Genomic DNA, 68,990 nt, shown 5'->3' with positions numbered 1-68,990 from the left:
TCCAGGCCCCCTTTTTACACATTACGGCAGCCAGGCCCCCTTTTTATACATTGCGGCAGCCAGTCCCCCTTTTTACACATTGCGGCATCCAGGCCCCCTTTTTACACATTACGGCAGCCAGTCCCCCTTTTTACACATTGCGGCAGCCAGTCCCCCTTTTTACACACTGCGGCATCCAGGCCCCCTTTTTACACATTGCGGCATCCAGTCCCCCTTTTTACACATTACGGCAGCCAGTCCCCCTTTTTACACATTGCGGCAGCTAGTCCCCCTTTTTACACATTGCGGCAGCCAGTCCCCCTTTTTACACATTGCGGCATCCAGTCCCCCTTTTTACACATTGCTGCAGCCAGTCCCCATTTTTACACATTGCGGCATCCAGGACCCCTTTTTACACATTGCGGCAGCCGGGACCCCTTTTTACACATTGCGGCAGCCGGGACCCCATTTCTCTGACGTCCTAGTGGATGCTGGGACTTCCGTAAGGACCATGGGGAATAGCGGCTCCGCAGGAGACTGGGCACAAAGTAAAAGCTTTAGGACTAGCTGGTGTGCACTGGCTCCTCCCCCTATGACCCTCCTCCAAGCCTCAGTTAAGATTTTGTGCCCGGCCGAGAAGGGTGCAATCTAGGTGGCTCTCCTGAGCTGCTTAGAAGTAAAAGTATACTTAGGTTTTTTATTTTCAGTGAGTCCTGCTGGCAACAGGCTCACTGCAGCGCGGGACTAAGAGAAGAAGAAGCGAACTCACCTGCGTGCAGAGTAGATTGGGCTTCTTGGCTACTGGACATTAGCTCCAGAGGGACGATCACAGGTTCAGCCTGGATGGGTCCCGGAGCCGCGCCGCCGGCCCCCTTACAGAGCCAGAAGAGCGAAGAGGTCCGGAGAAAGCGGCGGCAGAAGACGTTCCTGTCTTCAGATAAGGTAGCGCACAACACTGCAGCTGTGCGCCATTGCTCTCAGCACACTTCACACTCCGGTCACTGAGGGTGCAGGGCGCTGGGGGGGAGCGCCCTGAGACGCAATAAAACATGATAAAAACCTTATGTGGCTAAAGAAATGCATCACATATAGCTCCTGGGCTATATGGATGCATTTAACCCCTGCCAGTTTTCCAGAAAAAAGCGGGAGAAAAGGCCGCCGAGAAGGGGGCGGAGCCTATCTCCTCAGCACACAAGCGCCATTTTCTTTCACAGCTCCGCTGGAAGGACGGCTCCCTGACTCTCCCCTGCAGAGAAACAGGGTAAAACAAGAGAGGGGGGGCACTATTGGCAGCTAATATATAATACAGCAGCTATAAAGGGAGTAACACTTATATAAGGTTATCCCTGAATATATATAGCGCTCTAGTGTGTGCTGGCAAACTCTCCCTCTGTCTCCCCAAAGGGCTAGTGGGGTCCTGTCCTCTATCAGAGCATTCCCTGTGTGTGTGCTGTGTGTCGGTACGTTTGTGTCGACATGTATGAGGAGAAAAATGATGTGGAGACGGAGCAGATTGTCTGTAATAGTGTTGTCACCCCCTAGGGGGTCGACACCTGAGTGGATGTACTGTTGAAAATTACGTGACAGTGTCAGCTCTGTATAAAAGACAGTGGTTGACATGAGACAGCCGGCTACTCAGCTTGTGCATGTCCAGACGTCTCATAGGCCGTCAGGGGCTCTAAAGCGCCCGTTACCTCAGATGGCAGATACAGACGCCGACACAGATACTGACTCCTGTGTCGACGGTGAAGAGACAAATGTGATTTCCAATAGGGCCACACGTTACATGATTGAGGCAATGGAAAATGTTACACATTTCTGATAATATGAGTACCACCAAAAAGGGGTATTATGTTTAGTGAGGAAAAACTACCTGTAGTTTTCCTGAATCTGAGAAATAAAATGAGGTGTGTGATGATGCGTGGGTTTCCCTGGATGTGCAGTGCTGGGTTGGCGTGGTCGGTTTCCCTGTCTGAAAATATTGATATCCTAGATAGGGACAGTATATTATTGCCTATAGAGCATTTAAAAGATGCATTTCTATATATGCGGGATGCACAGCGGAATATTTGCTGACTGGCATCAAGTATAAGTACATTGTCAAATTCTACCAGTAAAGTGGTCAGGTGATGCGGATTCCAAACGGCATTTGGAAGTATTGCCTTAAAAAGGGGACATTTGGGGTCGGTCTTTCAGACCTGGTGGCCACGGCAACAGCTGGGATATCCACGTTTGTACCCCAGGTCGCCTCTCAAAATAAGAAGACGCCGTATTATCAGGCGCAATCCTTTTTTGGCAAGCGGACAAAAGGTTCCTCTTTTCTGCTCGTGACAGAGGGAGAGGAAAAAGGCTGCAGAGATCAGCCAGTTCCCAGGAACAGAAACCCTTTCCCGCCTCTGCCAAGCCCTCAGTATGACGCTAGGGCTTTACAAGCTCAGGCACGGTGGGGGCCCGTTCTCAATGAATTTCAGTGCGCAGTGGGCTCACTCGCAAGTAGACCCCTGGATCCTTCAGGTAATATCTCAGGGATACAAATTGGAATTCGAGACGTCTCCCCCTCGCCATTTCCAAAAGTCGGTTTTACCGACGTCTCCCTCTGAAAGGGAGGCAGTTTTGGAAGCCATTCACAAGCTGTATTCACAGCAGGTGATAATCACGGTACCCCTCCTGCAACAGGGAACGGGGTATTATCCCACACTATTGTGGTACCGAAGCCAGACGGCTCGGTGAGACCGATTCTAAATCTAAAATCTATAATCTTTTAACACTTACATACAGAGGTTCAAATTCAAGATTGAGTCACTCAGAGCAGTGATTGCGAACCTGGAAGAAGGTACCTCAGGTTATGGTACAGAACTGTCACTATCAGTTCAGAAGCTGCCGTAGGGATGGTCCACGGCACCCCGGGTCTTTACCAAGGTAATGGCCGAAATGATGATATTCCTTCGAAGGAAGGGAATTTTAGTTATCCCTTACTTGGACGATTCCCTGATAAGGGTAAGATCAAGGGAACAGTTGGAGGTCGGTGTAGCACTATCTCAGGTAGTGTTGCGGCACGATTGGATTCTCAATATTCCAAAATCGCAGCGGGTTCCGACGACTTGTCTTCTGTTCCTAGGGATGATCCTGGACAAAGTCCAGAAAAAAGGTGTTTCTCCCGGAAGAGAAAGCCAGGGAGTTATCCGAGCTAGTCAGGAACCTCCTAAAACCGAAGTCTCAGTGCATCTATGCACAAGGGTTCTGGGTAAAAATGGTGGCTTCCTATGAAGCAGTCCCATTCGGTAGATTCCACGCAAGAACTTTCCAGTGGGACCTACTGGACAAATGGTCCGGGTCGCATCTTCGGATGCATCAGCGGATAACCCTGTCACCAAGGACAAGGGTATCCATCCTGTGGTGGTTGCAGAGTGCTCATCTTCTAGAGGGCCGCAGATTCGGTATTCAGGACTGGGTCCTGGTGACCACGGATGCCAGCCTGCGAGGCTGGGAAGCAGTCACACAGGGAAGGAATATCCAGGGCTTATGGTCAAGCCTGGTGACATCACCTCACATAAATATCCTGAAGCTAAGGGTCATTTACAATGCTCTAAGCTTAGCAAGACCTCTGCTTCAAGGTCAGCCGGTGTTGATCCAGTCGGACAACATCACGGCAGTCACCCACGTAAACAGACAGGGTGGCACAAGAAGCAGGAGGGCAATGGCAGAAGCTGCAAGGATTCTTCGCTGGGCGGAAAATCAGGTGATAGCACTGTCAGCAGTATTCATTCCGGGAGTGGACAACTGGGAAGCAGATTTCCTCAGCACGACCTCCACCCGGGAGAGTGGGGACTTCACACGGAAGTCTTCCACATGATTGTGAACCATTGGGAAAAACCAAAGGTGGACATGATGGCGTACCGCCTCAACAAAAAACTGGACAGGTATTGCGCCAGGTCAAGGGACCCTCAGGCAATAGCTGTGGACGCTCTGGTAACACCGTGGGTGTACCAGTCAGTGTATGTGTTCCCTCCTCTTCCTCTCATACCCAAGGTACTGAGAATCATAAGACGGAGAGGAGTAAGAACTATACTCGTGGCTCCGGATTGGCCAAGGAGGACTTGGTACCCGGAACTTCAAGAGATGCTCACAGAGGACCCATGGCCTCTGCCGCTAAGAAAGGACTTGCTTCAGCAAGGACCCTGTCTGTTCCGAGACTTACCGCGGCTGCGTTTGACGGCATGGCGGTTGAACGCCGGATCCTAAAGGAAAAGGCATTCCGGAAGAGGTCATACCTACCCTGGTCAAAGTCAGGAAGGAGGTGACCGCACAACATTGTCACCGCATTTGGCGAAAATATGTTGCGTGGTGTGAGGCCAGGAAGGCCCCCACGGAGGAATTTCAACTCGGTCGATTCCTGCACTTCCTGCAAACAGGAGTGTCTATGGGCCTAAAATTGGGGTCCATTAAGGTTCAAATTTCGGCCCTGTCGATTTCCTTCCAGAAAGAATTGGCTTCAGTTCCTGAAGTCCAGACATTCGTCAAGGGAGTACTGCATATACAACCCCCTTTTGTGCCTCCAGTGGCACCATGGGATCTCAACGTAGTTCTGGGATTCCTCAAATCACATTGGTTTGAACCGCTCAAATCTGTGGATTTAAAATATCTCACATGGAAAGTGACCATGCTGTTGGCCCTGGCCTCGGCCAGGCGAGTTTCAGAATTGGCGGCTTTGTCTCACAAAAGCCCATATCTGATTTTCCATTCGGACAGGGCAGAACGGCGGACTCGTCCCCAGTTTCTCCCTAAGGTGGTGTCAGCGTTTCACCTGAACCAACCTATTGTGGTGCCTGCGGCTACTAGGGACTTGGAGGACTCCAAGTTGCTAGACGTTGTCAGGGCCCTGAAAAAATATGTTTCCAGGACGGCTGGAGTCAGGAAAACTGACTCGCTGTTTATCCTGTATGCACCCAACAAGCTGGGTGCTCCTGCTTCTAAGCAGACTATTGCTCGTTGGATTTGTAGTACAATTCAGCTTGCACATTCTGTGGCAGGCCTGCCACAGCCAAAAATCTGTGGGTGCCCATTCCACAAGGAAGGTGGGCTCATCTTAGGCGGCTGCCCGAGGGGTCTCGGCTTTACAACTTTGCCGAGCTGCTACTTGGTCAGGGGCAAACTCGTTTGCTAAATTCTACAAATTTGATACCCTGGCTGAGGAGGACCTGGAGTTCTCTCATTCGGTGCTGCAGAGTCATCCGCACTCTCCCGCCCGTTTGGGAGCTTTGGTATAATCCCCATGGTCCTTACGGAAGTCCCAGCATCCACTAGGACGTCAGAGAAAATAAGAATTTACTTACCGATAATTCTATTTCTCGTAGTCCGTAGTGGATGCTGGGCGCCCATCCCAAGTGCGGATTGTCTGCATTACTTGTATATAGTTATTGTTACAAAAAATCGGGTTGTTTATTGTGGTGAGCCATCTTTTTAGAGGCTCCTAAGTTTTATCATACTGTTAACTGGGTTCAGATCACAGGTTGTACGGTGTGATTGGTGTGGCTGGTATGAGTCTTACCCGGGATTCAAAATCCTTCCTTATTATGTACGCTCGTCCGGGCACAGTATCCTAACTGAGGCTTGGAGGAGGGTCATAGGGGGAGGAGCCAGTGCACACCAGCTAGTCCTAAAGCTTTTACTTTGTGCCCAGTCTCCTGCGGAGCCGCTATTCCCCATGGTCCTTACGGAAGTCCCAGCATCCACTACGGACTACGAGAAATAGAATTATCAGTAAGTAATTTCTTATTTTTACACATTGCGGCAGCCGGGACCCCATTTTACACATTGCGGCAGACGAGACCCCATTTTACACATTGCGGCAGCCGGGACCCCATTTTACACATTGCGGCAGACGAGACCCCATTTTACACATTGCGGCAGACGAGACCCCATTTTACACATTGCGGCAGACGGTGTCCGAGAGAGAGAGAGAGAAAGAGAGAGAGAGAGAGAGAGAGAGAGAGGGGGGGGATATACTTACCTTCTCCCCGCTGACAGGCTCCTCGTGCAGCTCCCTCTCGTCTCGGTGCAGGCTGTGTGAGGTGAGAAGGAGGAGGGAGGGGGAGCAGGGAGCAGCAGCAGCGCTATTTGATTGGTAGTAAGCGCCGCTGCAGCATCCCCCTCTCCTCCTGTATTGGTTGCCTGGCGCTGCTGTGGATGCTGGGGAACCGCATCCCAGCAGCCTTAGCAGCGCCGGGCAGCCAATACAGGAGGAGAGGGGGATGCTGCAGCGGCGCTTACTACCAATCAAATAGCGCTGCTGCTGCTCCCCCTCCCTCCTCCTCCTTCTCTCCGCTGCGCTGGTCTCTTCCCCTACACAGCACGGCGGCGCACACAGAGGCGGCATGTAATGAGTCAATTTGACTCATTACATGCCGCTGGCCGTTGCGCCCTCAGGGCAACTGCGCTGTGTGCCAAGCCCCCTTGGCACACACGTAGTTACGGCCCTGCTGACAATAGATGGGTAACACATGCTAGTGATCCTGTCACACCTACTGTCAGCTGATGCACCAGGATGCCGCCATTGTCTTTGCACACACCATGGGAATGAGGGTAATAGAATCAGGTCACAGTCATTCTGCCCAGATGTGATGTGTGTAGAGGAAACAGTGTTTGTCACGTGAGATACAAGGATTTTAAAGGGTAAATAGTGAATTTCTGTGTAGGCGATGTCGGTAGTTTCAGTGTTAGAGTATAAGGTATTTCAGAAAGGCTGGAGAAATCTATTTACATTTTTTTTTCTTCTTCATAATTTGTATTATGAAATAAATATGCACATGTCTGGTAGTGTATGTGTGTTTGTATCAGCCTGAGTGTATCAGAACTAAATAAAGAAAAAGGAATACACTCATCTGCACAAGTACTATTACTATTATATTGGAATGATAAGTACTCACATTGAGGAGAAATGAAAGGATCCCCCTTGTATATAGTACAACTTTTCTGTATAATTAGCTTATTACAAAGTGTGGGGTTCTATCAATGCAGGGAGTTCACAAAAAGTGGAAAAAGGGTTGTCATAAAAAGTTGGCTGGAGGTGTGGTTTCGTGGCCGAACTCGGACATTTTCTTAAATAGGAAAACATGAACAAGACCAAACCATACCATTTAAAATTATTGCTGCTTTAAAAAAACATCAGAGTTCGGCTTGGAACCCGTGACTCCAGCCAACCTGGGAGTCATTAAATCTGACCCATAACCTTTATTAATTAGTTTTCTTTATTCTCTGATAATAAAATACTGAGACTTTCCAAATATATCCAGGGAATATCTGTTCAAATACACATAGGCTTACCATACTCTCCCTTTAAACTAGGACACTCATGAATTACACAGGTTCTGTGGCTGAATAAAACCAGGTTATAATGCAGGCTTGAAGGCAGCCAGCCACAGAACCTATGTAATTCATGAGGGTCCCGGTATAGTATGGTAAGCCTACATATTTGTTAATAATGGTCTTCTACATGGACAATTATAATAAAATGGTTGAGATTGATAAGGTGTTCTCCTGGGTTGATAAAGTTATCCTGGAGACTCATATGCATACAGGCGAAATTTATAATTCTTTAAGATTTCTTTTTATGGAGGTAAAATTCCAGATCACCTAACTGGGAGCTGCTATTACAATTTGATTGCTCAGGCGTTATAAAGATTCTCATTATTACATAAAAAATCATTTTCACTGTGCCTACTTCAATTATTTATTTTATTGAAAATGTGTATTTATTGCTACATTTAAAGACTTTACAAAAAAGATGGGAGGTGAATGATTACAATGTTTTGGAAGCTGTTACATTTAAGGTACCTTGAGCTTGAATCAGTTACATATACATAGAGATACTTCTTAACAACAGATGTTTATAAACTTCTCAACTGAAAGAAAAGATCAAACAAACAGAATGATGTATAATGTATATATTACATGAATGATCACATCTGGTGATGGTAAGTTTGAAATACTGGGGAATCTTTATGAGATATTCCCTATATATTTTCAGTGATTGTGGGGGTCATTCCGAGTTGTTCGCTACCAGATTTTGGTCGCTGAGCAGCTATCAGGCAAAAAAAGGCACTTTTGCGCATGCGTATACCGCGCAATGCGCACGCGCGCCTTACTATTACAACGAATGATGGAGTTTCACACAAAGTCTAGCGAAGCTTTTCAGTCGCACTGCTGGCCGCAGAGTGATTGACAGGAAGAGGGCATCTCTGGGTGTCAACTGACCATTTTCAGGTAGTGTTCGGAAAAACGCAGGCGTGCCAGGAAAAATGCAGGCATGGCTGGGCTAACACAGGGCATGTTTGTGACGTCAAAACAGGAACTGAATAGTCTGAAGTGATCACAAGCGCTGAGTAGGTCTGGAGCTACTCTGAAACTGCACAAACATTTTTTGTAGCCGCTCTGCGATCCTTTCGTTTGCACTTCTGCTAAGCTAAAATATACTCCCAGTGGGAGGCGGCATAGCGTTTGCACTGCCGCTAGAAACTGCTAGCGAGCGAACAACTCGGAATGACCCCCAGTGTTACAGTCAACTAATTAAGGTATTATATCAATATATATATTTTAATATAGGTCATCACGTTAATCCCATACGGAACCGCAATTTTGAATACACTACTTGATTATCTTTTCTAACATTGTCTATTCGCTCTATTTTTATATTTCACTGACTCATGGGCCATATTTGGATGTTTAAACCAATTAGTAAAGGTTATTTCTCTTACGTCCTAGTGGATACTGGGTTAACATTAGTACACAGGTTCTCAAACTCGGTCCTCAGGACCCCACACAGTGCATGTTTTGCAGGTCTCCTCACAGAATCACAAGTGAAATAATTAGCTCCACCTGTGGACCTTTTAAAATGTGTCAGTGAGTAATTAATACACCTGTGCACCTGCTGGGTTACCTGCAAAACATGCACTGTGTGGGGTCCTGAGGACCGAGTTTGAGAACTACTGCATTAGTACCATGGGGTATAGATGGAGTCCATTGGAGCATGGGACTTTAAGAAATCATTAGTGTGTGCTGGCTCCTCCGCTCTATGCCCCTCCAAGCAGACTTAGTTTAGAAAAATGTGCCCAAGGAGCCGGGTGCTTTCTCTGGAGCTCCAGAGAGTTTTCTTCAAATCTTATATTTAGTTTGTTATTACCAGCAGCACTGGTTGGCAACCAGTCTGCCTGCATTGTTGGACTTAGGGGGGGGGGGGACCAACTTCCTATAGAGTTAATGGTTCAAATCCCCACTGAGAGGACACTAGGCTCCTGAGGTGCTGTTTCTCATGCCCCCAGGGTGTGAGCCCACGCTGGCATCATGCCCCCACCACTAACAGATACCAAAGACGCAGTGCGAAGAATACAGACACCGGGGTCCCGGTTAGTGGTTCCCTGGTGAACATGGCGACATAAGGGTGTGGTGGTCATCTGGCACCTGGCTGCGAGATGTGGTGCCCACTGCGGACCCCAGACTGGCACTGAGGTAAAGGGGGTTATTAAACTCCTTATTTTACACAAATTTCATATATACAACCAGTAGAAACTGTAAGGGGCCGCACACCATTGAAGGGGCAACGCTTCCCGGAGAGCGGGACCAGAGACTGAAATGCGCCATTTCCAGCTGCTGCTGACCTCCATGCGGCATTCAAGGGTTGCTCCTACACAGACCCTGCTAAATCACCAATTGTACTGATACAGGGAGTTTTATAGTAAGGGGGGGAGCATATAGGTTAATATACCATAATCTGCCTTACTAAGGCTCTAATTTTTACCCAAAAGAGCACTGCTTTGACTTGGTCCCATTCCTCTGTGTCACTCCATTCAGACTGTCAGGGGTTTCATGTGTTATTTCACTGCACTGTGTGTATTTCTGCTGAAACAGAATGTCTGGCAATAAAGGCTGTGTGTCCCTCATACAACACAATGTTTTCCTTTTCATGGGGGGATCTCTCCTATATATTCAGTATTCTCTACCTTTTCAGGGTAGTAGTGTACAAGTGCCAGAGTGGTTAGAATCATTTCAAGAAATGATTACAAATATTAATACAGAGCTGGTTACTAACAGGCAAGTAAGGCAGCTTCTTAGAAAATCTGTGGATAATTTATTAATCAGGGCTGCTGACCACAGGTAGTCTCCTCAGACCCCCCCTGGTGGTCTCTCATAAACACACACTCCCACATGTTCTCCAATCTGACTCTGATAATGACATGCTTGCTTTGGATGAAGGTGCGGTGGACATGGAGGAGGACAATACTCTGACTCAAGCTGTGGAGGCTCTAATTTATTCTAAGAGGGAAGTCTTCAACATACCGAATAAGGAAACAGAACATGAGAAAGAATTGTTTTTAATGTAAAATCAAAATCTTCTACCACCTTCCCTGTCTCCAAGGAATTAAAGTCACTCTTTAAAGAGGCGTGGGTGAATAAAATAAAAAGAATTTCAAACCCCTAAACAGTTTCTAAATTCTTTCCATTTCCCACCTGAGGATGGGACGGTTTAGGAGAACCTCCCGTGGGTTGTTAACTCAGTGTCCAGGCTGTCACGTAAGATTTTGCTGCCTGTACCTGGTGCTATCTCTCCCAAAGACCCATATGACTGTAAACTTAAGACTACACTCAATTCATACCGCAGTAGCCGTAGCACAGAGGCCCACCATAGCTTTTGGTTGGATTACAAGGGCCATGGTTAAATGGTCTGATAATATAATAGAGGGGTTTGACACTCTACGTCAGGTTGAGATCCTGACTCTACTGCATCATGTCCAGGATGCTGCAAGTTTCATGAGTGAGGCGATCAAGGAAATAAGCCTCATTAATGCCCATGCCACTGCGATGGTGGTCTATGGCTGTGGCAATGGTCAGCGGATGCTGATTCCAAGTAGGCGTAAAGAATCTTCATTTCTCTATCGTCCTAGTGGATGCTGGGGTTCCTGAAAGGACCATGGGGAATAGCGGCTCCGCAGGAGACAGGGCACAAAAAGTAAAGCTTTTCCAGATCAGGTGGTGTGCACTGGCTCCTCCCCCTATGACCCTCCTCCAGACTCCAGTTAGATTTTTGTGCCCGGCCGAGAAGGGTGCAATCTAGGTGGCTCTCCTAAAGAGCTGCTTAGAAAAAGTTTAGCTTAGGTTTTTTATTTTACAGTGAGTCCTGCTGGCAACAGGATCACTGCAACGAGGGACTGAGGGGAGAAGAAGTGAACTCACCTGCGTGCAGGATGGATTGGCTTCTTGGCTACTGGACATCAGCTCCAGAGGGACGATCACAGGTACAGCCTGGATGGTCACCGGAGCCGCGCCGCCGGCCCCCTTGCAGATGCTGAAGTCAGAAGAGGTCCAGAATCGGCGGCTGAAGACTCCTGCAGTCTTCTAAAGGTAGCGCACAGCACTGCAGCTGTGCGCCATTTTCCTCTCAGCACACTTCACACGCAGTCACTGAGGGTGCAGGGCGCTGGGGGGGGGCGCCCTGGGAGGCAAATGTAACCTATATAAAGGCTAAAAATACCTCACATATAGCCCCCAGAGGCTATATGGAGATATTTAACCCCTGCCTGGATTCACTAAATAGCGGGAGACGAGCCCGCCGGAAAAGGGGCGGGGCCTATCTCCTCAGCACACGGCGCCATTTCCTCTCACTGCTCCGCTGGTCAGGACGGCTCCCAGGTCTCTCCCCTGCACTGCACTACAGAAACAGGGTAAAACAGAGGGGGGGGGGCAAATTTATGGCGATATTTTGATATATATAAAGCAGCTATAAGGGAGCACTTATTATAAGGCTATCCCTGTTATATATATAGCGCTTTTGGTGTGTGCTGGCAAACTCTCCCTCTGTCTCCCCAAAGGGCTAGTGGGTCCTGTCTTCGTTAGGAGCATTCCCTGTGTGTCTGCTGTGTGTCGGTACGTGTGTGTCGACATGTATGAGGACGATATTGGTGTGGAGGCGGAGCAATTGCCAAATATGAGGATGTCACCCCCTAGGGAGTCGACACCAGAATGGATGCCTTTATTTATGGAACTACGGGATAGTGTCAACACGCTAAAGCAGTCGTTTGACGACATGAGACGGCCGGACAATCAATTAGTGCCTGTCCAGGCGACTCAAACACCGTCAGGGGCTGTGAAACGCCCTTTGCCTCAGTCGGTCGACACAGACCCAGACACAGGCACTGACTCCAGTGGTGACGGTGACGAATCAACCGTATTTTCCAGTAGGGCCACACGTTATATGATTTTGGCAATGAAGGAGGCGTTACATTTAGCTGATACTACAGGTACCACTAAACAGGGTATTATGTGGGGTGTGAAAAAACTACCTATAGTTTTTCCTGAATCAGAAGAATTAAATGACGTGTGTAATGAAGCGTGGGTTGCCCCTGATAAAAAGCTGATAATTTCAAAGAAATTATTGGCATTATACCCTTTCCCGCCAGAGGTTAGGGAGCGCTGGGAAACACCTCCTAGGGTGGACAAGGCGCTAACACGCTTATCTAAACAAGTGGCGTTACCCTCTCCTGAGACGGCCGCACTTAAAGATCCATCAGATAGGAGGATGGAAAATATCCAAAAAAGTATATACACACATGCAGGTGTTATACTACGACCAGCTATAGCGACTGCCTGGATGTGCAGTGCTGGGGTAGTTTGGTCAGAGTCCCTGATTGAAAATATTGATACCCTGGACAGGGACAATATTTTACTGTCGTTAGAACAAATAAAGGATGCATTTCTTTATATGCGTGATGCACAGAGGGATATCTGCACACTGGCATCACGGGTAAGTGCTATGTCCATTTCGGCCAGAAGAGCTTTATGGACGCGACAGTGGACAGGCGATGCGGATTCAAAACGACATATGGAAGTTTTGCCGTATAAAGGGGAGGAGTTATTTGGAGTCGGTCTATCAGATTTGGTGGCCACGACTACAGCCGGGAAATCCACCTTTCTACCTCAAGTCACTCCCCAACAGAAAAAGGCACCGACTTTTCAACCGCAGCCCTTTCGTTCCTTTAAAAATAAGAGAGCAAAGGGCTATTCATATCTGCCACGAGGCAGAGGTCGAGGGAAGAGACAGCAACAGGCAGCTCCTTCCCAGGAACAGAAGCCTTCCCCGGCTTCTACAAAAGCCTCAGCATGACGCTGGGGCTTCTCAAGCGGACTCGGGGACGGTGGGTGGTCGTCTCAAAAATTACAGCGCGCAGTGGGCTCACTCGCAGGTAGATCCCTGGATCCTGCAGATAATATCTCAGGGGTACAGGTTGGAATTAGAGACAGATCCACCTCGCCGTTTCCTGAAGTCTGCTTTACCAACGTCCCCCTCCGAAAGGGAGACGGTTTTGGAAGCCATTCACAAGCTGTACTCTCAGCAGGTGATAGTCAAGGTACCTCTTCTACAACAAGGGAAGGGGTATTATTCCACTCTTTTTGTGGTACCGAAGCCGGATGGCTCGGTAAGGCCTATTCTAAATCTGAAGTCCTTGAACCTGTACATAAAGAAGTTCAAGTTCAAGATGGAGTCACTCAGAGCAGTGATAGCGAACCTGGAAGAGGGGGACTTTATGGTATCCTTGGACATCAAGGATGCGTATCTCCACGTTCCAATTTACCCCTCACACCAGGGGTACCTCAGGTTCGTTGTACAAAACTGTCACTATCAGTTTCAGACGCTGCCGTTCGGATTGTCCACGGCACCTCGGGTCTTTACAAAGGTAATGGCCGAGATGATGATTCTTCTTCGAAGAAAAGGCATATTAATTATCCCATACTTGGACGATCTCCTAATAAGGGCAAGGTCCAGGGAACAGCTAGAGATGGGATTAGCACTGTCTCAAGAAGTGCTAAAACAGCACGGGTGGATTATGAATATTCCAAAATCCCAGTTAATGCCGACAACTCGTCTGCTGTTCCTAGGGATGATTCTGGACACGGTTCAGAAAAAGGTTTTTCTCCCGGAGAAAAAAGCCAAGGAGTTATCCGAGCTTGTCAGGAACCTCCTAAAACCAGGAAAGGTGTCTGTACATCAATGCACAAGAGTCCTGGGAAAAATGGTGGCTTCTTACGAAGCAATTCCATTCGGCAGATTCCACGCAAGAATTTTCCAAAGGGATCTGTTGGACAAATGGTCAGGGTCGCATCTTCAGATGCACCTGCGGATAACCCTGTCTCCAAGGACAAGGGTGTCTCTTCTGTGGTGGTTGCAGAGTGCTCATCTATTGGAGGGCCGCAGATTCGGCATACAGGATTGGATCCTGGTGACCACGGACGCCAGCCTGAGAGGCTGGGGAGCAGTCACACAAGGAAGAAACTTCCAGGGAGTATGGACGAGCCTGGAAACGTCTCTTCACATAAACATTCTGGAACTAAGAGCAATATACAATGCTCTAAGCCAGGCAGAACCTCTGCTTCATGGAAAACCGGTGTTGATCCAGTCGGACAACATCACGGCAGTCGCCCATGTGAACAGACAGGGCGGCACAAGAAGCAGGAGTGCAATGGCAGAAGCTGCAAGGATTCTTCGCTGGGCAGAGAATCATGTGATAGCACTGTCAGCAGTGTTCATCCCGGGAGTGGACAACTGGGAAGCAGACTTCCTCAGCAGACACGATCTTCACCCGGGAGAGTGGGGACTTCATCCAGAAGTCTTCCACTTGCTGGTAACCCGTTGGGAAAGACCAATGGTGGACATGATGGCGTCTCGCCTCAACAAAAAACTGGACAGGTATTGCGCCAGGTCAAGAGATCCGCAGGCAATAGCTGTGGACGCGCTGGTAACGCCTTGGGTGTACCAGTCGGTGTATGTGTTTCCTCCTCTGCCTCTCATACCAAAAGTATTGAGAATTATACGGCAAAGAGGCGTAAGGACGATACTAGTGGTTCCGGATTGGCCAAGAAGGACTTGGTACCCGGAACTTCAAGAGATGATCACGGAAGATCCGTGGCCTCTACCTCTAAGGAGGGACTTGCTTCAGCAGGGTCCCTGTCTGTTTCAAGACTTACCGCGGCTGCGTTTGACGGCATGGCGGTTGAACGCCGGATCCTAAAGGAAAAAGGCATGCCGGAAGAAGTCATTCCTACTTTGATTAAAGCAAGGAAGGAAGTAACCGTGCAACATTATCACCGAATTTGGCGAAAATAGGTTGCGTGGTGCGAAGATCGGAGTGCTCCGACGGAGGAATTTCAACTGGGTCGATTCCTACATTTCCTGCAATCAGGATTGTCTATGGGTCTCAAATTGGGATCTATTAAGGTTCAAATTTCGGCCCTGTCGATTTTCTTTCAAAAAGAATTGGCTTCAGTCCCTGAAGTCCAGACCTTTGTTAAGGGAGTGCTACATATACAGCCTCCTGTGGTGCCTCCAGTGGCACCGTGGGATCTCAATGTGGTTTTGGACTTTCTAAAATCTCATTGGTTTGAACCACTAAAGAAGGTGGATTTGAAATATCTCACATGGAAAGTGACCATGCTTCTAGCCCTGGCTTCGGCCAGGAGAGTGTCAGAACTGGCAGCTTTATCTTACAAAAGCCCATATCTGATTTTCCATTCGGACAGGGCGGAACTGCGGACTCGTCCGCATTTTCTCCCTAAGGTGGTGTCAGCATTTCATCTGAACCAGCCTATTGTAGTGCCTGCGGCTACAAGTGACTTGGAGGACTCCAAGTTACTGGACGTTGTCAGAGCATTAAAAATATATATTGCAAGGACAGCTGGAGTCAGAAAATCTGACTCGTTGTTTATATTGTATGCACCCAACAAGATGGGTGCTCCTGCGTCTAAGCAGACGATTGCTCGTTGGATCTGTAGCACAATCCAACTTGCACATTCTGTGGCAGGCCTGCCACAGCCTAAATCTGTAAAGGCCCACTCCACAAGGAAGGTGGGCTCATCTTGGGCGGCTGCCCGAGGGGTCTCGGCATTACAACTTTGCCGAGCAGCTACGTGGTCAGGGGAGAACACGTTTGTAAAATTTTACAAATTTGATACTCTGGCTAAGGAGGACCTGGAGTTCTCTCATTCGGTGCTGCAGAGTCATCCGCACTCTCCCGCCCGTTTGGGAGCTTTGGTATAATCCCCATGGTCCTTTCAGGAACCCCAGCATCCACTAGGACGATAGAGAAAATAAGATTTTACTTACCGATAAATCTATTTCTCGGAGTCCGTAGTGGATGCTGGGCGCCCATCCCAAGTGCGGATTATCTGCAATGATTGTACATAGTTATTGTTAACTAATTCGGGTTATTGTTGAAGGAAGCCATCTTTCAGAGGCTCCGCTGTTATCATACTGTTAACTGGGTTTAGATCACAAGTTGTACGGTGTGATTGGTGTGGCTGGTATGAGTCTTACCCGGGATTCAAAATCCTCCCTTATTGTGTACGCTCGTCCGGGCACAGTACCTAACTGGAGTCTGGAGGAGGGTCATAGGGGGAGGAGCCAGTGCACACCACCTGATCTGGAAAAGCTTTACTTTTTGTGCCCTGTCTCCTGCGGAGCCGCTATTCCCCATGGTCCTTTCAGGAACCCCAGCATCCACTACGGACTCCGAGAAATAGATTTATCGGTAAGTAAAATCTTATTTTTACAGGAGAGGCCTTGTTTGGGGAAGAACTGAACAAGTGGGTTTCTCAAGAGTCGGCGGGTAAGTCTACCTAGCTTTCGTCTGCTGCACCTCCAGCGGCTGCTCGATCTCTGGACCAGGCCTCCGGATCTTCCTCCACTAAGCCCCCCGCATGACGGTTGGCCCCAGCGGCAAGGCAACTTTCAGGTAGGTGCTCACCTTCAACACTTCGCCCATGTGTGGGCACAGTCCTGCCGGGATCCTTGGGTGAGGAACCTCATATCCCAAGGGTACCAATTGGAATTTCAAAAACTACCTCCTCTCAGATTCTTAAAGTCAAGCTTACTAGCTTCACTCATAGCAAGGGTTACCTTGCAAGATGCCATTCAAAAACTGCTACAAACAATGGGGTGTTGTCCCAGTGCCTCATCCGTTGCACAGCAGGGATTTTTACTCCAGTCTATTTGTTGTACCGAAACCGGATGGTTTGGTATGGCCCATCTTGAACCTAAAAATCTCTGAACCCATTATTTACGCATGTTCAAATTCAAGATGGAGTGCCTAAGGTTGGTGGTCTCTGGTTTGGAGGAGGGGGAGTTCCTAGTATCTCTTGATGTCAAGGATGCTTACCTACATATTCCCATATGGCATCCTCATCAGGCTTGCCTCTGGTTCGCTATATTGGACAACCACTTCCAGTTACAGGCCTTACCCTTTGGTCTCCCCACATCTCCAAGTGTATTCACAAAAGTCATGGCAGAGATGATGCTGCAATTGTGCAGAATGGAAGTCAACACAGTCCCCTACTTGGACAATCTCCCGATAAAGGCGGTGTCCAGGGAACGTCTGCTACACAGCATCGACTTGACTACTCGTCTGCTTACAGACCATGGCTGCATCATAAATTTCCAGAAGTCTTACCTGGAACCGTCACAAAGAATTCAGTGCCTGGGAATGATACTGTACACAGTGTCTCAGAAGGTATTCCTTGCAATGGACATAGTCTTGACTATCCAGGCTATGGTCCGCTCGGTGCTCACACCCTGCAGGATCTCGATTTATCTTTGCATCTGTTATGATTCCAGCACTCCTGGTCAGAGGAGATCTTATAGCAAGGACCGGAGCACTGGAACGGAATGCTGGGGAAGGGAATAGGAAAGAACAATAGCCCCTGGCGCCCTAACTCTGTTGTCTCATCCGTGCTGTCAGAAATCCCTTGTGAGACTATGGTTTCTTGAGCCCTTGGCAGCCGCGTTTGAAGGGCGGATTATGTCTGCCCAACTCCGATGCCCCCCGGTCTTAGTGAGAGACAAAGGGAAGTCCGAGACAGGATGATAACAAGAGGCCCTCTAACTAAACAACCTGGCCAGGGGCTACAAGCAAACTAAAACCCTAAAGTATGTGCGGAGAAACCGCCAGGGAAAAGGACAACCAAAATATCCACTTGTCCAATACTCCTACCTGGCACCGCCGAATACCAGAGTGGACCTGTGGAAGCGGAACCCTCCGCAAATGCTCCAAACACAAAAATATAAGGGGTAAAGCTGCCGAGCCGCTACACACGGCAAAGCCGCGACTCACGAACACCACTGGATGACAAACGGTGATCAGTCAGGACTCCAGGGACGAGATGATAACTCCCGAGTACAGGACTTCAGAGAACCAGAATGACCGGATACAGCAGGACTGGAAACAGACTCTCAGCAAACAAGACAGCATGCAAGAAGCTATTACCGGCGTCTGTGAGAAGCCCTGAGAGTGTATTTAATCAGGAGTCCTCCAATCAGCTGCTGACAGAGCTGATTAGAATAAATGCCGTGCAGCTGCCTTACTGCACGGCCAGGGAATAGGTGCACTTATTAATTCAAAGGACCCAGCAACGGGGAACGCGGTCCGCCAGTGGCTTCCCTCGTTGCTAGGGTCCATGCGGCTCAGCGCGCCCGGCGTCTAGCGTTGCTAGGGAGCCGGCGGCTGTACGCGCACGGCATCCCTAGTTGCTAGGCGCCGGGCCGCACAGACAAGCGAACCCCGGCGCCTAACAGTTTCCCCACCCTTGAGGAGGGGTCAAGGAACCCCTAAAGCCAGGTTTCCGAGGAAATTCCCCAAAAAATGCCCTCTTGAGCCTCGGGGCATGAAGATCCTTATCCAGGACCCAAGACCTTTCCTCCGGACCATAGCTTCTCCAGTGAACCAGAAAATAAAGCCGGCCCCGGGACAATTTGGAATCGAGAACCTTCTCCACCAAGAACTCCTGTTGTCCCTGTACATCCACCGGAGATCTACCATGAGAGATCCTCCGAGGAAATCTACTGGAGGAAACGTATTATTTCAACAGGGAGCAATGAAACGTATTTCCAATCCTGAGAGATCTTGGTAAACGTAACCGGAAGGCAACTGGGTTGACTCTTTTAATAATAAGAAATGGCCCAATAAATTTGGGTCCCAATCTAGCCGAGGATTGTCGAAGCCTGATGTTACGAGTCGACAACCATACCCTATCTCCCACCTTAAAAGTGCAAGGACGTCGGAGCCTGTCAGAAATTTTTTTCTCTCGAAAGGCCGCTTTTCTGAGAGCAAGGTGCACTTTTTTCCAAATGGCTCTGAGATGGGAGGTTAAGGTTAGCGAGGAGACTGAGGAATGATGAAAAAAAGAATTGGCTCTGGGGTGAAAACCAAAAACTGAAAAGAATGGAGACACTTTAGTGGAGGAATGACAAGAATTATTGTAAGCAAACTCCGCCAACGGAAGAAACTCGGACCAATCATTCTGGAGTTTGGCTGAATACAAACGCAAATACTGTTTCAATGATTGGTTAACTCGCTCGGTTTGCCCGTTGGATTGTGGGTGGTAACCGGATGTTAACGACAATTTCATCTTTAATGAAGCACAAAAACATTTCCAGAATTGTGCGATGAATTGTGGACCCCGATCAGAAACAATATCAGTAGGCAACCCATGAAGTCTGAAAACATGGCGGAGAAACAAAACTGCCAACCCTTGGGCAGATGGCAGTCGGGGAAGGGCAATGAAATGAGCCATCTTGCTGAAACGGTCCACTACCACCCATATGACTCGGAATCCGGCTGAAAGGGGAAGGTCAACCACAAAATCCATGGAAATATGAGACCATGGCCTGAGAAGGACATTTAAGGGCATAAGTTGCCCGATAGGCAAGGAACGGGGAACCTTATGCTGTGCACAAACCTGACATGAATAAACAAACTCCTTAACGTCTTTAGAAAGACCAGGCCACCATACTGAGCGGGAGACTAACTCCAAAGTCTTAGAGATTCCCGAATGCCCGGAAACTTTGTTATCATGGAATTCAGTTAAAACAGTAGCTCTCAAAAACTCAGGGACGTAAAGACGACCAGCAGGAGTATTTCCAGGAGCTTGGTGTTGAAACTGTTTTAACTGGGTAAATAAATCTTGTGTGAGGCCTGCCCAGATGACCGAAGATGGAAGTATGGGCGTAACAGGACTGTTATTGTGAACCGGAAGAAAGCTGCGTGACAGGGCATCAGCCTTGGTATTCTTGGAACCAGGCCTGAAAGTGATTATAAATTTGAAACGAGTAAAAAATAAAGCCCAACATGCCTGCCGGGCATTAAGCCGCTTAGCCGATTCGATGTATTGCAGGTTTTTATGGTCAGTCAATACTGAAATAGTATGTTTTGCTCTCTCCAGTCAATGCCTCCACTCCTCGAAAGCCCACTTTATCGCCAGTAACTCCCGATTACCAACATCATAGTTGGATTCAGCGGAGGAGAAGTTCCTGGACATAAAGGCACAAGGATGTAACTCCAGAGGCTCCGGATCCTTTTGAGAAAGGATTGCCCCCACTCCAACCTCCGAGGCATCAAACTCCACAACAAAGGGCAATTCCGGATTGGGATGTCTGAGGACTGGAGCCGAGACAAAGGCTTGTTTCAGGGCCCGAAAGGACAACTCAGCTTCACGCGACCAATTGGTAGGATCCGCTCCTTTCTTTGTCAGAGCTACAATGGGAGCAACCAGGTCAGAAAAAGAATGAATGAACCTCCTATAATAATTCGCAAACCCTAAAAAGCGCTGAATTGCTTTTAAATTGGTGGGTTGCGCCCAACTAAGGATGGCCTGGAGCTTCTTTGGTTCATTGGAAAATCCCAGAGGGGAAATAATGTACCCTAAAAAAGATACCTCCGTGACATGAAACTCACACTTCTCCAGCTTGGCATATAAATGATTCTCATGTAACTTTTGAAGAACCAGACGCACCTGGGTAACATGTTGTTCCATTGATTCAGAATAAATCAGGATGTCGTCTAAGTAAACGACCACGAATTTCCCTAGTAAGTCACGGAGCACATCGTTAATGAGGTCTTGAAAAACTGCTGGAGCATTAGACAAGCCGAACGGCATCACCAGGTACTCGTAGTGACCCGACTGAGTACTGAAGGCCGTCTTCCACTCATCTCCAGATTTGATTCGGATGAGGTTGTACGCTCCTCTAAGGTCAATTTTAGAAAAAATCACAGCCGAACGTAACTGATCAAAGAGTACAGAAATCAGCGGCAAAGGATAAGTATTTTTAACTGAGATCTTATTCAGGGCTCTAAAGTCAATGCAAGGTCTAAGCGAGCCATCCTTTTTCTCCACAAAGAAGAAGCCTGCACTTAAAGGAAATTTTGATGGTCTAATAAATCCTTTCCCTAGGCTTTCCTTAACATAATCATTCATGGCCGCAGTTTCTGGTCCGGATAAAGCATTTAATCTTCCCTTTGGCAATGCGGCACCAGGAATTAGCTCAATAGCACAATCATAAGGCCGATGGGGAGGCAGAATGTCCGCATTGCCTTTGGAGAAAACATCAGCAAACTCCTAGTATTCCACAGGAATGAGTTCAGGAATGGTAGCTGCTACTCTGACTGGAAACGTAATACATTCCTTATCACAAAAGGTACCCCTTTGTGAAATCTCCCCCGACCGCCAATCAATGGTGGGATTATGAAAGGCCAGCCAAGGGTGACCCTGAACAACTGGAACTGCTGGGCAATGTGTAAGAAATAACTCGATCTTTTCGGAATGTAGAGCTCCTACAGTAAGTAGTACCGGGGGTGTACAGAGAGAGATAACCCCATTCGAAAGCGGACTCCCATCTAAGCCATGCATGGTGACACACCTACCCAAATGTAACTGAGGAATGCCTAAGGCTTTAGCCCAAGTTAAGTCCATAAAGTTTCCTGCAGCTCCACTGTCGACAAAAGCCGACACCGAAGAACTGAGGCTGCCAAAGGAAACTTTAACTGGGACTAAAAGGGAGTTATTCGAGGAGATAAGCTGCAGACCTAGGTGAACCACCTCACAATTCACCTGGTCAAAGCGTTTCCCGACTTGTTCGGACAATTACGAGCAAAATGTCCCTTACCCCCACAGTACAGACAAAGACCAGAATTTCTGGCTCTTTCTTCAGGAGACAGCCGGGAGAGACCTATCTGCATGGGCTCCTCCACGTCTTCAGGAATGGAATATACACACGGACTTGACCTTACAGGTGCTCCTTTTTCAGCCCTCCGCTCTCTGAGACGACGATCAATCTTAATGGAAAGCTCCATGAGCTTATCGAGAGTCTCAGGAGCGGGGTACTGAAGGAGACTGTCTTTTATAGACTCTGATAAGCCGAGGCGAAACTGACTGCGCAGGGCTGGGTCATTCCAGCCACAGTCGTTCGACCAACGGCGAAACTCCGTACAATAAACCTCCGCAGGATTCCTACCCTGTCTGAGAGCGCGCAACTGACTTTCATCGGACGCCTCTCTATCAGGGTCATCATACAAGAGCCCTAAAGATTCAAAAAAAGCGTCAACTGACAACAATGCCGGATCCTCTGCTTTTAAACCAAATGCCCAGGTCTGAGGATCCCCCTGGAGCAAAGAAATAATAATCCCGACCCGCTGAGATTCAGTACCCGAGGAAGTCGGTCTTAAACGAAAATAAAGTTTACAGGATTCTTTAAAATTAAAAAACTCCTTTCTATCACCAGAAAAACGGTCAGGCAAATGCATCTTTGGTTCAGGAACTACCTTCGGGGAAGCTCGCAAAAGATCTTCCTGCGACTTCACCCGAAGAGAAAGATCCTGAACCATCTGAGTAAGTTCTTGAATCTGGCTGACTAAGAGCTGACCAGGATTTGGCCCTAAACCTGTTGGATTCATGAGGCCGATAAACTCTCACAAAACTGAATGAGAAAAAATTAAACCCCGTTTTAATTTTAAGTTTTGGTATGGCCGGTAATAATGTTATGATTCCAGCACTCCTGGTCAGAGGAGATCGTATGGCAAGGACCGGAGCACTGGAACGGAATGCTGGGGAAGGGAATAGGAAAGAACAATAGCCCCTGGCGCCCTAACTCTGTTGTCTCATCCGTGCTGTCAGAAATCCCTTGCGAGACTATGGTTTCTTGAGCCCTTGGCAGCCGCGTTTGAAGGGCGGATTATGTCTGCCCAACTCCGATGCCCCCCGGTCTTAGTGAGAGACAAAGGGAAGTCCGAGACAGGATGATAACAAGAGGCCCTCTAACTAAACAACCTGGCCAGGGGCTACAAGCAAACTAAAACCCTAAAGTATGTGCGGAGAAACCGCCAGGGAAAAGGACAACCAAAATATCCACTTGTCCAATACTCCTACCCGGCACCGCCGAATACCAGAGTGGACCTGTGGAAGTGGAACCCTCCGCAAATGTTCCAAACACAAAAATATAAGGGGTAAAGCGGCCGAGCCGCTACACACGGCAAAGCCGCGACTCACGAACACCACTGGATGACAAACGGTGATCAGTCAGGACTCCAGGGACGAGATGATAACTCCCGAGTACAGGACTTCAGAGAACCAGAATGACCAGATACAGCAGGACTGGAAACAGACTCTCAGCAAACAAGACAGCATGCAAGAAGCTATTACCGGCGTCTGTGAGAAGCCCTGAGAGTGTATTTAATCAGGAGTCCTCCAATCAGCTGCTGACAGAGCTTATTAGAATAAATGCCGTGCAGCTGCCTTGCTGCACGGCCAGGGAACAGGTGCACTTAATAATTCAAAGGACCCAGCAACGGGGAACGCGTTCCGCCAGTGGCGTCCCCGTTGCTAGGGTCCGTGCGGCTCAGCGCGCCTGGCGTCTAGCGTTGCTAGGGAGCCGGCGGCTGTACGCGCACGGCATCTCTAGTTGCTAGGCGCCGGGCCGCGCAGACATGCGGACCCCGGCGCCTAACAGCATCTGCCTACTGGGCAAGATGGTGGCCTCCTACAAGGCAATCCAGTACAGCAGATTTCATGCCCGTCCATTCCAGCTGGACCTGCTGGACAAGTGGTCAAGGTCTCATCTGCACATCACCAGAGTATAGCTCTGTCACCAAGAGCTCGGATCTCTCAGAGATGTTGTGGTGGCTACAAGTCTCTCACCATGTGGAGGGTCGGTGTTTCAGTACCCAATCATGGATTCTACTGACAATGGATGCCAGCCTCCGAGGTTGGGGTGCTGTGACCCAGGTAGCCCAGTTCCATGTGAAGTGGTCAAGGCAGGAATCTGCACTCCCGATAAATGTTCTGGAACTCAGGGCAAATTACAATGCTCTTCTGCAAGCCTCCTATCTTCTTTGTAATCAAGCCATCCAGTTGCAGATGGACAATGCCACGGTGGTGGCATACATAAATCGTCAGGGAGGAACGAAAATCAGGGCCGCAATGTGACAGGTGTCAAGGATACTCCTCTGGGCCATCTCAGCCATATTCATTCCAGGCATGAACAATTGGGAAGCGGACTTCCTTAGCAGGCACAACCTCCATCTAGGGGAATGGGGCTTTTACCCTCAAGTGTTTCAACAACTGGTTCACTGGTGGGGCTGCCCGCAGATAGACCCTATGGCTTCTCGTCTCAACAAGAATCTCCATTGTTACTGTTCCAGAATGAGGGATCCGCAGGCTGCAGCTGCGGACTCTTTGATGGTGCCGTGGACTTACCAGTTTGTGTACCTGTTTCCTCCAATCTCTCTCATTCCCTGAGTTCTAAAAAGACTCAAAAGGGAAACCGTTCAGGCAGTTCTCATTGCCCCAGATTGGCCTCGAAGGGCCTGGTATGCAGACCTCTTGACCATATCTCAGGAGGAACCCTGGCCTCTGCCGCTTCTCAAGGACCTACTTCAACAAGGACCATTTGTCTATCCAGACTTACTGTGGCTAGGTTTGACGGCTTGGAAGTTGAGAGGGAGATTCTAGCCAGAAAAGGTCTCCCATCCAAGGTTATTTCCACTATGGTCCAGGCCCGTAGGGTGGCCACGTCAAAACTCAGCACAGCATCTGGAAGAAATATGTTTCTTGGTGTGAGGGTAGAAAATATTCTCCTGTGGAGTTTTGACTTGGCCGTTTTCTGCTCTTCCTGCAACCAGGCATGTATATGGACCTAAGGTTAGGCTCCATCAAGGTCCAGATTTCGTCTCTCTCCATCTTCTTCCAGAAACAACTTGCGGTACTGCCAAAAGTACAGACACTCCTGAAGGGTGTTCTTCACATTCAGCAACCTTTTGTCCCTCCCACGGCTTCTTGGGATATCAGTATGGCTTTGACCTTTCTCCAGCCGGACTGGTTCAAACCCTTGCAAGGGTGGAGTTTAAATATCTAACTTGGAAGACTGTCATGTTGCTGGCTCTAGCCTCTGAAAGACGTATATCAGAATTGGTGGCCTTATCCTGTAAGAGCCTGTATTTGATATATGTCACGAGTATAGAGCGGAGCTTAGGACTCACCTGCAGTTTTTGCTGAAAGTGGTGTCGGCCTTTCACGTAAATCAGCCAATAGAGGTTCCAGTGCTAGCTGACACGTCGATTGCTCTAAAGTACTTGGACGTTGTGAGGGCTTTGAAGGTTTATGTCAAGAGGACAGCTCTTTTCTTTTATGACACTACCAAACTTGGTCATCCTGCTTCTAAGCAGTCCATTGCTCATTGTCTCAGGTTGACCACCCAACAAAACGTCATATATTTGGAGGGGTACCGCACCGGTGTATAATGGGTATAGAGTATCAATTTATATTACCAAAATGAAGGATACAAAGAAAACATGGTTTTCTAATCATGATTTGGTTGTGCACCCTGAGTCAATGGGGCTGCTAACAACAACAGTGTGGAGAAAAAAAGAGACTCTTTTGTGGGCGCACTCTTTACTTTTAAATGATCTAATATATGAAATATTACAGATAAATATAGATATAAAATATAACTTTTATTAATATCATAGGATAAAAATAGTCAGTGGTCAATAAGGTAACAATCACATAATGTAAGAGAGTAACTAGCAAATAAATGCTGATACTTAATAACACAAGAAAAATTAATTAATAAATTGAATAATAGTTCAATTGATATAAAAATGCTGATAATATCATAATATGTTACCAACAAAATGGTCAGTGGTCAATTAGGTAACAATCACATAATGTAAGAAAGTAACTGGCAAACAAATGCTGCTACTTAATAACACAGGAATAAATAATTGATAATAGTTCAATTGGTATCAATTAAATGTTGATAATAGCATAATAAGTTACCAACTGCCAAAATACAATAGGAGTGCTTTAAGGAGTTAACATTAATTGTTCTGAGGACACGTAAGCTGCCAGTATATATTGCCCCCGTACTCTTCCAAAATGAAGCAGTTGTAAGGCTGGGATGTTGGAGACTGAAGATTGCAATTTTGCCAAGAGAAAAAAACAGTGAGAGATGAGATAACAAGGTGAATCTGCTGTCAATGTTAGACTCTGAGCATGAAGGACCAATATGAGCTCTACTACACTGGGTCTTCCTCAAGGGTCGCCCACTGGAGTACTGACCAAGCCCAACACTGATTAGCTTCCAAGATCAGACAGCTTTGGGCGTTTCCAGTGTGGTATGGTAGTAGAGAGAACGAACGACAGCAGAAACTCTGGAATCACTGATGAGAGTTCACGAAATGAGTCGTATAAGAGAGAAAGATGGATCTGCTGCCAATGTTAGACAGGGGTGAACCCTGAATCAATGGTGAGAGTCCACGAAAATTAGATAGATAAGAAAGAAATCCTAATAGATAGAAGGTGGACAGCAAATAATCACGCCAGAGGATGCCCTTACTGACAATTAGAAATTGATACACTATACTGAATAATTATTACCAGTTAATGGTATATAATGGATATTAACAGGCACCTCTGCTGACTGTGGATAAATCAGAAGGATTGTGATAAGTTTCTTAACAGCCGTGATAAAGATAGCAAATTATCAGGACTGAAATGTAACAAATATGTTTCTAGTACCAGATACAGTCAAATCTCAGTAACTGAGCTAAAAAAAAAAAAAGGGGGGGGGGGGGGAGGGGAGGTGACAATGTAACTGATGCCCAGACTGTAAATACATATAGACAGTATGCAAAAATACGATGCAAGTTTTAGACACAATCAAGTTATGGATAAACATTGTAATGGGAAAATTGGATAAACGTATAGGCTGATGCTACCCACAACTTAATCTAGGAAAATGAGGATTGCTTATGTAGGAGTTTCCCGGCGGAAAAAAAATGTACAGTGGGGGATGGAAATTGCAAAGCTGGGGGTAATTAGGTCAATGTGCTGATATTACCCGCAGTGAAGAGTCTCGATTCTGTTGTGGGGAATCTTCGTCACTGATGAGGATGCCCGTGGTGACCGACGGGAAAAGCTCCAAATGCAGGTAGCCCACAATAGGAAGTGATCAAGCCCGTTTAACGGGTGAAACGCGTCTTCCGTTTTTCCACCGAAGACTGCCTTTTGAAGTGCCGCCCATCCATTGACACCTGCCGCTGCCCTGCGCCCCTCCAGCCGTGCTGAAGCATCCCCATCTACCGAGACTGTTTCTTATGCTGGAGCGTCCACCGCTCCGCTGTCCGCAGCACCCGCTGTCACCTGATCCGTGCGGCTGCATGTACTTCACCGATCACCACTCCAGAGACTGACTGCCGTACGAGGACACAGACTCCCGTCTGCGCCGCACATCCCTCCAGCTTAGCCGCGCCTGCCATTTTATATTAACAGGGATCCACTGCGGCAGGACTTCATCCCGACATTGTCAATACAGACACGGGACTTTGGAAGCTACCTGCATTTGGAGCTTTTCCCCTCGGTCACCACGGGCATCTTCATCAGTGACGAAGATTCCCCACAACAGAATCGAGACTCTTCACTGCGGGTAATATCAGCACATTGACCTAATTACCCCCAGCTTTGCAATTTCCATCCCCCACTGTGCATTTTCTTTCTCCCGGGAAACTCCTACATAAGCAATCCTCATTTTCCTAGATTAAGTTGTGGGTAGCATCAGCCTATACGTTTATCCAATTTTCCCATTACAATGTTTATCCATAACGTGATTGTGTCTAAACTTGCATCGTATTTTTGCATACTGTCTATATGTATTTACAGTCTGAGCATCAGTTACATTGTCACCTCCCCTCCCCCTTTATTTATTTTTTTAGCTCAATTACTGAGATTTGACTGTATCTGGTACTAGAAACATATTTGTTACATTTCAGTCCTGATAATTTGCTATCTTTATCACGGCTGTTAAGAAACTTATCACAATCCTTCTGATTTATCCACAGTCAGCAGAGGTGCCTGTTAATATCCATTATATACACCATTAACTGGTAATAATTATTCAGTATAGTGTATCAATTTCTAATTGTCAGTAAGGGCATCCTCTGGCGTGATTATTTGCTGTCCACCTTCTATCTATTAGGATTTCTTTCTTATCTATCTAATTTTCGTGGACTCTCACCATTGATTCAGGGTTCACCCCTGTCTAACATTGGCAGCAGATCCATCTTTCTCTCTTATACGACTCTTTTCGTGAACTCTCATCAGTGATTCCAGAGTTTCTGCTGTCGTTCGTTCTCTTTACTACCATACCACACTGGAAACGCCCAAAGTCGTCTGATCTTGGAAGCTAATCAGTGTTGGGCTTGGTCAGTACTCCAGTGGGCGACCCTTGAGGAAGACCCAGTGTAGTAGAGCTCATATTGGTCCTTCATGCTCAGAGTCTAACACTGACAGCAGATTCACCTTGTTATCTCATCTCTCACTGTTTTTTCTCTTATCAAAATTGGCAAAATTGCAATCTTCAGTCTCCAACATCCCAGCCTTACAACTGCTTCATTTTGGAAGAGTACGGGGGCAATATATACTGGCAGCTTACGTGTCCTCAGAACAATTAATGTTAACTCCTTAAAGCACTCCTATTGTATTTTGGCAGTTGGTAACTTATTATGCTATTATCAGCATTTAATTGATACCGATTGAACTATTATCAATTAATTTTTCCTGTGTTATTAAGTAGCAGCATTTGTTTGCCAGTTACTTTCTTACATTAAGTGATTGTTACCTAATTGACCACTGACCATTTTGTTGGTAACATATTATGCTATTATCAGCATTTTGATATCAATTGAACTATTATTCAATTTATTAATTCATTTTTCTTGTGTTATTAAGTATCAGCATTTATTTGCTAGTTACTCACTTACATTATGTGATTGTTACCTTATTGACCACTGACTATTTTTATCCTATGATATTAATAAAAGTTATATTTTATATCTATATTTATCTGTAATATTTCATATATTAGATCATTTAAAAGTAAAGAGTGCGCCCACAAAAGAGTCTCTTTTTTTCTCCACACTGTTGTTGACAACCCAACAAGCCTATTTTTTGGCAGCATTGTCGCTGCCGAGTTCTATCCAGGCCCACTCCACAAGGTCGGTGGGTTCCTCCTGGGTGGCTGCCCGGGCCGTCTCGGCCTTACAGTTGTGCCGTGCAGGTGCTTGGTCTGGTTTGAACACTTTCGTAAAGTTCTTCAGGTTCGACACCTTGACCAGTGATGACCTTCAGTTTGGTTAGGCGTTTTTGCAGGGGTCTCAGCACTCTCCCACCCATTCTGGGAGCTTTGGGACTTCCTCATGGTACTAATGTCATCCCAGTATCCACTAGAACATTAGAGAAAATAGGAATTTAATACCTACTGGTAATTCCTTTTTTCATAGTCCGTAGTGGATATTTGGTGCCTGCCTCAGTGCTTTGTGTTCCTGCTTCCCTGGTTGTAAGTGTTTTTGGTTGGGTCTGCTGTTGCTGTCCCTGTCCCATGTTTGGTTAGCGTTGCTATCCTTGTTGTAGTTAGCATTGCTTTCCTCTGTTCTGGTTAGCACTGCTATCTTATTATTGTGGTGTGTTGGTTTGTTACCTCACCGCTTCAGTGTTATTCCTTCTCTCAAGGTATGTCCGTCTCCTCGGGCACAGTTTCCTAGACTGAGTATGCTAGGAGGGGCATGGAGGAGAGGAGCCAGCACACACTAATGATTTCCTAAAGTGCCAGGCTCCAATGGACCCAATCTATACCCCACGGTAATAACGTCTTCCCAGTATCCACTACAGAAAACGAGAAAAGGAATAACCAGTCCTATTATTTTAATTTAGTGCAACTATTTATGGCTACCCTTTTTCCATTTTTTGTGTATCAGAACTTATGGGCCTAATTCAGATCTGATCGCTGGGCTGCGTTTTTTGCTGGCCTTTGACCAAATAGTCGCCGCCTACAGGGGGATGAGAAAAGCACTGTGCAAGTGTGCGATCGCTTCTTTTGCAGAGCTGCACAAAAATCAATTTGTGCAGTCTCTGCGCAGCCCAGGACTTACCCTTCATGTGCGATTGTTTCCTGCTGATCGGGGCCAGAGCTGACATCAGACACCCTGCCTGAAAATGCCTGATCCCGCCTGCGTTTTTTCCGGACCCTCCTGGAAAATAGTCAGTTGCCACCTACAAACAGCCTCTTCCTATCAATCATTTTGTGAACGCCCGTGCATTTGGATTTTTCACACCATCCCATTGTTAGGCGCTGATGCCTGTCGCTGTTGTGCGATGCACTGGCAAATTGCGGCTCAGACTTATGCACAGTTTAGATCTGATTGCACGCTGTGCGAAAATGCACAGCAGCGATTAGATCTGAATTACCCGCCATGTGCACTGCAGGGGGGGGGGGGGGGGGCAGATGTAACATATGCAGAGAGAGTTAAATGTGGTTGGGGTGTGTTCAAACTGATATCTAAATTGCAGTGTAAAAATAAAGCAGCCAGTATTTACCCTGCACATAAACAAAATAACCCACCCAAATCTAACTCTCTCTGCACATGTTATATCTGCCCTACCTGCAGTGCACATGGGGGGGATTCAGAGTTGATCGTAGCTGTGCTTAATTTAGCACAGCTATGATCATTTACTCTGACATGCAGGGGGATGCCCAGCACAGGGCTAGTCCGCCCCTCATGTCAGGCCCTATCCTGCCGCAGAAGTCCAAAAGCATCGCACAGCGGTGAAGCTTTTGTACTTCACGAGTAGCTCCCTACCAGCGCAGCTCCTGCGCACTGGCAGGGAGATATCCATCGCTGTGAGGGTCACAGTGGCTGCATGTGATGTCACGCTGTTGCCGCGTCCTGCCCCCCCGCACGGTCTGGGCACGCCTGCATTGCCAAGACCACGCCCCCTAAACTGCTGCAAACCGCCGCCAGCCCACCCCATCTCGCCCAGCGACAGACTCTGCCTGTCAATCAGGCAGAGGCGATCGCAGGGCTAAGACAGCCGTCGGCTGTCTGCCGTGCGTCGGCGCATGTGCAGTTCAAACCCGGTCGCCCGCTGTGCAAAAACGCACAGCAGCGATCGGGTCTGAATAAGGCCCATGGTTTTGCACATTAGCTTGCAAATTTGCTGCTACGATCAGATCTGATTTATGCCCCATATACAAAAGGATAAAAATACTAACCTGTTGCACAGAGCAATATGTAAAAAAGGGTCCGGCATGGGATCCCAACAGTCAGGGTGCTGCCATTCACATGACCAACACAGGTATCCTGACATTGATAATGCCAACAGGGAATGGGGTAATAATTTTACCCAACCCCCTGTCCCCTACCCTAACCCGCCTGGGGTAGTGGCTAGGATTAAGATTGTGAGGGAGGGGTGGCTATGGCTAAGATAGCTGAGGGGTGGTGACTAGGGCTAAGACTTGGGTGTGGCAGCTACGGCAACCCCCCAGTGCATAACCCTAACCTACCCCCAGACCCTAACAGTGACCTCGATACTTACCTTAGGGATGTTGACGGTCGCTCCGGTGCCTGGAATTTGATTGGAGTTGGGATTCCAATGTCAGTTACATGACCACCGGCATCCTGACTGCTGGGATACTAAATGCGTCCCATAAGATACTATGATTAAGCTGTCACCTAGATACCCCTTTATATATACTAACATGATGCACAGAGTAATATGAAAGATACTATAAAGGAGCTGCCACCTAGATACCCCTTAATATATACCAACCTGATGCACAGTGTAATATGTAAGATACTATGAAGGAGCTGCCACCTAGATACCCCATTATATATACTAACCTGATGCACAGAGTAATATGTAAGATACTATGAAGGAGCTGCCACCTAGATACCCCTTAATATATACTAACCTGATGCACAGTGTAATATGTAAGATACTATGAAGGAGCTGCCACCTAGATACCCCATTATATATACTAACCTAATGCACAGAGTAATATGTAAGATACTATGAAGGAGCTGCCACCTAGATACCCCATTATATATACTAACATGATGCACAGTGTAATATGTAAGATACTATGAAGGAGCTTTCATACCCTGCACAGAAACAATATAACCAACCCAAATCTAACTCGGTCTGCACATGCAGTGCACATGCTTTTGCCCATCTGCTAACAAATTTGCTGTTATGATCAGTTTTGAATGAAACCCTAAAATCAGTTAAATACTCTGGATTTGCGCACCACAGTCACTTTGATTAAATAAACTGAAATGTTCTTTTTGATCCATTTAACCACTTGCCTGGCATGGTCGCATTAGATGCGACCATGCCTGCAAGTGCTCTATCTGACCTGGTCGCACAGGATGCGACCAGTCAGATAGAGAGTGTTAGCAGCGGCAGGGTAGATAAACTTCCCTCCGCTGCTGCTGTCAGAGGGACGTGAAGGTCCCTCTGCCTCCCTGCACTCTCCCCCTGTGTCTACCGTGCTGCCGATAACTGCTGATCGGTCAGCACGGCAGGATCTGTCCCCTCCAGTGGCTGCAGACAATTGCAGCCGCTGGGGAGACTAAATGAACTCTCCCAAGCCACCCCAGACCCCCCCTCCCCTGCATACCTGCAGGCTATACCAGCTTTCAAAATGAAAGCCGCTATAGTCGCGATGTTCCGATGGTCGCTATGTTCCCGGTCGATGTTTCGATATTTGGGAGGGGAAATACAAAAAAAGATATTTTCTTCCTTTTTTTTAAGTAAAATAATTTGTGATAGGGTTAAAGTCATGTTCTTCACTTAATTCACTCATAAAAAAACCTAACAATTTTGGAGCGGTTTTCGGCTAAATAAATTGTCAGTTAAGTGGTTAAACCAATTCACTTTAATAACCAATTCATTTAAGAGACCTCATTCATGGGTGGCAAGGGTATTGTACCCACTGATAATATACTAGCACTATGCTTGACCCTTCCTGTCCCCTTCATGTTATTTGCTGTTAAATGACAGGTGAGAGAGATGTATGCTGACAAGAGGCACTGTTCAGTCTGCCCATGGATGCTCCGATGCATGCTGTCAGTACAAGAGGGGATATATTACCCTCCAGTCGGTGACTAGCCATTCAAATATGATTGCAATATGATACATTTACGGATCTGCCGGGAACTGATGGCTCACTCACACCAGGCATCTCACAGTGCATGCATAATGCTAATATGCCTTACAAATGAATGTGCCTTCTGAGTTCCATTCCCCCAATAATATGTGGGGACACCCAATGATAGAGGGACCCCCAAAAGGATAAGAGATTCAAACACAGAGGAAGTAGAGAAGGGAGATATGGGAAAGAAAAAATCCCAGAAGGTTTTAACAAACAAACTGTTTTTAATTTGTCCAATCGAACCCTTACCAGATCTGAAATGTATCTTCTGGAAAAGAGTTTAAAATTTCCCTCCACCAATGAGCCTAACATTTTTGAATTATATATTGATATGAATAGATTTGTATGTACCCTTTGCCGTAAAATATTTTTTGCCAGGGAAAGTTTATCTCTATAAAATGATGATTCTATACCCATACTTCTGGATGGGACAGATTATACTACACTTTCTATGTTAGAGGAACTCTGGGCAGGGCCGGCTCTACCATTAGGCAGCGTTAGGCGGCTGCCTAGTGGCACTGACCGCTGGAGGGCACCACTGAATTCATCCAGCTGGAAACCGAAGGATTTCTCTGTATGCAGGTCAGTAATGAACTTACAGATGGGCGAATGGAACACCATAATGAGCATACAAATATATGTATGTATGTATGTATGTATGTATGTATGTATGTGTGTGTATATGCATTATGTATGTATGTATGTATACACATAGAATTAAAGGGATGTTGGCATCCCAGCATTCAGAATGCTGACACCGGAATCCCGACAATCGACATTCTGAATTTTAGTATGCTGGGGAGGGTTAGGGTTAGGCTGTGGGGAGGGAGGGTTAGGGAAATGGGTAAGGTTAATTAATTTAATTCAAAATGTCGGTATTATGGCGGTCGGGATGCCACTGTCAGTATTTTGACCATGGCATCCTGTACCCAGCCACAATTAAATGTCCTCACCAGACCCCATATGCAGTATTATATAGTATATGAAGAATTGATGGCACTCAAGGACTTTTAAAGTGAAACAAGCTTTGCCTAGGGTGCAGAGAGACCTTGCACCAGCCCTGACTCTGGGAACAAAACAATTCAACTATTGCTATAACTCCAAAAATGGAAAAAAAATCTTTGATGCTAGTAGAGAGTCAAAAGTAACTTTAGATGTAAATCTGACTTTTTTCCCCATTTCGGCTAAAGGTAGCTATATGGAATCATTCTATAAGATCACCTTAGAAGATTTTAAGGAATTGGTTCAACATCATCAGGGCAGTTCCAAAACTTAATTTAGCCTCACTAGACAAGAAAGACAAGCTCTTAGAGAAATTACACAAGATACTTCTATAATAATTAAAGAGGATGATAAGAGTGGTGTATTAGTTATCATGAATTGGTCTAATTATATCAAAGAGGCACTTAAACAAATAGGTGATAATAAATTCTATGAGATGCTTGATCAGGATCCTACACACATATATATATATATATATATATATATATATATCTCATTTATTTATTAATTAATAGTTTCTTATATAGCACAGCAAATTCCGTTGTGCTTTACAATTTGAAATAACAATAACAAACAGGGTGATAAGCAGTCATAGAGGTAGGAAGGCCCTGCTCGCAAGCTTACAATCTATAGGGAAATAGGCATGTGTACACAAGGAAAGGTGCTATCTATTGCATAGAATGAGAAGACGTGAGGATATGTGTGGACTGTACAGAGTGGATGCAATTTGATAGGAAGGTTTATGAAAGTTATGTGGGCGGTTCAGGAATTTGATACGCTTGCCTAAAGAGGTGCGTTTTCAGGGAACGCTTGAAGGTTTGGAGACTAGAGGAGAGTCTTATTGTGTGTGGTAGGGCATTCCAAAAAGTGGGTGCAGTCCGATGAAAGTCCTGCAATCGTGAGTGGGAGCGAGTAATGAGTGTGGATGAGAGACGCAGGTCTTGTGAAGAGCGAAGAGGTCGGATTGGGAGAATTTTTGAGATAAGAGAAGTGATGTACGTTGGTGTAGTTTGGTTAATGGCCTTGTGTGTGAGTAAAAGTATTTTATATTGAATGCGGTAGAGTACAGGTAACCAATGGAGGGACTGACAGAGTGGATCTGCAGACGATGAACATCTAGCGAGGAAGATAAGCCTCGCCGCTGCATTCAGAATGGATTGTAGTGGTGACAGTCTCGTTTTGGGAAGACCAGTTAGGAGACTATTGCAATAATCAATGCGGGAGATAATGAGATCGTGGATTAGAATTTCTCTAACGTCCTAAGTGGATGCTGGGGACTCCGTCAGGACCATGGGGATTAGCGGCTCCGCAGGAGACAGGGCACAAAAATAAAGCTTTAGGATCAGGTGGTGTGCACTGGCTCCTCCCCCTATGACCCTCCTCCAAGCCTCAGTTAGGTTTTTGTGCCCGTCCGAGCAGGGTGCAATCTAGGTGGCTCTCCTAAAGAGCTGCTTAGAAAAAGTTTTTAGGTTTTTTATTTTCAGTGAGTCCTGCTGGCAACAGGCTCACTGCTACGAGGGACTTAGGGGAGAGAAGTAAACTCACCTGCGTGCAGGATGGATTTGCTTCTTAGGCTACTGGACACCATTAGCTCCAGAGGGAGTCGGAACACAGGTCTCACCCTGGGGTTCGTCCCGGAGCCGTGCCGCCGACCCCCCTTGCAGATGCCGAAGTTGAAGAGGTCCGGAGGTCCAGAAACAGGCGGCAGAAGACTTTCAGTCTTCATAAGGTAGCGCACAGCACTGCAGCTGTGCGCCATTGTTGTCAGCACACTTCATACCAGCGGTCACTGAGGGTGCAGGGCGCTGGGGGGGGCGCTCTGGGCAGCAATGTATTATACCTTTTTTATGGCTAAAATACATCACATATAGCCCTTGAGGCTATATGTATGTATTTAACCCCTGCCAGATCTCACAAACTCCGGGAGAAGAACCCGCCGTTTTAGGGGGCGGGGCCTATTCTCCTCAGCACACGGCGCCATTTTCCTGCTCAGCTCTGCTGTGAGGAAGGCTCCCAGGCTCTCCCCTGCACTGCACTACAGAAACAGGGTTAAAACAGAGAGGGGGGGCACTTATTTGGCGATATGATTACATATGTGAAAATGCTATAAGGGAAAACACTTGTATAAGGGGTTGTCCCTGTATAATTATAGCGTTTTTGGTGTGTGCTGGCAAACTCTCCCTCTGTCTCCCCAAAGGGCTAGTGGGGTCCTGTCCTCTATCAGAGCATTCCCTGTGTGTGTGCTGTGTGTCGGTACGTGTGTGTCGACATGTAGGAGGACGATGTTGGTGAGGAGGCGGAGCAAATTGCCTGTATTGGTGATGTCACTCTCTAGGGAGTCGACACCGGAATGGATGGCTTATTTAGGAATGACGTGATAATGTCAACACGATGCAAGGTCGGTTGACGACATGAGACTGAGACGGCCGGCAAACAAATTAGTACCTGTCCAGGCATCTCAGACACCGTCAGGGGCTTGTAAAAACGCCCATTTACCTCAGTTGGTCGACACAGACACAGACACGGACACTGACTTCAGTGTCGACGGTGAAGAAACAAACGTATTTTCCTTTAGGGCCACACGTTACATGTTAAGGGCAATGAAGGAGGTGTTACATATCTCTGATACTACAAGTACCACAAATAAGGGTATTATGTAGGGTGGGAATAATCTACTTGTAGTTTTTCCTGAATCAGATAAATTAAAGTGTGTGATGATACGTGGGTTTCCTCCGATAGAAAATTATTGGAGGTATACCCTTTCCCGCCAGAAGTGAGGGCGAGTTGGGAAACACACCTTAGGGTGGATAAGGCGCTCACACGCTTATAAAAACAAGTGGCGTTACCGTCTCCAGATACGGCCGCCCTCAAGGAGCCAGCTGATAGGAAGCTGAAAAATATCCTAAGAAGTATATACACACATACTGGTGTTATACTACGACCAGCAATCGCCTCAGCCTGGATGTGCAGCGCTGGGGGGGCTTGGTCGGATTTCCTGACTGAAAATATTGATACCCTTGACAGGAACAATATTTTATTGACTATAGAGCATTTTAAGGATGCATTTCTATATATGCGAGATGCGCAGAGGGATATTTGCATTCTGGCATCAAGAGTAGATGTGATGTCCATATCTGCCAGACGATGTTTATAGACACGACAGTGGTCAGGTGATGCAGATTCCAGACGGCACATGGAAGTATTGCCGTATAAAGGGGCGGTCCATCGGACCTGGTGGCCATGGCATCAGCTGGAAAATCCACTTTTGTTACCCCAAGTCACATCTCAGCAGAAAAGGACACAGTCTTTTCAGTCTCAGTCCTTTCGTACCCATAAAGGCAGGCGGGCAAAAGGCCAGTCATATCTGCCCAGGGTTAGAGGAAAGGGAAGAAGACTGCAGCAGGCAGCCCATTCCCAGGAACAGAAGTCCTCCACAGCTTCTGCCAAGTCCGCAGCATGACGCTGGGGCCATACAAGCGGACTCAGGTGCGGTGGGGGGTCATCTCAAGAGTTTCAGCACGCAGTGGGCTCACTCGCAAGTGGACTCCTGGATCCTACACGTAGTATCCCAGGTGTACATTGGAAATTCGAGACGTCTTCCCCTCACAAGTTCCTGAAGTCTGCTTTACCAACGTCTCCCTCCGACAGGGAGGCAGTATTGGAAAAAAATTCACAGGCTGTATTCCCAGCACGTGATAATCAAAGTACCCCTCCTACAACAAGGGAAGGGGTATTATTCCACACTATATTGTGGTACTGAAGCCAAACGGCTCGGTGAGATCTAAAAGATTTGAACAATTACATACAAGGGTTCAAATCAAGATGGAGTCACTCAGAGCAGTGATAGCGAACCAGGACGATATGGTGTCACTGGATATCAGGGACGCTTACCTACAAGTCCAAATTTTGCCCTTCTCACCAAGGGTATCTCAGGTTCGTGGTACAGAACTGTCACTATCAGTTCAGACGCTGCCGTTTGGATTGTCCATGGCACCCCGGGTCTTTACCAAGGTAATGGCCGAAATGATGATTCTTCCTAAAAGAATATGGACGCTTTCCTGATAAGGGCAAGGTCCAGAGAACAGTTGGCGGTCGGAGTAGCACTATCTCAAGTAGTTCTACGACAGCACGAGTGGATTCTAAATATTCCAAAATCGCAGCTTTTTCCGACGACACGTCTAATGTTCCTAGGGATGATTCTGGACACCGTCCAGAAAAGGATGTTTTCTCCCGGAGAAGAAAGCCAGGGAGTTATCCGAGCTAGTCAGGAACCTCCTAAAACCAGGAAAAGTATCAGTGCATCATTGCACAAAGGGTCCTGTGAAAAATGGTGGTTTCTTACAAAGCGATCCCATTCGGTAGATTTCACGCAAGAACCTTTCAGTGGGATCTGCTGGGAAAATGGTCCGGATCGCATCTTCAGATGCATCAGCGGATAACCCTGTCTCCAAGGACAAGGGTGTTTCTTCTGCGGTGGCTGCAGAGTGCTCATCTATGAAAGGGCCGCAGTTTCGGCATTCAGGACTGGGTCCTGGTGACCACGGATGCCAGCCTGAGTGGCTGGGGAGCAGTCACACAAGGAAAAAATTTCCAGGGAGTGTGATCAAGTCTGGAGACTTCTCTCCACATAAATATACTGGAGCTAAGGGCAATTTACAAGGCTCTAAGCTTAGCAAGACCTCTGCTTCAAGGTCAGCCGGTATTGATCCAGTGGGACAACATCACGGCAGTCGCCCACGAAGACAGGGCGGCACAAGAAGCAGGAGGGAAATGGCAGAAACTGCAAGGATTCTTCGCTGGGCGAAAAATCATGTGATAACACTCTCAGCAGTGTTAATTCCGGGAGTGGAAAACTGGGAAGCAGACTTCCTCAGCAGGCATAACCTCCACCCGGGAGAGTGGGGACTTCAGCGGGAAGTCTTCCACATGATTGTAAACCGTTGGGAAAAACCAAAGGTGGAAATGATGGCGTACCGCCTGAACAAAAAACTAGACAGATATTGCGCCAGGTCAAGGGACCCTCAGGCAATAGCGGTGGACGCTCTGGTAACACTGTGGGTGTACCAGTCATGGTATGTGTTCCCTCCTATGCATCTCATACCAAAAGTACTGAGAATCATAAGAAGGAGATGAGTAAGAACGATACTCGTGGTTCCGGATGGGTCAAGAAGGACTTGGTACCCGGAACTTCAAGAGATGCTCACGGAAGAACCGTGGCCTCTACCTTTAAGAAAGGACCTGCTCCAGCAGGGGCCTTGTCTGTTCCAAGACTTACCGCGGCTGCGTTTGACGGCATGGCAGTTGAACGCCGGATCCTGAAAGAGCATTCCAGATGAAGTCATCCCTATCCTGGTCGAAGCCAGGAAGGATGTAACCGCAAAACATTTTCACCGCAATTGGCGAAAATATGTTGCGTGGTGTGAGGCCAAGAAGGTCCCTACAGAGGAATTCCAACTGGGTCGTTTCCTACATTTCCTGAAAACAGGACTGTCTATGGGCCTAAAATTAGGGTCCATTAAGGTTCAAATTTCGACCCTGTCGAATTTCTTCCAGAAAGAACTGGCTTCAGTGCCTGAAGTTCAGACGTTTGTAAAAGGGGTACTGCATATACAGCCTCCTTTTGTGCCCCCAGTGGCACCTTGGGATCTCAATGTTGTTTTGAGTTTCCTAAAGTCACATTGGTTTGATCCACTCACCACTGTGGACTTAAAATATTTCACATGGAAGGTGAAGATTCTATTAGCCCTGGCTTCAGCCAGGCGTGTGTCAGAATGGGCGGCTTTATCATATAAAAGCCCTTACTTAATTTTTCATTCTGACAGGGCAGAATTGAGGACTCGTCCTCAATTTCTCCTTAAGGTGTTTTCTGTTTTTCACATGAACCAACCTATTGTGGTACCTGCGGCTACTAGGGACTTGGAGGACTCCAAGTTACTTGACGTTGTCAGGGCCCTGAAAATATATGTTTCCAGGACGACTGGAGTCAGAAAATCTGACTCGCTGTTTAGCCTGTATGCACCCAACAAGATGGGTGCTCCTGCTTCTAAGCAGACGATTGCTCGCTGGATTTGTAGTACAATTCAGCTTGCACATTCTGTGGCAGGCTTGCCACAGCCAAAATCTGTAAAAGCCCATTCCACAAGGAAGTGGGCTCATCTTGGGCGACTGCCTGAGGGGTCTCGGCTTTACCACTTTGCTGAGCATTTACTTGGTCAGGGGCAAACACGTTTGCTAAATTCTACAAATTTGATACCCTGGCAGAGGAGGACATGGAGTCTCTCATTCGGTGCTGCAGGGTCATCCGCACTCTCCCGCCCGTTTGGGAGCTTTGGTATAATCCCCATGGTCCTGACGGAGTCCCCAGCATCCACTTAGGACGTTAGAGAAAATAAGATTTTACTTACCGATAAATCTATTTCTCGTAGTCCGTAGTGGATGCTGGGCGCCCATCCCAAGTGCGGATTGTCTGCAATACTTGTACATAGTTATTGTTACAAAAAAATCGGGTTGTTATTGTTGTGAGCCGTCTGTTCAGAGGCTCCTACGTTTGTCATACTGTTAACTGGGTTCAGATCACAAGTTGTACGGTGTGATTGGTGTGGCTGGTATGAGTCTTACCCGGGATTCAATATCCTTCCTTATTGTGTACGCTCGTCCGGGCACAGTATCCTAACTGAGGCTTGGAGGAGGGTCATGGGGGGAGGAGCCAGTGCACACCACCTGATCCTAAAGCTTTATTTTTGTGCCCTGTCTCCTGCGGAGCCGCTAATCCCCATGGTCCTGACGGAGTCCCCAGCATCCACTACGGACTACGAGAAATAGATTTATCGGTAAGTAAAATCTTATTTTTAGCAGTGTCTTGTGTAAGGTATGGTTGTATTTTGGATATGTTTTTTAGATGCATGTAACATGATCTTGAGACAGATTGAATGTGGGGAACAAAGGACAGATCAGAGTCAAGGATGACACCTAGGCAGCGAGCTTGTGGGGTAGGGTAGATAGTCGAGTTTTTAACAATGATAGAGATATCAGGTTGGTACCTACTATTGGCCGGTGGAAATATAATTAACTCTGTCTTTGAAATATTCAGTTTGAGGTGGCGAGATGTCATCCAGGATGAAATGGCAGAAAGGCATTCAGTGACACGGTCCAGTACAGATAGGGACAAGTCAGGGGAGGATAGGTAGATTTGAGTATCATCTGCGTACAGATCATACTGAAAACCAAAAGAGCTGATTAGTTTACCAAGAGATGAGGTACAGATAGAGAAAAGCAGAGGACCGAAGACTGAGCCTTGCGGTACTCCAACTGAAAGAGGTAGTGTAGAGGAGGTAGATTCAGAGAAGCGAACACTGAAGGAGCAATTAGATAGGTAGGATAGGAACCAAGAAAGGGCTGTGTCTTTAAGACCTAGGGATTGTAGTGTCTGTATGAGAAGAGAGTGGTCTACAGTGTCAAATGCAGCAGATAAATCTAGAAGAATAAGTAGTGAGTAGTGGCCTTTAGATTTAGTAGTGACCAAATCATTAACCACTTTAGTCAGTGCTGTCTCTGTGGAATGTTGGGAACGGAAGCCTGATTGAAGTGGGTCCAACAAAGTGTATGAGTTAAGAAAGTGTGTGAGTCGAGTGTAGGCAAGTCTCTCAAGTAGCTTAGAGAGACAAGGGAGCTGAGAGATAGGACGGTAGTTTGAGAGAGCATTAGGGTCAGAAGTTTTTTTTTTTAAAATGGGAGCAATCACTGCATGCTTGAAGAGTGAAGGAAAAATACCAGTGGAGAGATAGAGAGATTACAGATGTTAGTTAAGGTAGGGATGAGCACCAGAGATAGAGCATTACTTATTTGTAAAGGTAAAGGATCAAGAGGAGAGGTAGTAGAGAAGCAGGATGAGAAGAGTGATGATTCTTCATCTTCATTTGTTGTATCAAATGAAGAAAGAGTGCCAGAGGGTTCAGGTAAAGAACGGAGCAGGTCACTGGCTGCTGAAGAGCATACCATTTCATCTCGGATCTTATCAATCTTCTCCTTGAAGTAGGAAGCAAGATCCTGTGCCTTGATAGTGGCTGGTGGGGTAGGTGTGGGAGGATTCAGAAGTGATTTAAATGTATTTGTAAAGATATAGGGGGGGCTAATACTGTATTTGTAGTGTTTCAATCTGTATAGCGTTTAATGTACTTTTTATTCCTTCTGTTCCCATGTCTCTCTGGCTTGTGTCACTATTACCCCATGTGTGTATTCATCCATTACCCTATATATTCTGAACTATAATCTTACCCAGGTAAATACAGGTGTGCTGTGACCTGGCACCTAGTGCTGTCATGTTATGTTCTTGTAGGAGGATGCCAGTCTGGTATGAGGTTACTACAGGTTATCATTGCTATGCCTATTGAGTCCATCTATGATCCTTATATGGTCACACAGGAAATACATTTGAGGACCAGGTAATGTCTCTTTGAAGCTTCTCCTCCACAGGGGACAATCAGGACTTATATCAATTTCCCTGTCATTGTTCCTTCTGTTTACTGTCCCCTGTTCCATCCTGGTCTCTCACAGACAACTCGGAGCCTGACCCAGCATGTGGTCAGCAGAAGAAGGCCAGCTGTGGGAGGGAGTAGGGAAATACCTGAGGTGGGGTCCCACCAATCAGGAACCTGCGTCTCCTCCCCAGGTGAGCGCAGCATGATGGGCATTTGGAAGGTTTTAAAAGAGGTTGCGCAGGTCAGCTCCTGATGTTAGTCGCAGGACTTTGGCTAAGGGGTGATTCTCTGCCAGGGAACCTTGTGGAACGCATCACCATATGTACTTACTACTGTATGGACTAATCTGCTATCACTGCTGTGTATGCTCAGTGATAGTTCTGCTGTGTGGACCTGTTTATCTGGAACTTGTGTGTGGAATTACTGTGGACCTAAATCCTCTGCTGGGACTTACTATCTGGACTGCTACCTGTATACTGTTTCTGGGCTATATTTACGTCTGTTTCCTGTGAATTATCTATTCCTGTGTGCTGTGAGAAATAAACCATCACTTTGGTTTCATCGGCTTTGTGTCTGAGTGATTAGAAGAACCCCGTATCCTCACATTTGGCGGCAGCGGTGGGATCATTCAGACACCAAACAACGACCGCAGGAAGCGTGAAGGCCCAGCAGAGAACAGAGGATCAGGCCATATGTAATGCAAGAGGATCTGCAGTGAGGTGGTAACAAGTGAGCAGGTGTCAGTCCTGTGCAAAATAAAATGTTTCCAAGGAAAGAAAATGAACGCCTCAAGTCTCCCAGGGCAGTGGAGCTCGTGGATGGAGGTGTGTCGGTGTATCGGCAGGCTGGTAAGCCGGATCTGTTATTGAGTGCTATAAAGGTGCAGTACATTTGGGAGTACTGGAATGAAGCTAGGAGGATGATCAGCGGCTGGAGAGTATCCAGCATACAGGACAAGTTGTGTTACCTGGGGGATGCATTTTTGCACTGTAAAAGTGAGGCAGCCTCATGGAATCTGCTGGGGGAGCCAGAGTTTGTAGAATTCACAGAGGAAGCGAGTGCTACAGTGAACCAAATGATACAGAGAAGTCAATATTCTGAGGCTGAAGGGCAAGTCCAGAATAAATTATCTTCTGGGTTAGAGCCAGAGGATATACCCAAAATTGGGCCGCTGCAACCCGGGCAGATGACTGAGGGGTCCGCCTTGCAAGTGCCTGTTACCAAGGGAGCAAAGTCACTGTCAGCGGGGCCCATAACCACATTGGAAGAAATGAGCATGGAGGAGCTGATAGCAGAATGCCAGCTACGAGGCATCCCTTTCCAATTCTGCACTCACAGGGAAATCCTCCAGCTTATTCTCCAGGATCAGCGGGATCCAACAAAAGCGTTCACCGATTACCGGACGTGGATCCTTCATCTCGGCCCAGGAATGAGTGTGTGGGAACAGCTGGAGTGTCTGGAGGAGTGCTTCATTGTGGCAGAGGAAGAGGCAATGGATCAGGGGCTCCTGGATACCCCAGCATGGCGAGACCAGTGTTGCAGGGTGGATGCAGAAAGGCACCGTCTGCAACAGCTTCTCCCACACCCAAGGGAAGCAGTTGCCCGGTGTACTATGCTGGGAGAGACTAGTGCTGAAGTGAAGAAGGCTATGCCCACAATACAGACATCCCAGGAGGAGCTGTGCTACACCTTCCCTTTTGCTGAGGTGGAAGATGTAGACCTAGTAACCAGCTGCCAGGGAATTAATGAAGATTGTGCCCAAGAGATCACCATGGATGGGGGAGTATTGTTCCATTCCCCGACTACAAACATACCAGTCACGGATGGCCTTTTGCTCCAGGAGGCCCAGCTTATTCAGCTTTGGGAGGCTCATCGCAATGGATTGGCAATGGTAGCCCCATTTATTTCACTGAGGAAGGCTGATGAGAAAATGCCATGTGTATACCCAGCTACCCTAACTCCACAAGAAGATTATGAAGGATTATTCCATTTTAACAATTTGGAGAAAAAGGAGCTGCAATCTGAATACTGGTACGTACCCTGTGATTCAAAAGTGACATTGGTAGCAGAGACTGTTAACATTATATCAGAGCAGGAACTAGAAAAGGATGTGTTGGACCACCGTAATACCAGTGAAAGTGTTGTGGACTATAACTATGTGCCGAGGGATGTGCCTGCCTTAAGCCAGGCCCAAGCAACTAAAGATCAAGTGGAGGTTGGGAGATGCCGCTTGCTACCTTGTCTCCTTTACCTGGGTGAAGGCACAGTGCCACCCACACCCCTTTCCATCTGCAGAGCAAGAGAAAGTTGTGGAGATAATTGTGGAAGCTTCAGTTGTTAAAACTCTGACTATTACCCCACCAGCTACCAAGGCCACAGGACTGGCGGGGGAGGAGGTTATCCAGGAGGAGGAGTGCGCAGAAGGAGCTGCAGGTGAGATACTGGCTTTTGAGGGGGAGCGCTGGCACAGGACCAGCCTGTGCTGGTGACTCCCCTGCAGCCACCAGCTGAATTGTTTCTGATGAAGGGTCCATCCTCAGCACTGAGTATTGAGACCACGTGCTGTACGGAAATTTGCCAGCCCCCTAGTTGGGGTTTGAGGAAGGAAGGACTGGACAGAGTTGCGGAAGTGCTGGGGGCAGAACCCCAACATTGGCCTGCCTTTAGGCAGCTGTTCCTTGTGCAAGGGGGGGGAGGTGGAAGGTACTCCCTGCCCCGTTGTGCCAGAGGCACAGGTATTAGTACACCCAATAGGTGGGCCGGGTGTAAAAGTTTGCAATGTTTCGGAGTGGGGATACCCTCCATCTGAATTGCTAAATCCCCTGCTGGTGAAAATGAATGTATCATATTGTAATATTGTCCTTGCTGGTTGTTTAACACTACTGCCTCTTACCACATGGGTCTGGTGTGACATCACCCTGTGGGACTCAGGTGGTACACCTACATGATATTCTCTCCCCTGCACCCACTGCTCCTGGGTGGTAATGTTTCCTCAACACTTAAGAACAGGAATAAAAAGTAGAGGAAGGAACGTAAAGATATAGGGGGGGGGCTAATACTGTATTTGTAGTGTTTCAATCTGTATAGCGTTTAATGTACTTTTTATTCCTTCTGTTCCCATGTCTCTCTGGCTTGTATCACTATTACCCCATGTGTGTGTTCATCCATTACCCTATATATTCTGAACTATAATCTTACCCAGGTAAATACAGGTGTGCTGTGACCTGGCACCTAGTGCTGTCATGTTATGTTCTTGTAGGAGGATGCCAGTCTGGTATGAGGTTACTACAGGTTATCATTGCTATGCCTATTGAGTCCATCTATGATCCTTATATGGTCACACAGGAAATACATTTGAGGACCAGGTAATGTCTCTTTGAAGCTTCTCCTCCACAGGGGACAATCAGGACTTAAATCAATTTCCCTGTCATTGTTCCTTCTGTTTACTGTCCCCTGTTCCATCCTGGTCTCTCACAGACAACTCGGAGCCTGACCCAGCATGTGGTCAGCAGAAGAAGGCCAGCTGTGGGAGGGAGTAGGGAAATACCTGTGGTGGGGTCCCACCAATCAGGAACCTGCGTCTCCTCCCCAGGTGAGCGCAGCATGATGGGCATTTGGAAGGTTTTAAAAGAGGTTGCGCAGGTCAGCTCCTGATGTTAGTCGCAGGACTTTGGCTAAGGGGTGATTCTCTGCCAGGGAACCTTGTGGAACGCTGCACCATATGTACTTACTACTGCATGGACTAATCTGCTATCACTGCTGTGTAGGCTCAGTGATAGTTCTGCTGTGTGGACCTGTTTATCTGGAACTTGTGTGTGGAATTACTGTGGACCTAAATCCTCTACTTGGACTTACTATCTGGACTGCTACTTGTATACTGTTTCTGGGCTATATTTACGTCTGTTTCCTGTGAATTATCTATTCCTGTGTGCTATGAGAAATAAACCATCACTTTGGTTTCATCGGCTTTGTGTCTGAGTGATTAGAAGAACCCTGTATCCTCACAGTATTAAAGAGTCGTTTAGGGTTAGAGGCTTGAGGAGAGATAAGAGTTTGGAAATAAGTTTGTTTGGCAGTGTCCAGGGCATTTTTATAAGAATGGTAGACAGTCTTATATGTGAGGAAGTCACTTGAAATATGAGATTTACGCCACTGACGGTCAAGTTTTCGTGTGAGTTTTTGTAGTCTTGTTAATTTGGAGTGCCATGGTTGACATCTAGGCCTACGTGGAGTGTGATGGGTAGCTGGAAACATTTCATCAAGGGCTAGTTCTAGAGTCTCATTAAGGTGTGATACAGCCATCTCAGGAGAGGTGAATGCAGAAATAGGTGAAAGCAGTTGTTGGAGTGAAGTGGAAATATATATATTTTTTTTACGAAATTCAGGTTGCCTACTTGATTCTGCAGTTTCCACATGTTTCATATCCAGAGAGGAGCACCAATTTCATCTACCCCACTTTCCTATCACACCCACTTTTTATTTTGTTCCCAAAATTCACAAATCCCTCACTTCAACCCCAGGTCTTCCAATTATTTCCGGCATCAATTTCCTCATGTCCAATCTTTTCTATTATATTGACACCTTTCTCCAACCCTGTGTTTTCATGCTGAGATTGCATCTCAGGGACACCATTACTACTACTATTTAATGGAAGTACACATATGCATTTCTGACATTAGATGTCCAGGCCTTATACACGCATATACCTCACTCTACAGGATATGATGTCATCTCCAAACGATTGTCATAAGATAATGATCTCAGTGCGGACCACAGATCTTTTCTCCTTCAATTGATTTCTATTATTTTTCCAACAAACATTTTTTATATCTAGGCACTTTTTATTTATATGTCATGGGGTCGGCCATAGGGACCAGGTTTGTCCCCAGCAATGCTAACCAATACATAAGTGATTTTAAGGATGCAGATGTGTGGGGGAGCGGCTGTGAGGCAGACCTGGTCTTCTATGGCCATTAAATAGATGACATTTATTATTTGGGATTGGGATGTCTCATCAGCCACATTCTTTATCACTACTCTTAACACCAATGTTTATCATTTATCCTTAACCTCCACTTTTAGCAGGAATCAGGTAGACTTTCTGGATGTGAACCTTGAAATAATAGATAGTCAGATGATTACATCTAATTATGTCCGATATGTCAACACACATTCTTATTTACATTACAAAAGTGCACACCATGTTTCATGGAAACAAAACATACCTAAAGAACATGTGCAATTGCTCTAATTTTGATATGTTTACCATACTAGCTAATGATCTGATGACTTCTCTCAGACAGAGAGATTACACAAGTAAGAAGTTTGTAATATGGATAGGAAAAATCTCTTTATCAAAATCCACCCTATAAGATAGATGAGCGCATTACTATTTTAAATATAATAACAATGTTAGAGAGATCAAAACCACTATTAGGCGTAATTATATGTCTCTTAAATAGGACCATATATTAAGTTGACATCTACCTGCTACCTACGAAACCTCAAGTTATCTATAAGAAGAAAAAATCTTTAAAAACAAATTGTTAGGATCTCCTGCTCTGTGCTGCCACGTCGCCATGGCAACCGGGAGGCCAGTGTTAGCAAAGTAACCTGAGCGCAGCTGATACTCCGGTCCGGGTTTTTACTGTGCAGTGGTTACAGGCTCTGTGCACGGCAGGGAATCCGGCGCTGGTTTTGTGCTCACAGTTTGTGAGGTCTGAGTGGGGCGTGGACAGCACCTGCTATAAAAACCATCCTCTCAGGCTAGGCAAATGCTGCTGAATCTTTGTTTGTTAGTCAGTACCAGAGAGTTAGCTAGTACTGTGTGACCTTGTATTTACTTGTTGCTTACTGCAAATAGGCCTTGGGATTCGGTACTTCATTCTGCCAATCCGGACCTAGCAGTAAGACTGGAGTCAGTTGTTTAACCTGCTGGGGTTCTTTTGCTATTCTGTGAACCCAGCAGGTTTGCGGCTGTACTCTCAGACCTGCTTGCTTAATCCTCCCTCACTGTGCAGGGCGTCCAGGTGTCAGTTTAGTGGCAGTAAGCTGAACCTGTGCCCTGCAAGTGGGGGTTAGGATTGTGGATACTCTCCTTGTGTCTATATTTCTATCTCTGACCAAGGAGTTTATTCCCACACCCGTTGGTAACCCTTTGGGTTTTTTTCTGTTGCTCTTAGCAACATCATTTCGGGTGCTCCACATGTTAAATCACTACATCTCACTTCATTGTCCGCTCTATTCCATCTGAGCATTCCTGACACTAGGGAGACACCCAGTTCCTGAGCCTTTGGGCTTCTCCGTTCACTTTGTGTTTATTAGTTATTCCATCACCTTCTGTGTATGTTATGTTATACTGTCTGTGAGTTCGTTTGCTTCGCATCCCTCTCTGTTCATACACCGGTATACTCCTGTTAGCACTGGTGTGCGTAACATATTCAGCAGCCCTTTCTCCTGTTGAAATTTTGTGGGAATATGGAGCATACCCCTCAAAATACTTTGCAACAGGTGGTCGATCAGGTGCAGGTCCTGACTCGACAATTTAATGAGATGTCCATTAAAATGAACACCCCGCAGGCCGCTAGCGGAGCTCTCGCAGCAGCAGCGGCAAGTTCAGGGGTTAAGGAGCCAAAAGTAAATCTCCCGGATTGTTTTTCTGGAGATTGCTCGCAGTTCTTTTGTTTCAAGGAGAGCTGTAAGCTATATTTCAGGCTTAGGCTCCAGTCTTCTGGGTCGGAGATTCAGCGGGTGGGCATGGTGATTTCCTTGCTACAAGGAGACCCACAGGTCTGGGCATATGGGTTGCAGCCTGACTGTCCGTCGCTTAAAAGTGTTGATGCTTTTTTTACGGCACTGGGCATTTTGTATGATGACCCTGACAAGATGGCTTCAGCCGAGGCTCAGATTATGGTCCTTAAGCAAGGGCGACGGCCAGCTGAGGTTTATAGTGCGGAGTTTCGGAGGTTGGCTCATGATACCCAGTGGAATGACCCAGCCCTGAGAAACCAGTACCGAAGGGGCCTTTCTGACCAGATAAAGGACCAACTGGTACAATATCCCTCACCTGATAGCTTAGATCAGCTCATGCAGTTATCCATCCGGGTGGATAGATAGCTGAGAGAGCGTAGGCTTGAAAGGGAGACCGCAGTTTCCTTTTTTCCCAAGGGAACCTCAGACTCTGAGGAATATTCCGAGGAGCCTATGCAGATTGGGGCTACCCGCCTCTCCTCGCGTGAGAAGACACGGAGGAGACAGCAGGGTTTGTGTTTGTACTGTGGGAATAAAGGTCATGTTGTAGTATCATGCCCAGAAAAGCCGGAAAACTTCAGGGCCTGAGGGTGATGGGAAATATCCTGTCAGGCCAGAAGTCAGAATTTCTCAAAAAGACTTTTCTCATTCCGGTGACTTTGGAGATCCTCGGCCAAACTGTCAAGACTGAGGCCTTTGTTGACAGTGGGGCCGATGGGGTTTTCATGGACCGTCAATTCGCCCTGGAACACTCTGTTCCCTCAGCACCTTTGGCATCGGAGATTGAGATCTGTTGGTTAAACGGGGAACCATTGTCCCAGGGTAAAATTACCTCCTGCACCAGCCAAATTCCTTTGTTTATTGGAGCCACACACTCTGAAAAATGGTCTTTCTATGTGACTGTCTGTTCTTTTGCCCCATTGGTTTTGGGGTTACCCTGGTTAAGGGCCCATAACCCTCAATTTGACTGGGTCTCTGGGGAGATTTTTAGTTGGGGTAGTGATTGTTTCAGAAGTTGCTTGAGCCTTCTAGTCAGGCTCTCGCAGCTAAGTTTGCCAGGATTGGCAGGATGTTATGCAGATTTTGCGGATGTGTTCTCCAAAAAAGTTGCGGAGGTACTACCTCCCCATCGCCCCTATGACTGTGCCATTGATTTGTTGCCGGATGCTAAGCTTCCCAAGAGCAGGTTGTACTCCCTGTCACGTCCTGAGACTCAGGCTATGGCAGAGTACATTCAGGAGAACTTGGCTAAGGGATTTATCAGACCCTCACAGTCCCAGACCCAGTTGGGTCGGGGTTCTTCTTCATGGGTAAAAAGGACGGTTAGTTGCGACCCTGCATTGACTTCAGGGAATTGAACCGTATCACGATTAAAAACTCGTACCCACTGCCTCTCATTTCGGTTTTGTTTGACCAGCTTCGTACTGCCACCATTTTTTCTAAGATTGACCTACGCGGTGCTTACAATCTAATCCGAATAAGAGAGGGGGATGAATGGAAGACTGCCTTTAATACCCACTCAGAGCATTATGAATATTTGATGATGCCTTTTGGGCTCTCTAATGCCCCGGCAGTTTTCCAGGAATTCATGAACGATGTGCTCAGGGAATATTTGGATAGATTCTTAGTTGTTTATCTAGATGACATCCTAATCTTCTCCCATTCCCTGGAGGAACATCGGAAGCATGTACGCTTAGTCCTCCAGAAACTCAGAGACCACCAGCTTGGGGCGAAGCTGGAGAAGTGCGAATTTGAAGTCCAGCAAATCGCATTTCTAGGGTATATTATCTCCTCAGAAGGTTTCCAAATGGAGGGTTCTAAGGTACAGGCAGTCCTGGATTGGGTGCAGCCCACTAGTTTGAAGGCGCTTCAGCGTTTTCTGGGCTTTGCAAATTTTTATAGACGATTTATCACAGGATTTTCGTCTATAGTGGCCCCCTTGGTGGCACTCACTAAGAAAGGGGCGGATGTTGCTCACTGGTCTTGTGAGGCCAAAGCGGCCTTTGCCCGTCTCAAAAGGGCATTTGTCTCGACCAAGGTGCTGCGACACCCAGATCCAGAGCGTCCTTTTGTGGTGGAAGTGGATGCCTCTGAGATAGGTATTGGGGCAGTGCTCTCTCAGATGGGGGTGTCTGATAATCGCCTTCATCCCTGTGCTTACTTTTCCCGTAAATTTTCGTCTGCCTAGATGAATTATGAGATGGGTAACCGGGAATTGTTGGCTATAAAGGATGCACTCGGGGAGTGGAGACACTGGCTTGAGGGGGCTAAGTTTGTGGTCTCAATTCTCACCGACCATAAGAATCTGGCATATTTAGAGTCAGCGAAGTGGCTCAATGCCAGGCAGGCACGATGGGCTTTGTTTTTTGCTCGCTTTAATTTTTTGATAACATATCGCCCTGGGTCAAAAAACATCAAGGCTGATGCGCTCTCGCTGAGTTTTGCTCCAGTCCAAGAGACCACCGAGGAGCCATTGCCCATTGTGTCCCCATCATGTATTAAAGTGGGCATTACCCAGGACCTCTTGTCATTAGTCCTTAGAGCACAGGAGCAGGCTCCTCCAGACCTTCCGGTAGGTCTCTTGTTTGTGCCTCCTAGGTTAAGACAGCGAGTGTTCCTGGAATTCCGTGCCAAGAGGTCGGCAGGGCATCCGGGTATTGCCAGAACTCGGGAGTTGCTGTCTAGGGCGGTGTGGTGGCCCTCGGTGGCTAGGGATGTGGATCAGTGGGTTTGGGCATGTGACGTTTGTGCCCGAAATAAAACTCCTAGAGGGGTTCCTGTCGGCCCATTACATCCACTCTCTATTCCATCTAAGCCATGGACCCACATTTCCATGGATTTTGTGGTGGACTTGCCCAAATCCTCGGGGATGACAGCCATTTGGGTTGTCGTTGACAGGTTTTCGAAGATGGCGCATTTCGTTCCACTGGTTGGGTTGCCATCGGCCAGACGCCTGTCTGAGTTATTTATGCAGCATGTTGTGCGCCTCCACCGGTTGCTACTTGATGTGGTCTCTGACCGTGGATCCCAGTTTGTGGCCAAATTCTGGAGGGCATTTTGTTCTGATCTCCAGATTTCTGTGAGCTTGTCGTCAGGCTACCATCCACAGTCTAATGGGCAGACTGAGAGGGTGAACCAGTCCTTGGAGCAGTTCCTCAGGTGTTATGTCTCCAAGTGTCATACTGACTGGGTTGCTCATCTGTCCATGGCGGAGTTTGCCTATAACAACGCGGCTCACTCTGCTACAGGGATCTCTCCCTTCCTTTGTGTGTATGGGCATCATCCTAAGGCCAATTCTTTTGACCCCCTGGATTCCACGCCTGGTGGTTCCTCTGTGGTTTCGGCCCTTAGGGGTATTTGGAGGAAAGTGAAGAAAGCCCTTGTGTCTGTGTCATTAGTGACCAAAAGGGTTTTTGATAAGCGGAGAAGACCCTGCAGCTTCAAATTAGGAGACTTCGTCTGGTTGTCCACCAAGAATTTGAAGTTGAGACAGCCATCTCATTTGTTAGGCCCCCGGTTCATCGGCCCTTATAAGATCACCAGGGTTATCAATCCGGTGGCATTTCAGTTAGATCTGCCCCATTCATTGGGTATCAATAAAACATTTCATTGTTCCCTTTTAAAACTGGCGGTTAGTAATCCTTCTTCCAGTGGAAGACCTTCTCCTCTTCTGATACGGGGTCAGAGGGAGTTTGTGGTTGAAAGGGTTCTTGACTCCAAGATGGTTCGGGGTCGGCTGTCATTTTTGGTGCACTGGAAGGGGTATGGCCCGGAAGAGCGGTCGTGGGTGCGCAGTTGTGATCTTCATGCCCCCAGACTGATACGCTCTTTCTTCTCGCAGTTCCCCGATAAACCCGGTGGTAGGGGTTCTTTGACCCCTCGTCAGAGGGGGGGTACTGTTAGGATCTCCTGCTCTGTGCTGCCACATCGCCATGGCAACCGGGAGGCAAGTGTTAGCAAAGTAACCTGAGCGCAGCTGATACTCCGGTCTGGGTTGTTACTGTGCAGTGGTTACAGGCTCTGTGCACGGCAGGGAATCCGGCGCTGGTTTTGTGCTCATAGTCTGTGAGGTCTGAGTGGGGCGTGGACAGCACCTGCTATATAAACCATCCTCTCAGGCTAGGCAAATGCTGCTGAATCTTTGTTTGTTAGTCAGTTCCAGAGAGTTAGCTAGTACTGTGTGACCTTGTATTTACTTGTTGCTTACTGCAAATAGGCCTTGGGATTCGGTACTTCATTCTGCCAATCCGGACCTAGCAGTAAGACTGGAGTCAGTTGTTTAACCTGCTGGGGTTCTTTTGCTATTCTGTGAACCCAGCAGGTTTGCGGCTGTACTCTCAGACCTGCTTGCTTAATCCTCCCTCACTGTGCAGGGCGTCCAGGTGTCAGTTTAGTGGCAGTAAGCTGAACCTGTGCCCTGCAAGTGGGGGTTAGGATTGTGGATACTCTCCTTGTGTCTATATTTCTATCTCTGACCAAGGAGTTTATTCCCACACCCGTTGGTAACCCTTTGGGGTTTTTTCTGTTGCTCTTAGCAACATCATTTCGGGTGCTCCACATGTTAAATCACTACATCTCGCTTCATTGTCCGCTCTATTCCATCTGAGCATTCCTGACACTAGGGAGACACCCAGTTCCTGAGCCTTTGGGCTTCTCCGTTCACTTTGTGTTTATTAGTTATTCCATCACCTTCTGTGTATGTTATGTTATACTGTCTGTGAGTTCGTTTGCTTCGCATCCCTCTCTGTTCATACACCGGTATACTCCTGTTAGCACTGGTGTGCGTAACACAAATCTAGCACTGAGTCATTTAAAAATTTTAAAAGATAATAAATCCTTTGCGGGTCATGACTGGTTACAAAAGAGAAGAAGGTTGTAAATTTGTGCACTAGCTGAAAGATAATGAAATAAACACTAAAATATAACTTTTAATAAAGATTATAATTAGATCCCCACAGGGATAGAAAATAGAAAATTTAAAGTATTAAAATATTGCACCAGGGGTGTTATCACTATACCCGCTGTCGATATGCATCACACAGCTGAATGTAACATTACTGAGAATGTACTAATTACAATAAATGACTGTCAGTTGAATAAAGATTATCTGTTACATACATGTGTATTCTTAGCTCATTTTAGTTAAAAAGACTTCCTTTATATCATCTGTCCCTTGTTTTCCTTCTAAGTCAATGCTAGATTTCTTTTATTAGGGAGAGCAATCAAAGGACTGTAAATTCAGGTGTAACGTGGCAGTTACTGTGAAATATTATTCCTGTAAAATATATATCCAAATTATTCCTATGTATTTGAGGATAGTCCTTTAATAAGGGAAGGTGTCTAGGTTGACCCTCCAAAGTATTTAGTCAGAGGGTTTATAGATGTACAATATATATGTAATATTAAACTATTAATGAGACACTCTATATAGATGGTTAATTCTCAATATTATCCACTTCTAGATAGATTCATCTGTAGGTGCTAGATATTGTAAATGTTGTGTTAAATCCGATATTTACACTCTGTTGTATTTCTCCAACAATATCACACACACTAGTAGAAAAATCTGCAGATCAATTGATCTGCAGATATATATATATATATATATATATATAGATGGACTGGACAGTGTGTTGTGCAACACACTGCCCGATCTGTCGTGACTGACATCCCATACTGGGCGGGCTTTTAAATGCACCCGCCCAGTTAAGCTGCCTATCACAGCCGACTGGTGCAGCATGTGTACGACAAAGATGCACCAATATATCAGTAGAAAAGGGGGAACTCTGCCTGCTGTAATGTGTAAAAAGAGGGACTCTGCTGCTGTAATGTGTAAAAGGGGACTCTACCTGCCGTAATTTGTAAATAGGGACTCTACCTGCCGTACTGTGTAAATGTTCGCTCTACCTGCCGTACTGTGTAAATGTTGGCTCTACCTGCCATACTGTGTAAATATTGGCTCTACCTGCCGTACTGTGTAAAAGGTAGCTCTACCTGGCGTAATGTGGAAAAAAAGAGGACTCTACCTGGCATAATGTGTGTAAGTGGTGCTACTGTGTGGCATCATTTGAATAATGAATTATTTTGAGGCCACCCCCCTTACCCATGAAGCCATGCCCCTATTTTTCTGTCACGCACAGGCCCTATTTTAAATTGGGTGGGGGAAGGGGGCGCCGAGGATATTTTCTTGCACACATCACTAAAATGTCTAGTTACGGCCAGGGCCGGTAACGGGGGGGTCAAAGGGGACAACTGTACCAGGCCCCAAGGATCAGAGGGGCCCCAAGTATGTGCTAATAAGTGCCCATCATGGATTTGAGCAGTCTTGTCCAAATAGGGCAGCAGCACTGTGAGGCTGTGGCAGTGTGGCCGCAGCCTCACAGTGGCAGGAACCTCTCACATGCAGTGACTGTGCGGCATGAGTGTGCACACGCTCTTTTGGGTCCAGCTCTGTTGCAGGTTGACACGGAACATGGCAGCAGCTCCGCTGGCCAGGATTCCCATGCCCTGCACCAGCCTCTTCTGGTGAGGTCTGCTGTGCAGTGTTTGGGTCTGGGGAGTGCAGCACAGGTGATTCTCTCCCCGGGGTAAGAGTGGATGGTGAAGGGACACATGGTTTGGGATGGGCTTGGGGAGCTGGGATTGCAGCATGGAGTCATTGAGGAGAGACAGACTGTGGGGTGTGTTGGGGAGGAAGGAGAAATATATATATATAAGTGCAACAGAATTTGCGCTATATAAGAAACTATTAATATATGAATATATTTATTTTTACACTTATATTTATATATATATATATATATATATATTTAGTGTGCATATAGGCGGCTCACAGGATTTAACCAAAGACACAATACAGCAGTCTAAGCTTCAATTTTTCAAGGCTTTATTAACCTCGTCGTCAGGCTTCCTGATGATGAGGTTAATAAAGCCTTGAAACGTTGAAGCTTAGACTGCTGTATTGTGTCTTTGTTTAAATCCCGTGAGCAGCCTATATGCACGCTATGTTTGGATCCCGCTGACGAGACCTAAGGACTGGCACCGGGTAAAGTAAAAACGCTGTGAAACTGGATTTGCTGTCCATAATCTAGTTTTATATATAACCCCTGAGGAAGTTCCAATATAAAATAAGGGACAAAACGCGTTGGGCACCTACCGGCACTCCGCTCTCCACTAAGGAATAACAGATAAGCTTTTATCTGTCTTTGAATTGTACAAGTCCACCTATATGTTTTGTCTTTTTTTGTGTAATTATGTATTAAAAAACATTTTTAATGATACTACACTATCAGAGGTTTTCCTTCCCATTTGGGAGCTTTGATCTTTTAAGGCATTCCAAATTGATGATGTAATGACGAGAATACCATCCAATACAGTGCAGTTTTTAATGTGAGTGCTTCATATGATTATTTCAATCTTTCTGAACCACTTAGAGATTTGGTGCTGCACCCTCAGTTAATGGTAATTAAGCACACTACCTAAAGTGGGTCAGCACACTATCAATAACATACAGTATATTGGAACTTATTTATTTATTTTTAAATATTCTGAGCACTCAAGCACTTTTATTGCACATATTCACTTTACTGCAACTATTGCACGAACCAGCACTATGTCACTTTAAAGAGCCAGGGTTTTATGCAAAAAGGCTGTTTAGAAAGTATCATGTATTTGTACAAGTGATTATTGTACTTATGCAACATTGTATTGAATTTTAATGTATTAGAATTTTAATTTATTTTATTAAATCTATTGTTCTTTGGGTCACGCTGTTTTGACTTCTCTTTTGAAATAATATCGTTGGGCGCCCTCTGAATATTGTATATATATATATATATATCACATGCAGAGGTGCAGCACTCAGACTGTAATAAAAGACACTGGGTCGGTGGAATAATATCAACGTTTCAATATATTAAATATTGTCATCAGGATTCTGACGACACTATTTAATATATTGAAATGTTGATATTATTCCACCGATCCAGTGTCTTTTATTACAGTCTGAGTGCCGCACCTCTACATGTGATATACTTAATTTCTGTGAAGGCACCGACACAGCTGACTGAGAGGCAAGGAGTGCCGGACCTGTGCTATCTCTATATATTTATATATAAATAATCTGAGGGAGCCCCAGAGATATCACTGTATGGGACCCCAAGTTACGTGCCGGCCCTGGTTACGGCACTGGAGCTACATATCTTGTCAGCTGTAGCATTGTCCCAGACAATTGAATCTATTTGCATAGACTGACACTGTACACATATATTTATCCATTGTTTATTCACTTTTGGATTGCAATGTTTAGTTACAGAATGTTAATGAGATACAAAGTAGCAGTCTCTGTTTGCCGCAGACATGCAGCGCTTATTACACATAAAACAAGGGAAATCTCTCCTCCACATTAACCCTCCCTGGGACACCAGTGTCACGTATACCAATAACACACAGGACAGACATTTACAACACTAATTGCTGGAGGACATTACACAGCTTTTTATACAAATGCAAACTGAACACTCCTGCTTGCCGGAGCCCTTATTCTAACCTGATTTTTTATTATGTGCCTGTATATTTGTAGTATCAATACAGTGATTGTTTCTTTTATGTGAACCAGTATGAAATGTCTATTGATTGTATCTATTTTATATAAGAATATAAAACGTTTGTAACATGATTTTAGCCTATGTGTGTTCTAAGTCACTTAATAGACAGCATACCTTAACTTTTTGCATAATAATTGTTACTATATAACAGATCCAAGTGCAGTGATTACTGGTATTATAACATGTCCACATGATCAAATCAAATTGAATGAGTACTGATTAATTCACCTGTGCTAATGCATGGTTATCCTTAAAACCTGGACTTTTTTTATCAGAATTTGAAAAAACAAATGTTGCTTAAAAAAATCTCACAACTACAATTCAGAATTCTATTTACAATGAACATTACTCATAGCTACTGAGCAACTGTTCTAATTCCATAGAATGAATACCAGAGGCTGACCCACAAACATCAGGTTTCTCCATAAACCATCAGATTTATGTGTAAATCTGAATTATGTCCTAAGAGCATTTATATGGTATCTATCCTGATGTACAACAAGCTGCGACTTCCGGGAAAAACATTTGCTACATTCAGAACATACAAATGGCTTCTCTCCTGTGTGACTTCTCTGATGTATAGTAAGTCTCTTCTTCTCTATAAAACATTTGCTGCATTCAGAGCATTTATATGGTTTCTCTCCTGTGTGAATCCTCTGATGTATAGTAAGTTTTCTCTTCTCTGTAAAACACTTGCTGCATTCGAAGCACTTAAAAGGTTTTTCTCCTGTGTGGCTCCGCTGATGTATAACAAGATCTGACCTACAGCAAAAAGACATGGTGCATTCAGAACATTTAAATGGTTTCTCTCCCGTGTGACGCCTCTGATGTATAACAAGATGTGTGTTAGAGGAAAAACACTTGCTGCATTCAGAACATGTAAATGGACTCTCTCCTGTGTGAATCCTCTGATGTCTGAGAAGTTGTGATTTATATGTAAAACATTTGTCACACTCAGAGCACAGATGCGGTTTCTCTCCTGTGTGAATCCTCTGATGTATAACAAGATATGACTTTTGGGTAAAACATTTGCTACACTCAAAACATGTAAAGGGTCTCTCTCCTGTGTGACTCCTCTGATGTATGAGTAGATTTGATTTATATGTAAAGCTTTTGTCACACTCAGAGCACAGATGCGGATTCTCTCCTGTGTGAATCCTCTGATGTACAACAAGATACGACTTTTGGGTAAAACATTTGCTACACTCAAAACATGTAAATGGTCTCTCTCCTGTGTGACTCCTCTGATGTCTTAGAAGCTGTGATTTATATGTAAAGCTTTTGTCACACTCAGAGCACAGATGTGGTTTCTCTCCTGTGAGACTCATCATGTATTAGATAAGAAACAAATTTGTTGCAGAAGTTTTCTCCTGGTCAGAAAATGAAATGAGCTTTTGTGAATCCTCCGCAGATAAAATAAGAAATGTTTGATTGGTCAGAGAACAATGTCTCTTTCCACGTCTTCTAATTTACTTAGTGTAAATCCTGCGCATTTGTTCTGCAAGAAAAAGCATTTAAAAATGTTAAAAATGTAAAAGCATAAAGGTTACCAGGTAATTCTACTTTTAGAGTAATCATGTTTTTTTTTTATACAGAACATGATATGTATTTACATACACTAAACACATGATCTAATGATTTTCTTTAATTTTAACATTTGTGTATTTTGCCAAATTGCTATATACCAATGTCCAATCAGATGGTGCACAGAGTAATGTGGAACATTCTGTGGTGGAGCTGCCACATAGTTATTTCATTATATAAATTCACCAGGTACAAAAAAAACCCCACAAAACAAAACATGAGTTACTATAATGGAGCTACCACCTACAGTAGATAGCCCTTTATATACTAACCTGATGCACAGAAAAATATGTAAGATGCTATGATGGAGCTTCCACCAAGATACCCCTTTATGTATAATAACCTGATATAAAGAGTAATATGTAAGATTCTTTGGAGGAGCTGCCACCTAGATACCCCTTATATACTAAGCTGATGCACAGAGTAATATGTAAGATGCTATAATGGAACATCCACCTAGATACCCCTTTATATATACTAGCCTGATACAAAGAGTAATATGTAAGATACCGTGGAGGAACTGCCCCTTAGATATCCCTATATATACTTAACTGATTCAAAGAGTAATATGTAAGATACTTTGGAGGAGCTTCCACCTAGATACCACTTTATATACTAACCTGATGCTCAGAGTAATATGTAAGATGCTATGATGGAGCTCTTATCTAGATACCCGTTTATATAATAACCTGATACAAAGAGTAATATGTAAGATAATATGGAGGAGCTGCCACCAAGATACCCCTTTATATATACTAACCTTATACACAAAGTAATATACAAGATACTTTGGAGGAGCTAGCCGTCAAGATACCACTTTATATATACTAACCTGATACAAAGAGTAATATAGAAGACAGTATTGAGGAGCTTCTGCCCAGATACCCTTTTAGATATACTAACCTGATGTACAGATTCATTTGTAAGATGCTATGGAGGAACTGCCACCTAGATAACCCTTTATATATGTTATCCTGATACACAGAGTAATATGTAAGATACTATGGAGGAGCTTACACCTAGATAGCCCTATATATATATCTTCTGGGGTGGCGAGTGCTGTGGTTTTCTATATGCTGGCATATTTTAGGGTTAATCCCTGGTTAACTCATTAACTGTGGCCACAAACTCTGTTCATGCACCCCAATTATCTTAAACCTGTGTCAGCTGCACTTTAGTAAATTATTAGCCAGTGTCAGGTGACTAGTGTACCTTTGAAAGCCATGCAGTTCATGACAGGTACACCTTACACCAAGTGGGAATTTTTGCAGTTATATTATGTGATACCGTTGCCAGGTTTTAATTTTTATGATTTGGTGATAGTGTAGGACCTGCATGAAGGTGGGGTACCGTGGAGCGGTATGCAGGCTTCCGTGCATTGGCCAATTCACTAACTAAACCCCCATTGTTTATTAATTTATCCATAGATGTTGTGAGGATAAGTGAGCTTATTTTGGTGAGTGCTGTACTTTTTGTTTCTATATTTTTGAGTAGGTGGCCACGGGCTACATGCACCCCACCCTATTAGTGGCGAGTGCGGATACTGCACCCCACATCTGGGGTGGCGAGTGCTGTGGTTTTCTATATGCTGGTATATTTTAGGGTTAATCCCTGGTTAACTCATTAACTGTGGCCACAAACTCTGTTCATGCACCCCAATTATCTTAAACCTGTGTCAGCTGCCCTTTAGTAAATTATTAGCCAGTGTCAGGTGACTAGTGTATCTTTAAAAACCATGCAGTTCATGGCAGGTACACCTTACACCAAGTGGGCATTTTTGCAGTTATATTATATGATACAGTTGCCAGGTTTTAATTTTGATGATTTGGTGATAGTGTAGGACCTGCATGAAGGTGTAGTACCATGGAGCGGTATGCAGGCTTCCGTGCATTGGCCAATTCACTAACTAAACCCCCATTGTTTATTCATTTATCCATAGATGATGTGAGGATAAGTGAGCTTATTTTGGTGAGTGCTGTACTTTTTGTTTATATATATATATATATATATATATATATATATATATATATATACACGTAGAAACAAAGTAGGCGGCACTCAGGAGACAGTAATACGGTGAAACCAACGGGTGCTTTACTTCAATGTTTCGGGGTTCGGGACCCCGTCTTCAGGACACACTGAAGACGGGGTCCTGAAGATGGGGTCCCGAACCCCGAAACGTTGAAGTAAAGCACCCGTTGGTTTCACCGTATTACTGTCTCCTGAGTGCCGCCTACTTTGTTTCTACGTGCATGTACAGACTATTCAGTCTGGTTGGAGGGCACCGGAGCATTTTTCACTTTCAGCTTTCTACTCACGAGTGCCGGACCAGTACTCCATATATATATATATATATATATATATATATATGCTACCCTGATGCACAGAGTAATATGTAAGATACTATGGAGAAGCTGTCACCTAGATACCCCTTTATATACTAACTTGATGCACAGAGTTATATGTAAGATACTATGGAGGAGCACAGACAATATAATAATATACAGATATATTAGACATATGATATGACCGGACTGACATAGATTACATATAGTTCAGCTAATAGCACAGAACTGACAGAGACTATATAGACAAGGATAAATAGATTACAAGCATTGAGAGTAGTGACAAAATATGTATACTTTATATAGAGTATATATATAAATTCACTTTGGGTCTCTGAGTGCTAATAGAGAATATATAGATTCAGTACACACAAATGATACAGTAGTACTGATAGCATGTATCGCTATAGTACTCATATCATAATGCCACAATCTAGGCCTAAATGTAGGTATTTGCCCACCAAAAGCTTTGTTTATGAGATTATGGGACAACTAAATAATTTCTGCTGCTACTTCTCTGTTTAATATAATTTAGGTGACAGACTATAAAAGCCATCATTATATTTACCCATTTATTATACACTTTTGTAAATTGCCACAATGCTTTATGAATATCTAATTTAACTGTGACCCACAGAATTATATAGAATCATATAGAGTACAGTGTATTTGGTTATTTAATTTATTTACTTTATTTAAAAAATATATGTATTATTTAACAGATAATACAATATATAAAATATAAAGCTAACAGAACTATAGCCATTTACATAAACTTATAATGTCAAAACTAATGAACCATTTTTAAGGTAAAACATTTTAAGTATTGATAACAAGAAAATATCTGCAAAATAATATCTACAATAATTATGTATTTATCAGGATATTCTAATGTATCATATAATTACCTTACTAATCTTCTATCTCTGTTACTGCTCCCTCTGTCCAGCTCTCCAACCAGCAACTCATCCAGCAGCTCCTCCATCAGCTATCAGTGGCCTGATACAGCCTATTTATAGTCACTCCTCCCATCTGTCCCCAGTATTTCCCAGGATGGGCAGAAGGAATTCTTACATTGAGAGGTGACATGTAAATTAGGGTCTCATAACATTAGTATATAGTCATTCAGCACATCAGCTTCTCGTGCCCAGCTCCTTGTCTTGTAAATGTGGTGTATATATACCTAAAGTCACTTACTACAATGGGAAATGCTAATTACACCCTGGCAGGGGTAACACCTTGCATTCTAATTACATCACAGCAGCCTCTGGCCTCCTGTTATGTCACCAAAGGTGACCTTTTGTTTAGGAGCCGTCTATTGTCTAGGCAGAGTTTCAGCAGAAAGCCCTGTTCTATGTATCAGCAGGAACTTCACAATGATTCATTGCTCAACTTTTACACACACACACACACACACACACACACACACACACACACACACACACACACACACACACATATATAGTATATACTGTATGTGTGTGTGTGTTACCAATACTGCGCTTGTGCCTCTTAGTGCAAATACTATTTTTTAGCGATGATATAATAAATTTGGCTCCTAAATCCCTGAGGATGGGGACCCTATGATAGTAGAAATATAGTATGGATATCTTCAGGGGCGCCTATTGTACATGCAAATTTTGTTGGTAACTGATTGGCTTCAATACAAATAGTATCTTCATACAACCACTGACCTTGCTAACAATTTATTTAATACATGATTTCTCTGACGTCCTAAGTGGATGCTGGGACTCCGTAAGGACCATGGGGAATAGCGGCTCCGCAGGAGACTGGGCACAACTAAAGAAAGCTTTAGGACTACCTGGTGTGCACTGGCTCCTCCCTCTATGACCCTCCTCCAGACCTCAGTTAGAATCTTGTGCCTGGCTGAGCTGGATGCACACTAGGGGCTCTCCTGAGCTTCTAGAAAAAGAAAGTATATTTTAGGTTTTTTATTTTCAGTGAGATCTGCTGGCAACAGACTCACTGCTACGAGGGACTAAGGGGAGAAGAAGCGAACCTACCTGCTTGCAGCTAGCTTGGGCTTCTTAGGCTACTGGACACCATTAGCTCCAGAGGGATCGAACACAGGCCCAGCCTCGGTCGACCGGTCCCGGAGCCGCGCCGCCGCCCCCCTTACAGAGCCAGAAGCAAGAAGATGGTCCTGGAAATCGGCGGCAGAAGACTTCGGTCTTTAACAAGGTAGTGCACAGCACTGCAGCTGTGCACCATTGCTCCTCATGCACACCTCACACTCCGGTCACTGATGGGTGCAGGGCGCTGGGGGGGGCGCCCTGAGCAGCAATATTAGTCACCTTGCTGGCATAAAAAAACACATAATATAGACCTAGAGGCTATATATGTGTAAAATACCCCTGCCAGGTATCCATAAAAAAGCGGGAGAAGTCCGCCGAAAAAGGGGCGGGGCTATCTCCATCAGCACACTGGCGCCATTTTTCCCTCACAGCTCCGCTGGAAGGATCGCTCCCTGGCTCTCCCCTGCAGTTTCAAGACTCCAAAGGGTAAAAAAGAGAGGGGGGCACTAAATTTAGTCGCAGTAGTATATATATAAGCAGCTATAGGGGAAAATCACTCAGTTATAGTGTTAATCCCTGTGTTATATAGCGCTCTGGTGTGTGCTGGCATACTCTCTCTCTGTCTCCCCAAAGGGCTTTGTGGGGTCCTGTCCTCAGTCAGAGCATTCCCTGTGTGTGTGTGCGGTGTGTCGGTACGGCTGTGTCGACATGTTTGATGAGGAGGCTTATGTGGAGGCGGAGCAGATGCCGATAAATGTGATGTCACCCCCTGTAGGGCAGACACCTGAGTGGATGGACTTATGGAAGGAATTACGTGAAAGTGTCAACTCCTTACATAAAAGGTTTGACGACATAGCAGATGTGGGACAGCCGGCTTCACAGCTCGTGCCTGCTCAGCTGTCTCAAAAGCCATCAGGGGCTCTAAAACGCCCGCTACCTCAGATGGCAGACACAGATGTCGACACGGAGACTGAATCCAGCGTCGACGACGATGAAACTAATGTAACTTCCAATAGGGCCACACGTTACATGATTGAGGCTATGAAAAATGTGTTGCACATTTCTGATATTACCCCAGCTACCACAAAAAAGGGTATTATGTTTGGGGAGAAAAAACTACCATGGGTGTTTCCCCCATCTGAGGAATTAAATGAAGTGTGTGAAGAAGCGTGGGCTTTCCCCGATAAGAAATTGGTAATTTCTAAAAAGTCACTAATGGCGTACCCTTTCCCGCCGGAGGATAGGTCACGTTGGGAAACATCCCCTAGGGTGGATAAAGCGCTCACACGCCTGTCAAAGAAGGTGGCACTGCCGTCTCCGGATACGGCCGCCCTAAAGGAGCCTGCTGATAGGAAGCAGGAGGCTATCCTGAAGTCTGTATATACACACTCAGACATTATACTGAGACCAGCTATTGCTTCAGCATGGATGTGCAGTGCTGCAGCTGCGTGGTCAGATTCCCTGTCGGAAAATATAGATACCCTTGACAGGGACACTGTATTGCTAATCATAGAGCATATAAAAGACGCAGTCTTATACATGAGAGATGCACAGAGGGATATTTGCCGGCTGGCATCTAAAATAAGTGCAATGTCCATTTCTGCCAGGAGAGGGTTATGGATTCGGCAGTGGACAGGGGATGCAGATTCTAAAAGGCACATGGAAGTTTTGCCTTATAAAGGTGAGGAGTTGTTCGGGGATGGTCTTTCGGACCTTGTTTCCACAGCGACAGCTGGGAAATCAGCTTTTTTACCCCAGGTTCCCTCACAGCCAAAGAAAGCACCATATTATCAGGTACAGTCCTTTCGGCCCCAAAAAGGCAAGCGGGTTAGAGGCGCGTCCTTTCTGCCCAGAGGCAGAGGTAGAGGGAAAAAGCTGCAGCATACAGCCAGCTCCCAGGAACAAAAGCCCCCCCCCGCTTCCTCTAAGCCCACCGCATGACGCTGGGGCTCCACAGGCGGAGCCAGGTACGGTGGGGGCCCGTCTCAAGAACTTCAGCAATCAGTGGGCTCGCTCACGGGTGGATCCCTGGATTCTTCAAGTGGTATCTCAGGGGTACAAGCTGGAATTCGAGACGTCTCCCCCTCGCCGTTTCCTCAAATCTGCCTTGCCAACAACTCCCTTGGACAGGGAGGCAGTGCTAGAGGCAATTCACAAGCTGTATTCCCAGCAGGTGATAGTCAAGGTGCCCCGCCTTCAACAAGGAAGGGGTTATTATTCCACAATGTTTGTGGTACCGAAACCGGACGGTTCGGTGAGACCCATTTTAAATTTTAAATCCTTGAACACTTATATAAAAAAATTCAAGTTCAAGATGGAATCACTCAGGGCGGTTATCTCAAGCCTGGACGAGATTACATGGTATCACTGGACATCAAGGATGCTTACCTGCATGTCCCCATTTACCATCCTCACCAGGAGTACCTCAGATTTGTGGTACGGGATTGTCATTACCAATTCCAGACGTTGCCGTTTGGTCTGTCCACGGCACCGAGGGTATTTACCAAGGTAATGGCCGAAATGATGATACTCCTTCGAAAAAAGGGAGTTTTAATTATCCCGTACTTGGACGATCTCCTGATAAAGGCGAGGTCCAGGGAGCAGTTGTTGGTCGGGGTAGTACTATCTCGGGAGGTGCTACAACAGCACGGTTGGATTCTAAATATTCCAAAGTCACAGCTGGTCCCTACGACACGCCTTCTGTTCCTGGGGATGGTTCTGGACACAGAACAGAAAAAAGTGTTTCTCCCGGAGGAAAAAGTCAGGTAGCTGTCATCTCTAGTCAGAGGCCTCCTAAAGCCAAAACAGGTGTCAGTGCATCACTGCACGCGAGTCCTGGGAAATATGGTAGCTTCCTACGAAGCAATTCCATTCGGCAGGTTCCATGCAAGGACCTTTCAGTGGGACCTGTTGGACAAATGGTCTGGATCGCATCTTCAGATGCATCGGCTGATAACCCTGTCTCCAAGGACCAGGGTATCTCTGCTGTGGTGGCTGCAGAGTGCTCATCTTCAAGAGGGCCGCAGGTTCAGCATACAGGACTTGGTCCTGGTAACCACGGATGCCAGCCTTCGAGGCTGGGGGGCAGTTACACAGGGAAGAAATTTCCAAGGGCTTTGGGCAAGTCAGGAGACTTCCCTGCACATAAATATTCTGGAACAAAGGGCCATTTACAATGCCCTAAGTCAGGCAAGGCCCCTGCTTCAAAACCAGCCGGTACTGATCCAGTCAGACAACATCACGGCAGTCGCCCATGTAAATCGACAGGGCGGCACAAGAAGCAGGATGGCGATGGCAGAAGCCACAAGGATTCTCCTATGGGTGGAAAATCACGTGTTAGCACTGTCAGCAGTGTTCATTCCGGGAGTGGACAACTGGGAAGCAGACTTCCTCAGCAGGCACGACCTCCACCCGGGAGAGTGGGGACTTCATCCAGAAGTCTTCCAACTGATTGTAAACCGTTGGGAAAGGCCACAGGTGGACATGATGGCATCTCGCCTAAACAAAATGCTAGAAAAATATTGCGCCAGGTCGAGAGACCCTCAGGCGATAGCTGTGGACGCTCTAGTGACACCGTGGGTGTACCAGTCGGTTTATGTGTTCCCTCCTCTTCCTCTCATACCCAAGGTACTGAGGATAATAAGGAAAAGAGGAGTAAGAACTATACTCATTGTTCCAGATTGGCCAAGAAGAGCTTGGTACCCGGAACTTCAAGAAATGATCTCAGAGGACCATGGCCTCTGCCGCTCAGACAGGACCTGCTGCAGCAGGGGCCCTGTCTGTTCCAAGACTTACCGCAGCTGCGTTTGACGGCATGGCGGTTGAACGCCGGATCCTGAAGGAAAGGGGCATTCCGCAGGAAGTCATTCCTACGCTGATAAAAGCTAGGAAAGAAGTTACCGCGAACCATTATCACCGCATATGGCGAAAATATGTTGCGTGGTGTGAGGCCAAGAAGGCCCCAACGGAAGAATTTCAGCTGGGCCTATTTCTGCACTTCCTACAGTCAGGGGTGACTATGGGCCTAAAATTGGGTTCCATTAAGGTCCAGATTTCGGCTCTATCGATTTTCTTCCAGAAAGAACTGGCTTCCCTACCCGAAGTTCAGACATTTGTTAAGGGAGTACTGCATATTCAGCCCCCTTTTGTGCCTCCAGTGGTACCATGGGAGCTCAACGTGGTGTTGGATTTCCTAAAATGACATTGGTTTGAACCACTAAAAACCGTGGAATTAAAATATCTCACGTGGAAAGTGGTCATGCTGTTGGCCTTGGCTTCGGCCAGGCGTGTATCAGAATTGGCGGCTTTGTCATGTAAAAGCCCTTATCTGATTTTTAATATGGATAGGGCAGAATTGAGGACTCGTCCTCAATTTCTCCCTAAAGTGGTATCAGCTTTTCACTTGAACCAACCTATTGTGGTGCCTGCGGCTACTAAGGACTTGGAGGATTCCAAGTTGTTGGACATAGTCAGGGCCCTGAAAATCTACGTTTCCCGGACGGCTGGAGTCAGAAAGACTGACTCGCTGTTTATCCTGTATGCACCCAACAAGCTGGGTGCTCCTGCTTCAAAGCAGACTATTGCTCGCTGGATCTGTAGTACGATTCATCATGCGCATTCTGCGGCTGGACTGCCGCATCCTAGATCAGTAAAAGCCCATTCCACGAGGAAGGTGGGCTCTTCTTGGGCGGCTGCCAGAGGGGTCTCTGCTTTACAACTTTGCCGAGCAGCTACTTGGTCGGGGTCAAACACATTTGCAAAATTCTACAAGTTTGATACCCTGGCTGAGGAGGACCTAGAGTTTGCTCATTCGGTGCTGCAGAGTCATCCGCACTCTCCCGCCCGTTTGGGAGCTTTGG

The 68,990-nt window shown here is 46.1% G+C and overlaps 1 long non-coding RNA gene and 2 pseudogenes across 2 annotated transcripts; 1 reads left to right on the top strand and 2 right to left on the bottom strand.

Moving 5' to 3' along the window:
- Nucleotides 1-26,354: 26,354 nt before the first annotated feature.
- LOC134937008 (5S ribosomal RNA) lies at nt 26,355-26,473 on the bottom strand (annotated as a pseudogene).
- Nucleotides 26,474-28,474: 2,001 nt separating this feature from the next.
- On the top strand, nt 28,475-28,593 carry LOC134936962 (5S ribosomal RNA; annotated as a pseudogene).
- A 29,233-nt stretch (nt 28,594-57,826) lies between these two features.
- Nucleotides 57,827-63,152, bottom strand: LOC134936149 (uncharacterized). Of its 2 annotated transcripts, none has more exons than XR_010180464.1 (2): nt 63,004-63,152; nt 57,827-59,664 (listed from the first exon to the last, which is right to left on the bottom strand). It is a non-coding gene; the product is annotated as an uncharacterized LOC134936149 (long non-coding RNA). The 2 variants fall into 2 exon arrangements; XR_010180463.1 differs by lacking the exon at nt 63,004-63,152 and adding an exon at nt 60,654-60,756.
- Nucleotides 63,153-68,990: the final 5,838 nt, after the last annotated feature.

Source organism: Pseudophryne corroboree, chromosome 6 (genome assembly GCF_028390025.1).
Source record: "Pseudophryne corroboree isolate aPseCor3 chromosome 6, aPseCor3.hap2, whole genome shotgun sequence".
In the NCBI taxonomy this organism is placed as follows: domain Eukaryota; kingdom Metazoa; phylum Chordata; class Amphibia; order Anura; family Myobatrachidae; genus Pseudophryne; species Pseudophryne corroboree.
This window is presented reverse-complemented; position numbering and strand designations above follow the sequence as displayed.